The sequence below is a fragment of the Azolla caroliniana genome, unplaced genomic scaffold (genome assembly GCF_043228905.1).
Source record: "Azolla caroliniana isolate FFs.n. ecotype wild unplaced genomic scaffold, voAzoCaro1.0.p SCAF_2, whole genome shotgun sequence".
NCBI classification, from domain to species: Eukaryota; Viridiplantae; Streptophyta; class Polypodiopsida; order Salviniales; family Salviniaceae; genus Azolla; species Azolla caroliniana.
This window is the reverse complement of record NW_028230437.1, coordinates 21,101,916-21,162,863: the sequence shown is the minus strand read 5'-3', so window position 1 is coordinate 21,162,863 and position 60,948 is coordinate 21,101,916. Positions and strand designations below refer to the sequence as shown.

The 60,948-nt window shown below is 40.4% G+C and overlaps 3 protein-coding genes across 3 annotated transcripts; all 3 read left to right on the top strand.

Annotated features, from left to right (window-relative positions):
* The first annotated feature begins 19,552 nt into the window (after window positions 1-19,552).
* On the top strand, window positions 19,553-20,247 carry LOC147867566 (uncharacterized). Its single transcript, XM_087315713.1, has 2 exons — window positions 19,553-20,192; window positions 20,243-20,247. Exons 1-2 carry the CDS (start codon window positions 19,553-19,555, stop codon window positions 20,245-20,247), a joined length of 645 nt encoding a protein of 214 aa, XP_087171839.1.
* A 14,960-nt stretch (window positions 20,248-35,207) lies between these two features.
* Window positions 35,208-43,794, top strand: LOC147867565 (glutamate receptor 3.1-like). The gene is made up of 5 exons (XM_087339649.1): window positions 35,208-35,534; window positions 36,576-36,859; window positions 42,789-42,820; window positions 42,970-43,376; window positions 43,471-43,794. The coding sequence occupies exons 1-5, from the start codon at window positions 35,208-35,210 to the stop codon at window positions 43,792-43,794; spliced, it is 1,374 nt and encodes a 457-aa protein (XP_087195775.1).
* Window positions 43,795-52,319: 8,525 nt separating this feature from the next.
* Window positions 52,320-60,768, top strand: LOC147867564 (glutamate receptor 3.1-like). The gene is made up of 5 exons (XM_087339613.1): window positions 52,320-52,662; window positions 53,709-53,992; window positions 59,536-59,567; window positions 59,717-60,123; window positions 60,218-60,768. Exons 1-5 carry the CDS (start codon window positions 52,336-52,338, stop codon window positions 60,539-60,541), a joined length of 1,374 nt encoding a protein of 457 aa, XP_087195739.1. The 5' UTR covers window positions 52,320-52,335; the 3' UTR covers window positions 60,542-60,768.
* The last annotated feature ends 180 nt before the right edge of the window (window positions 60,769-60,948 follow it).

Sequence of the window (60,948 nt, the reverse complement as noted above, 5' to 3'; positions counted from 1 at the left end):
CTAGGCATTATGTTGAACCAAATTGGTTCAACGCCAGTCTTTAGCCTCATAGCCCTTTTGTACTTACTCTTCTTATAGTATATAATCTGTTATCATCATCTCTCTCTCTATCTCTCATATTCTCTATCTCTCTCTCCTCTTCTCTCTTCCTCTCTCGGGAGTCTTACGCAGTCCCGTCCTCTTAGTACTAATCGTATTTCCCTTCTCTAGTACTAATTCTCTCTCTGTTTAGTACTATTCCTAACTGTTTGAACCAATTTTCCTTCTATCTCTCTCCCTTCATACTAATCTCTTATTCCTCTTTTCTTTTCATCCCATGGCCATTGGTAGCGCTCAGGAATATCAATCTGTTTTCTCAGTGTTTCAATGCTTGAAAGAGAAGTTCCTTGCTTTGGAACAAGAAAATCAACGGTTGCTGGGGGATCTTCAACAAATCTCCTTAGAAAAGCAGCAAACGCAACAACAACATGGGGAACTTGCATTACGCGTGCAACAACTCGAAGCAACCATCGCAGCGATGCAACAACAAGGCCCCAGAACACAAGGGATTCATAAGGAACCCAAGATTGGCCTTCCCACGAAGTTCGATGGAACACGATCGCAGTTTATAGCGTTCCTTAATCAAGTACGATTAGTTATTCAAATGCATCCTTCCCGATATCCTACCGATGCATCACGAGTGGGTTTAGTAGGGACGTTGTTAAGTGGCTCAGCGTTGGCATGGTTCGCTCCACTGTTGGAAAAGGAGTCTCCATTATTGAACAACTTTGAAGAGTTTATAGGTGAGTTTAAAGCATGCTTTGGAGATATTGACAACATAAGGACCGCAATCAACAAAATCCGGTGATTACACCAAGGAGACCGTCCAGCCTCCGCATATGCTGCAAATTTCTGCCTACTCACCGTTGACATCCCTTGGGATGATTAAGCGTTGATGGAGCAATTTCATTATGGTTTACGCAACGATGTCAAGGATTTACTCTTGACCTTCCCTGAAGAGCCAAAGTCCTTAACAGAAGCAATCAGTCGCGCTGTGAGATGTGACAACCGCCTCTTTCAGCGACGTTCGGAACGACAACTACAGATGCTGAGGGCAAGAGCAAAGCCCACCTACACCTCAATGGTAGCAAAACCTTTACCGAGGGAGTCCTATAATGCGTCTCCAGTGAATACGCCGACTCTGATGGAGATTGACACTACACGTTGTCGAGGGCCATTATCCGAAAAAGAAAAGCAACGACACCGAACAAATCGACTATGTCTCTACTACGGTGGACCAGGACATATTGCAATAAATTGTCCCCATATGCCAAAGAAGACAGGTAAACCAAATAGTTGCTAGTTCTAATTGTATTAAGCCTGAGCCTATTACAATAGGGATATCTGATAGTACTAATAGTACTAATAGCCTAGATCTAGCGAACAAATTTGATGTCCTTAGTCAGTTAGAAGAAGAGTTAAACGACTAAGTCCAGCCAAAATAGGAGTTGTTTGGTTGGACAGCCCTAGATCTGTGCAACCCATTAGTGGTTCCATTCCCTCTAAGCAAGTTAGCAATGTGTTCGTAGCCCAAGTAACAACTAGTACTAAAAGTACCCCTCCAATACACGTCTTAGCACTTCTAGACTCCGGAGCTAATTCTTGCTTTATGGATAGGAATTTTGCCCAAGCTCATCAGATATCTCTTAGAAAACTCCCGTGTCCAGCCTCTGTAGTCGTCATTGATGGTCGTCCCATTGCTTCCGGAAATATCATAGAAGAGTCAAAACCCGTTAATATTGTCCTAGATAACTTAGAATGTGTAGTATCATTTAACATAATTAGTATCCCAGAACATCCCATCGTTTTGGGATTACCATGGTTCGAGTTACATAACCTAGACATAGATTGGAGAACAAGAGAAATCCGGTGTCGACAAACCCAAGGATCTACTCAGAAGATTGCCACCATTTCACTACATCAGTTGCGGGAAGAAGGACGCAAGGAAGAAATGTTTCTCTTCGCAATATCACTAAAACCCTCCGACAGCATTAAAGAGGAGTCCACCGTTCAACTTCCAAAGAAGTATCATCATTATGCCGATGTATTCGATAAAGTACGAGCCAATACGCTTCCTCACCATCGACCATATGATTGCCCCATCGATTTACAACCGGGGAAAGAGCCACCCACCATAGGGACCGATCTACAATTTGTCACCAACCGAGCTAGAAGTCCTTCGAGCCTATATAGAGGAGAATTTGGAGAATGGATTCATTTGACATTCAAAATTTCCAACCGACGCACCCATTTTCTTCGTCAAGAAAAAGGATGGCTCACTTCGTCTGGTGGTAGATTACTGTGGGTTGAATAAAGTTACAGTCCGCAATAGGTATGCACTTCCCCTTAACTCAAGTCTTTTAGAATGGATCAATGGTGCCAGGTTCTTCACAAAAATCGACTTATGGGGGGCCTATAGCCTCGTACGGATCCGAGCAGGAGATGAATGGAAAACCGCGTTCCGCACTAGATATGGGCACTTCGAGTATACGGTCATGGCGTTAGGCCTCACTAATGCGCCAACAGTCTTCCAGCACATGGCAAATGATATATTCCGAGATCTCTTGGATGACCTACTAGTTTACTCAAAGACCGAAGAAGAGCACGATTCTCATGTACTGTTAGTACTAAAACGACTTCGAGAACATGGTCTTTACGCAAAGCTAGAAAAATGTAGTTTCGGGTGCAACCAGGTGGAATTTCTCGGCTACGCCATTTCATCAGAAGGCATCTCCATGGACCAAGCTAAGGTCAAGACGGTGGTAGAATGGCAGACTCCGCGCTCGGTGTGGGATGTGCAATGCTTTTTAGGCTTTGCCAATTTTTACCGGAAGTTTATACAAGATTACTCAAAGCTTGTTCTGCCTCTCACACACTTACCAGGAAGGGACAATCGTTCGTTTGGTCTGAAGAAGCAGATATGGCTTTCGAGAGTCTTAAAAAAGCATTTACATTGGCTCCAATTCTAGCTCATGTCGATCCAGAAAAACCATTCATTATCGAAGCTGACGCATCGGATTTCGCATTGGGGAGCATTCTGTCACAACGGGGTAATGATGAGAAGCTACATCCTGTGGATTTTCACTCACGCAACTTTGACGCTGCCAAAATCAACTACGAAATTCATGATAAGGAGCTATTGGCAATAATGGACTCGTTTATGCAATGGAGGCATTTTTTAGAGGGATCCTCTCATCAAGTCACCGTATTCAGTGACCATAAAAACCTTGCCTACTTTCAGGATGCTCGTGTGTTAAATCGACGTCAAGCTCGGTGGGCCCACCTCCTCACGCGTTTCAACTTCAAAATTACATATCGTCTAGGGAAGCACCAAGGGAAGGCAAATGCATTATCACGACATTCGTATCTAACACCGCGTCTTGGCGAGCCAGCTTTTGATAACCAAAAGCAAGTAATCTTGGGACCGGCACGATTGCAAGCAACACAGGTTTTTGGCATGCCCATGGATTCCCACGTTATTAATGTCATACATGCAGACCTGAAGACAGATGCTTTCACCCAAGCTATAATAGCACAAATTGATCCCTCTCGAGCTCCGTGTTCACAATCGCAACCACCAGGTACGGACTATCGGCAATTCAAATACCATGATGGATTACTCTTCTTTAAAGAACTTTTGTATGGTCCTAATGGTTCTTGCCGCCTTCGAGTAGTACAAAACTGTCATGACACATATACAACTGGGCATTTTGGTAGTACTAAAACATTACATTTAGTACAACGATCATTCTGGTGGCCCCATATGCGACAATTTGTCGAAGATTTTGTTCGGACTTGTGATACATGCTACAGAGTGAAAATGCCAAGGCATCATCCATATGGTTTATTAGAACCATTACCAATTCCAAGCAAGCTGTGGCAATCCATTGCTCTAGACTTCATCACAGATCTTCCAGTCTCTAAAGGGTTCAATGCAATTCTAACAGTGGTAGATGGATATACGAAGATGGCTCATTTTTTGCCATGTACTAAGGAAATCTCCAGGGAAGACACCGCCGAAATTGTCATGCGTGAACTATGTCGGCATCATGGACTTCCCGATAGTATCGTCAGCGACCGTGGACCCCAGTTCGTGTCAAAATTCTAGAAGCACCTTTTTAAAATGCTCAAGGTCACTTATAACCTCTCCTCTGGCTACCACCCACAAACCGACGGCCAAGCCGAATGAACAAATCAAACGCTGGAGCAGTATCTGCGGTGCTTTCTCAGCTATCGTCAAGATAACTGGGTAGATATTCTCCACTAAAGTTACGCCATTTTATGCTTATACGGGATGTCACCCTCGGTGGAGTGTACTTGAAACCCTAGAAGTGTCCACAAATCCTTGCGCGGAGGATCGGCTGGAGCAGTTACGCAAGATACAAGTGGATTTATCTACTCATCTCCAGCAAGCTCAACAAACACACAAGGTCTACGCGGATCGTCATCGACTTCCATCTAGTTTTAACATTGGAGATCAGGTGTGGCTGTTACGACGACCCATCAAGACTACTCGCCCATGTGAGAAGTTGGATTATCGGCGATTAGGTCCTTTCCGTATTATCGGAAAGATTAATGATGTCGCTTTTCGCCTCGATCTACCTCCTCAACTTTGGATACATCCAGTGTTTCATAGTTCTCTCCTCGAACGCTATCACGAGAGCACCATCCCAGGACGTATTATACAACCTCCACCCCCGATCGAGCTTGAAGATGGAGCAGAGTACGAGGTTGCCGCCATCCTTGATTCCAAGATTGTTCGCAGCAAGCTCTACTATCTAGTCGATTAGCTAGGCTATAGTCCCAACGAACGTACTTGGGAACCAATCGAGAATGTGACCAATGCTTGTGCGCTTCTTGAAGACTTCCATCGTCAATATCCACACAAACCGGGTCCTCCATCCAAAACGACTTGTGACACTCGTCGTTTTAAAGGGAGGATAATGTCATGATATGGCAAGACTCGAGCCCATGACCTTAAGTTATATGGGTCGAGCTCTTGACCATTATATCATTTATTGTACTACGTAGAATATTATTTTCATTTACATTTTATTATAAAAAATTAATGTATATTCCAGATTTTTCTGGAACATTCTAGAAGCTTCAGGATTACTCCTGAGAACACTATAAAAGAGGGCACTAGGCATTATGTTGAACCAAATTGGTCCAATGCCAGTCTTTAGCCTCATAACCCTTTTGTACTTACTCTTCTTATAATATATAATCTGTTATCATCATCTCTCTCTCTCTCCTCTTCTCTCTTCCTCTCTAGTTTTTCAAAAAGATCATACACATGATCATAAAGATCAAACGTTTAGTAGGTTCTCAAAGAAATTAGCGAGATGTGATGCTTTCATGCTTCCTACGCTGTCAAAGTTGATCCTTGAACCTTATACCGCAAAGCAAGAAGTACAACATTTGGATGAAGTTTATGATTTTAAACACTTTTGCGTGGATGGTGATGGGGCTCTATGTAGGGTTCTTGTACCGCTTAATAATATCAATTTTAACCACATCTTCCTCATAAAAAGAAGTTCTATGAGCCACAAACAAATATTGTTGTATGCCAAACAATACTCATCTAGTTCACAATGAGAGCCACAAGAGGGATGTAGGCTCCTATTGCGTTTTCCTTATGCGGTAATCCATGGTGCAGAACAAATGTCGTATGATAACTATAAAAGATTGACTCTTGGTAGTTTGATTGAAGAGAAAAAGATATATTGGATGCGATGCCTGGAAGAGAAATAAAAAAATATTGAGTGCACCAGGAAGTACGCTGGTGATCATGATGTTGAATGGTGGTGGTGAATGTTGAATGGCGAGATGGAAAGGCAGTTTGCATGAGCTACAAGTTGGTATGTTGGTTGCAATATTAGCTAGGGGTGATGAGTTGGGGCCTCCCTTTTGGATTGCTAGAATTCTTGAAATGATTAAGGATGAACAAGGCAATCAAGTTATGTCCATTGTGGTTCATTGGTATCATACCTCTTCCCCAGATGCATTTACTGGGAAGTACTCTTTAGAGATGGTTAAGGATATCGAACGCACACACAGAAACCGGAGAAGAAAGAATGTACCAAGCACGTCTACTCTCACATTGGATAATGTAGACATACTAGTGTATGACTTCTCCTTGACCAAAACACGCCATCTAAGACAAACCACAACCAAGATAATAAACGTGAAGATACCAAATGTAGCTCCCACAATGACACAAAGAAGAACGAGGAGCATGTCTCATAATCACGGTGACGTTGGATTGCAATTGGATGAAGACAATGCGTTGGTTGCTAGTGATGATGAGGATGAGACCTCACAAAGCTCTTCTAGTTCATTGGATGGGTCTAAAGGGGATGACATAGCTTTGGGAAGTGATTGTTCAGATACATGAACTATAAAAAATGTATTTTACAACAAATTGTCGATTCACGAATATGTATAAATATAGGTGGTAGTCCTTTTGTAAATTTTGTACATTCTTTTGTAAGTTTTGCGTGTCGATTATTTAGGCATTTGAGGAAAGTCCTAAACTTTCGGACATGCTAAAAATCAATATATTTTGATTCAATTTTGAAAAACCTTTACGCATGCGGCATCCCTTTTTCTGAAATGACCTATTTTGTGCCTTTTTATGACGGAAAATTCTTAGAATGTGACATTACCTATTTCAAATGACCCGGGGTTCTGGTCATTTTAGTTTGTCTATCAACAAATACCCAACTGGCATCATGGCCTTTTTGGGTGCGAGGAAGGCTAACAATAAAATCCAAGGATATATAGTTTTGCATTTATTGTTGGGAATGTCCAAGGGACATAAAAGTCCCACATCTTTAAGTCACTCAACTTTGTTGAATTGACATTGGTGCCATGCGAACAAGTGTCAGATGTATTCTAGGCTGCTCCTAAGAGCGCATCATGGCATTAGAAAATAACTTTCATTTTTGTTGGGAATAAGGTCGTCAAGATGTAGATACAACTCCAACAAAATGTGTCAATAAACTAACACGATGAGGGATCAAAGTAGATTGAACAAGATTAGACATAGACAAACTTCAAGATCAAGCTGAACAAGTAAAGGGAGAGAGAGAGAGAGGCACACAAACAATACTCTATATAATTCAATAGTTAGTTACAAACCAATGGCAACATCATCTTACAAACTGGTTATATACAAACTAGACTAGGGCAATTACCCTTTATGTTATTTACATAAATAACCTATCCTAATTTTTCCAATGGGGTAATGTGAATATGGCCATTATATCCCTATATTCAATAAAAATCAACAAAGGTTCGGTTTAGTTCAATTAAGCTCAAGACTATCCAAACCAAACCATTTAAAAATTTCGAGACCTCAACCAAACTGAACCGAACCACAAAACCGTTCAACTAAAACCATTAGGTCAAAGTCCAAACCGTTAAACCATTAAACCGTTGTCATGATGTTTTCGACACATAGTGTGAAACCACCCTCAAAAGAGAATAAAATAGTAGTCCAAATAAACTAATGTTGTTAAATCAACTATAGTAATAAATGAAAGGATAAAAAGTTAGACGTTGTTTTCAAAAGTAGAGAAAAGTAGAGAAAAAGATGGGAAAAGAAAAGCTAGGCGTCGATATGAGGAGCAAGGTCGAGTAAAAAGCTATTAATTTCCTCGTCCAATTTCCAAATCAGAAAAGGAAATATGCATAAGAAAGCTAACATAAAGAGCTTTCTAAGAATATCTTGCATGTCAGATTTGATGTTACGAAACAGAAATAGTGATAAAAAGAAACTCAATTCATATAGACAAACTTTGAGGGAAAACAAAAGAAGGGAAGCAAGAAATCCTAAACCTATAATAAGAGCTCCATTTAAGAAGAAGGGGGAAGGGAGAAGGGATGTGGAAGCTCTACTAAATTGGAGAGCGGAAGGAGAAGGGTCAACAACATCAAGAGGTGTCATCAACAAAGGAACTCCTTCTATATTCCAGTCTCTTCTTTTCTCCACCTGTCTTCCCCCATTCCTTTATAAACAATCCTTTATATTCACATCCAAACCGTTGTAATATGATTCTTATACTAAAAGAATCTATTATTTTGACATAAACTAATTTTTTCTTTCATCTACATGTGTTATGTGTAAATCTTCCTTGTGTTATGCGTATGAGCCCTAATTCCTTCCAATCCATAACCCTGGCGGTTCCGCCTCACGATCCGCACGTAGTGGTGGATTTTCACGACATCGTTTCAACGTAGGTCACAATTCAAATTTTACAATTTAAAATTTAAAAATGATTTCATTATTTCTAATTTTAATTTTTCAAAATTTTAAATATTTTTCCTAAAATGTGAGAATTAGGCTTAAAATTAAATGGTTGTTTAAAACAAGTAATATTTTTGAAATAATTTTTTTTTACAAACCGTTAAACCATTTTAACCGCAATTTCAAACCATTAAAATCGAACTGAACTGAACCAAGCCGTTTAAACCATTAAGGCATGGTTTCACTTAAGTTTTGTCTTCAGTTGCCGAATCAGCTTGGGCCAAAGAATTAAAGTCGAGTCGGCTGGGCTAAAAGATATAAGTCGAAATTGGTTGGCTTGAAAAACTATAGCCAAATTCGCTGAGCGAAAATCATCTGTGTCTGAATTGATGGATGATGTATGAAAGAATGCGCGGAAGAATATGTGTGAGAACCTGTTGATATATGCACAACAAATGCCACATATATAGGAATAAGAAGATGATTATAGACATACTTCAAGCACGAATGGAAGTTCTTATTTCTCTCTCTAACTCTTTCACTCCAAGACTCAAGACACTCACTTATACAAAGTTAGGTTAGAGCTTATGTAGTCACGCCCTAACTATCGGACATGTTCACACTTATAGATTCAAAGCGGAAGGAGTCGACCTTTTATGCCAACAAACTCCCCCATAAAAGGACTACTCTTTTGTATGTATACAAATGATTTGGGGTTAAATCTCCCACTGTCCAATGAAGCCTGTCGGTTGAGACATGTAAATATCTTCTTCCAAATCTCTGTGTACAAATGTAGTCTTTACGTCCATCTGCTCTTGCTCTACATCCTTTGCCACCATGACCCCGAGTAGGAACCGAAGGGTGGTCATCTTGACTATTGGAGAGAATATCTCATCATAGTCAACCCCGTTGTTGCGAAAATACGACGAGGATACGTGAACTTGAGGCAGGACCTTGGGGCCTCCGATAAAGGATATCACATTCGTGCGTTTATATTTTTAACAATGAACGGAAATATGAAATTTAATAATTTTCATTAACAAAGTAAAAGAAATTACAATATGTCCCAAGATTGGGATTCCGAAGTTTTAGGTTTACTGAGATTAATAGAAAAGAAAAATTAGGGGTTTTGAGAGATATGACTTCCGTAGGGAAAATTAGGGTTTTTGAGTGTTATGGCTTCCGTAGGGAAAATTAGAATTAGGTTATACGAGAGATATCGCTTCCGTAGGGAAAATTAGGGTTTTTGAGTGTTATGGCTTTGATAAGATAAGGAAGCTGAGAAAGAAAAGAAAAAAAAATGGAGAGAGGATAAAGTGGAGGAAAAGAATGGAATATACATGGAGTTCTTCGTTGATCATAGCCTCCCATGATCCTTTGCATGCGTCCGCTTTTAGTTGCATGGCCTCCATTTTTAGTTGCTTGGCCTTTTTTTTTAGTTGCATGGCCTCTTTTTATTTAGTTGCTTCGCCTTTACTTTACTTTACTTTAATTCGCCACATGATCCTATCATTCGTCCATCTCGACCGTCGCCCATCCGATCCGTCCGGTCCGCATCCGGTTTCCGTTCCGTCGTCGTCCGGTTGATGATTGCCGACTCCGTCCGATTGCCAGTTTCCGATTGCCGGCTCTATCCGGTTTTCGGTTTTCGGTTTCCAGTTCCCGACTTTGTTGCCGGTTCTATCTAGTTTCCGGTTCCCAGCTTTGTTGTCGGTTCTATCCAGTTGCCGGCTCCATATAGTTTTCGATTCTCGGCTTTGTTGCCGGTTCTATCCGATTGTCGGCTCTATTCAGTCGCCGTTTCTTTAGCCACATTTGTCCATGTAGACAAATTGGTCCAAGTCCAACTATTCCTTTTGTGCTCTCAACACATAGATGGAAACTAATGGTTCTCAATCTGCTTATATAGATAGATCTATGTGGGATATTTCACAATTCTATTTTCCTTATCTTCTCAAACTCTATATTCACATAACTTAATACTTACTTATCCGTTTCATGTGTAGTAAAATGCGTTATGAAGCTTTTCAAGACATCTATCTTTCCATATCAAGCCATTAAGCTAATCTTAAATACTTATTTTACTAGTTTTCATATTGTGTGTGGAAAACCACACGACACCGTGTTCTTGTTTGAATCCCTTTGCGAGGAGCGGAACTTTGTATTTGGGCTTCTCTGAATCAAATACATATTTTTATCTAAAAAACCATTTGCAGGGTAGCGGTTTCCTTCCGGCTAGTAGTTCTACCAACTCCCATGTTTGGTTCTGATGAATCACATCCATTTTGGATTTCATGGCTTGTAGCCATGTGTCGGTGTCTCACGCAACTATGGCTTCCTCGTAGGAGCTCGGTTCTCCTTCGCCTGTGTAGTAGACATAGTCGAGGCCTGGTTGATAGAACTCTGTAGGCCTTCAGACTTGTCTGGATCTCCTAGGTGCTGATTTTGTCAGTTCGATTTCTTCAATCAGCTTGGTCATTCGATGTCGAGTCGTCCTCCGTTATTTCATGTTGAGTGGACAAGCTCAACCGGATCCAAATCGGTTGAACAAGCTAGAGCCGGAACGAAGAACCAGATCGATGTCTAGATGGTATCCAGAACCAGGAGTTGAATCGGATTGGAACTAGTAGGACGTTAGAGGCCTACGAATCTAGGCTAGTACATAGGCATACTTTTAGGAGTATGTGTGAGTCGCTCGTATGAGCATTGAAGTACTTTTAAGCACATCTATGAGTCCTTTTAAGAATGTGTGTAAAAGCGCTCATTGAGCACACTATACATACAGAGCATTATTATTATGAATTGAGTTTATGTTGCTTTGTTCTCTCATTCTCTCTCCCACTCTATATCTCTATGATTGAAGCTTCCATTACACCTTGTGTCTGTTATCTGTTGCTATTCAAATAAACCGGTTTGTCAAAGCTTCCTCATATAAACTTTTACATGGTATCAAAGCGTGAGGGTTCAGAACCTCTGTTGCAAAGAAAAGTTATTTTTTCTAAAGAAAAAACCTAACGATTGGTAAAAGAACAGACCGAAAAGAGAAGGTATGGACATGAAGCATGGCAAGCTTCCTTCCAACAGAAAAGCTCGACCGGAGCAACTATGCATCCTGGTCGTATAAAATGCATCAGTACCTCCTGGACAACGGATACTGGAGCTACATGGAAGGAGCAAATGTAGAAACACCGAATTCGGCACACAAGAACTTCCCGGTATGGGAGCAAGGAGCGAGCCGAGTGTTGTATTGCCTCGCATCCTATGTGCACGACCAGATGCTAGGCTACATCAAAGATGCAAAGTCATAGAAGGAGTCCTGGGAAAATCTCCAGAAGATTTTCATCACAAGTACCACGGCGCGGAAGTTGCAGCTCCGGCAAGAGCTCAACAGTATTTGACAATAGGACATGTCGGTCACCGACTACACCACCAAGACTAAGGAGATCTACGACGCGCTCAGTTCTAACAACGTGACATTGGATGAGGATGAGATCTGGCTAGGTGGTCTAGCACAACGGTAGGGGTAAATCCACATGGCAATTCAAAGGAAACCATGCGAGTGTGTCAAGGACCACTCATTCGGACAACTAGATGTTTTACATAGAGGTGGATTGGGCCTATGGGCATGGAGAATGAGGTGGTCGGCATGCAATGCAGGCGGCCGACAAGAGCGGAACCCAAGGCACAAAGATAGTGTCGATAGCAGTTCCAAACCCGCCACAAGCGGCGGGAGTTAAAGCGTCGCAGAAACCGGCAAGGGAAAACTGGCACGGAATGCTACTACTGTGGCAAGAAACGCCACCGGGAAAGCGAGTGCTAGAAAAAGCACTCCGATTGAGATAAATCTGGATACGGCAAGATCGGACAAGGGAACTGACAAAGCTCGCACTACGCAGAAGCATCAGAAGGATCAGGAACCGGTAAGACCGAAAAAGGGCCAGCCTTTGTGATGAAGCACAAGGCGAACTCAATGAAGAAGACCCCTTCTGGATCGGGAGAAGTGTGGTACGTTGACTTAAGAGCATCAAACCACATGACGAGCCGTGAACAGTGGTTCATATTTTCGGAAAAGCTGGAGCAACCGGGAGTTTAGGAACCGAAAACGACACTCCTCACCCCATTGTGCATGTCGGAGAAGTCCCTTTAAGGCATGTCGGAAAAAAGGGAAAGCAAATGAAAGTATTAAATGTTTCGACAATCACAAAGAACCTGGTGTTGGTCGGGCAGATCGTTGACCAGGGGATACAAGTGCGGTTTATGCACCTTGGGTGCTTCATCTAGGAAGAAGGCTGAATAATTTTGCAAGAGTGCAGGTACAGGAGTTGCTTTGTCATCGCCATGTTCGAAAAAGCACGTAAGGTCGAAACGGATATCCACATGTGGCACAAGTGGATCAGCCACGTCATCTATCAGAGGCTTCAAGACCTACAATCGAAACATGTTGTTTTCGGATTGCCAAAATTTAGTGGCTGGAAGGCCCAAATTTGTAAAGTCTATCAGCTCGGGAAGCAACACGAACTTCCATTCCCCACTGAAAGAAACCGAAGCCGTAACAAGCTCGATCTAATACATTCAGATGTATCAGGACTAACACAGAACGTTAGTCTTGGCGGAAGCAGATATTTTGTCTCCTTCATCAACGACTACAGCTGACACACATGGGTCTACCTAATTGAAAGGAAAAACAAAGTTTTCGATTATTTCCGGAACTTGCAAAATCTTGTACAACGGAAAACAGAGAGGACAATCAAGTGCTTGCGGTCGAATGGCGGAAAAGAATATTTTTTCGGCCAATTCAACAATTATCTGCAGCAGAAAGGAATTCGGAGGGAATTCAGCTGTCGATACACACCAGAACAAAATGGTGTGGCCGAAAGGAAGAACTGGTCAATTGTGGAGGCAACACGGGCAATGTTGGAAGAGAAGAGCATGCCCAAGTTCTACTGGGCCGAAGCGGCTGTCTACATCCAAAACCGGATCGGGGATAAGGTGTCAGCACACGAGCTGTATTTCAGGTGGAAGCTGAATTTAAGGCATCTTAAGATATTTGGTAGCATTGCATTAATGCATGTGTCGGATGAGAAGCGGAGAAAGCTGGACCCGAACTCGGAGAAGTGCATCCTTGTCGGCTACTCACATGAGCAAAAGGGTTATAAGAGCTATAACCCCAAAACAAAACAAGTTTGAGTGAGCCGAGATGTCGAATTTGATGAGTTGGCATCATGATACTCTTAACCAACTCTGATATACGACTCCGACCCGATTCCGGAGGACGAGGCCAATGAGCCCGAAACGATCCGAATGAAGATGGATTTGGTATTCTAGATGAGTGTCCGATCTCATTCCAGCTAAGTTGGCCGGATGAGCGACTGAGTCAAAATGACCAGTCCGATGATGAGCCAGTGAGTAGTCGAGAGTCTATCGTGCTCTCCTCACACAAGGAACCGAGGAGACGGTTCACACCGGAATACGCCACCGGTAGAGACGAGTCGGATCGGAGCAAATCCGACTTTGGAAAGAATGAAGACGAACCTTCGAGAACGAAGTCCGAGCCGGCCCAATTTAAGTTAATGTACCTTATTTAAGAATAGGTCAGCGTGATGTAAATATAAACATATTAATAGGATTAGCAAATCAAGGCGTATCTCTATCTGAAGGGACAGAGAATAAAAGGTGATGTAACTAGGATGTAACAGCCCACGCTCAGCGGCCTATAAAAATGGGCATTTCGGAGGACGGGGTGTTTTTTGCGTCCGCTTGCGTGGGAAGCCCATGTGCTTTCGGCAGGGCCCCATTGTGTATCCCTAGGTGTGTGTGTGTGAGTGTGTTTGATTGATCGCCAGCACGCCGGTTCTAATCTCAACAGGGTTGTAATCACTTACTTGTAGTAATTGGTTCTTCTTGAGTTGCATTTCCCCGGTTTTTGCCATTCCATCGTTTCTCTTCTCTTCTCCCTCTTCTTTCGCTCACTCCTCAGTTCAGGGCCGCTACAGTTCTGCCTTAGTTTCCTACGCGCACACATAACAACATGACAACGTCAAATCTCAAGTTTCAAGAGAGTTGTCGCCAACAACGTGCAAAGGCGGGTCATCGAGCTTCAAGAAGGGAAGACAACATGGTACGAGTTCGAGAAAGAAATATTAGCAGAGTTCACGACGGAAGATTTGTCGAGAATGACTCGACATTTCTTTATGAAGTGGATAAAGAAGAAAAATAAGAAGATGAGCGCCTTGAGGGTTGTTATCCGTTCCTTTGGAAAACACCTTTGATGAGCTCACAAGCTATCGGTGTCAAGGGACCGTGTTACGTGGAAGCTTCTTCTACACGGGGGAAAAAAAGCAGAACACGGATCGTACACAGGCCACAACCCGTTAAGTATGAACGTAGCCCGATTTACGAGTACGGGGAGAATACACAGATAGAAGTTTAGAAAAGACGAAACTTATATTTCATGATAAAGCTTAGAACGATTACAATAATCGGCCTCATCCGGAAATAGTACGTACAAAGCTTGCTCCTATGATATTACCCTCCCTCAGAATGATCTAGGTATCCCCCCCTGCCGAGGTACGCAGACCTCGGTTTATATACTTTTTGTTCATACAGAGCCGAGCTGTCGGCTGACTGTGAGGCTTGAAGCTCGGCGTTTTCTTAAACTCTACCTTCCTCACCTACTAACCTTACCTACCGTCGTATTATATTTAACTAATTTATCCTTTTGTCCCATGGACAACACCTGGCACGCCCGTGGGATAGGACTTTGTCCGTCGGACCCACGATTCACAAGGATTTGGCAAAACAACACAAATTACAAAAATTGCCCGTTCCTACGAGGGCTTATAGGTTGGTTTTATAACTCTTCCAATATGCCGAGGATATCCTCGGGGGCGTGGGGTTGGTCTGGCTGCTCGGCAGGTGGGGTTGGTGATGGAGGTTGTGTTGCCGAATTGGGGATGACGGTGTCGTCGTTTGTGCCCTCCTCTGTTGGCACCGATTAAGGCAGGGTCGGGGTTATAGTCTGTGGCTCGGGTGGGATGTCGAGGTCTGTAGGGGCAGGTTTCTCCGGTCTAACTACCGTGGTGGTTGACTCGGGTCCTTGCTCGGTGGTTGTGGGAGCTCTGTTAATCACTGTATCGAGTCATTCCTCCTTGTACGCTTTGTCTTCTAAGCGAAACACCATTAGATCGTCGTTGAATTCCTCTAAGAGTTGCTCCATGGCCGCGGTGTGGGAAGCTGCTAAGGCATGATATTCCTCCGTTAAGTCCTCGCGGAGGGTCTGGATGCTGGTGTCATCCATCTTGTAAAAACCTCGGCCCTCCTTCCGTCGGTTCTCGGCATCCGCGCGTAGTATGTGTAGGTCCGCGGCTTGGGTTGACCACCCCTGCCAGACATGGTCAAGCATTTCTTTGATCTTCATGGTGAATTGTTGGCGATACTTGTTGATTAGGATCTTGATTTTAGTATCATCCATGTTGATGCTACCGTGGTGAACTTCCATTGCCTTCCATGCTGGCTTTTACTTAGCTTTTGCAGATGAGGAGTGCTAAAGTAGCTAAAGTAGCTTGATTATCCTTTGCTTTCTCGGTGATGAGCGTGATTGTCTGCTCATAGCGTGTGGTGATCTGAGCTACAATTTCGTCCATGTCCTGTCGCCAAGCATCCCGATGTTGTTCTTTAGCGGCGAGGTGCTCGGTTTGCAACTGGTCATAGGCATCGGAAATTTTTTCCCTTTGCTCTTCCGAAATCCTCCATTTTTGCATATGTTCGTTGGCCATGTCTTGTAAGGCTCTTTGATGACGTCGTAATTCTTGGTTGTTCTCCAAGAGCTCTTGTTCCCGTTGGCTATTCCACTCGGCTTCTTTGAGGAAACATTCTTTGGCCTCAATGATAGAGACCTGAAGGGTCATCACCTCTCATTCTCATACTTCAAGCGCGCCCGACCTTTCAGCAAGCAGTCGCTTGAGGTTCGCTTCGCGGCTTGTGGCTTGTTCCCTTAGCTGGCCAAGAATGTTATTGTGGTTCTGTTCTGCCAACTCGGCCAGAGCGATCTGGGCCTGAAGCTCCTCCTGGTAGTCCTGGAGAGGAGGCCCTGTCTAGGTTGCCGCTTGCTGGATTTGGGGCGAGGGCTCCCTGTCTATCTGTGTAGATCGTTCCATGACAACGGAGGGTGGTGGCGTTTGCGTGGAGGCTTGGCTGGTTTGGGGGTGCAGGCTCATATCTGCTCGTGACAATGGTTCACTTGTCTGTACCGAGTCCTTCATTGTGCTGGCCTCGACCGTGGCTACCCTGGGGTGGGCGGTACCTTCAGCACTCGGGCTCAAGTTCGGAAGAGTGGCTGGTGAGACAACGTCACTCTGCGCAAGGAGGCTTAAGGGCGGTTGTTGCTGCTTGAATGTCGCAAGTTTCTCCTCGGCAGCTTGCCATAGCTCAGTAGCCCGTTTGGCTTGCTGATGGACCGTTTTGATATGTCAGGCCATGTCCTTGGCTGCCTGAGTAGTGTGGTGTAGATTGCGATATGCCTCAACTAAGGCCATGTTCAGATCTGGTAGTTCCATGAGGAGCGAAGCATTCTATGCTTGCTTCTTCCGTCCTATCTTTTGTAAGGCTTGATCCTCGTGAGGTTTGATTTCACCCATTAGAGCGCCAAAATCTTCTCCCTTTGTTTCCTTGGTGGAGAACACCTTTGGAGGGTTGTTATCCGTTCCTTTGGAAAACACCTTCGATGAGCCCACAAGCTATCGATGTCAAGGGATCGTGTTACGTGGAAGCTTCTTCTACACGGGGGAAAAAATGGAGAACACGGATCGTACACGGGCTACAACCCGTTAAGTATGAACGTAGCCCGATTTACGAGTACGGGGAGAATACACAAATAGAAGTTTAGAAAAGACGAAACTTATATTTCATGATAAAGCTTACAGCGATTACAATACTCCACCTCAACTGGAAACAATATGTACAGAGCTTGCTCCTATGATATTACCCTCGCTCAGAATGATCTAGGTAGCCCCCCTTGCCGAGGTACGCAGACCTCGGTTTATATACTTTTTGTTCATACAAAGCCGAGCCGTCCACTGACTGTGAGGCTCGAAGCTCGGCGTTTTCCTAAACTCTACCTTCCTCACCTACTAACCTTACCTACCGTCGTATTATATTTAACTAATTTATCTTTTTGTCCCATGGATAACAAGGTTATACGACGAGTTTGACCAGATGTTTAATCATCTCCCCGCCACGAACGAAGTGTTGCTTGAGGAGGACAAGACTTTTTACTTCTTGAAAGCTGTGGATATGAAGGATAGACGAGAATTCTAGACTCTCCTCGAAGATGATACCCAAGAGAAGGGGCTTGTGGCAGACTGGATTGCAGTGAAGTGAGCATGCAACAGGCTCGACAAGCGTCGTCAATGGGTTCATGACACTGACTTGGCAGGATTGAGGGGGGGGGGGGGGGGGGGGAACTGAGATAACCAAAGGTGACTGAGTCGCCCAAACAAAGCAACCCAGATGAAAAGAAGATTGATGATGACATCATTGAAGAATTGGAGAGAAGAAGTTCGAGACAGTCACACTAGCGAACATGAATCGTCGAGGCCCGAAAGGAAAAGAACCCTTTAGATGTGTGTGGTGCGACAACATGGACCACATGAGAAGGGTCTGTTCGACCCTTCGAGAGGCCTTTCGACAAAATATCCTATACATGGATGGCAACATGATCTGCTCGAATGAAACCAGAAGACCCTTGAGGGTGAATTTCGGAAGAGGGGGAATGAAGAAAGTTATGTAAGATGCCGACGCGACTCATGTGGATGCGATGCACTATGCTGCATTGACCGGAATAAGAGTTGGGAAAGTTTTGGTCTTCTGTTCTAGAGTGTAAGAAAAAGGGCAAAGTTACTTCAGACGATGTAGAGCTTGTGGACCAAAGTGTGCAAAGATAACTGGATGGTCGGATCCATTAGATGACAACACCATACTTGCAGAAGTGATGTGTCACAAGCACGAGGTGCTCGTGGATGAAAAGAGAAAAAGAATAGAAGAGCAAGAAAACCCATCAAAAAGACATGAAACAAGGAGCACAGAAAAGAAAGAAGATGCAGAGGCAAGTCGAGCTTTACGAACGAAGGATGGAGACTCAAGCCGGAAAGGGGAGTCGAGCAAACGAGTCGAAGAAATGGTTCGGCTCATGAGGGTTGACGTCGAAGACCTCGCTCGGAAGACAAGAACTATGCCTACCTATAACCTATGGTCGGACATAGCACAAATGACCAATTTGAAGAAAATTCTCAAGGACCGTGTTCTTGATAGCCATGTGACCTTGTCCTTGAGGGAATTGTTTGGCATTAGGAAGAAGGAATTCATGGTACGATCGTGGACCTTGAAGGAGAAAAAGGCGAAAGTCAGATGGGGAAGAAGAGAAGCCATAAGAAGCAAAAGAAAAATCCATAACGATGGCAGGGGATGAAGTCAATAATGATATGGTGGACAACCATTATACTCGGCCTCATTGGGCACGAGCGACGACGGAGATGTTAGTAAAGTTGGGAGAGAGAAAAGATACAGTCGTAGCTTTAATAGACCATGGGTACAAGATCAACCGTATATCGACTGAGGTCTACAAAAAGGGAAGATGGCCCATAAATACGAATCATGGGTGGAAGATCCATGCGGCAACGAAATCTACCGAAGACCTCTATGGTGCATGTCCTAATATCCCCATGATGATTGGCAACGTCGAGATAGATCAACATTTTTTTGTTCAAGATTCAACATCCCATCCTATCATTCTTGGGAAATTCTACATAATATCATCCCGTATGGAAACCAAAGTGTTCGATAATGGTGCGGCATTTTCTCGAATAAGGAGTCTTGATGGGAAGAAGGCCGTACAGTTCTTGACTATACGTGCCAATCATGAAAGGAATCGGGATAGTCTCGGAGAAGATGCTTCAGGTTGCAAGCGGAGTGTGAATAGTCCAAAGAAGTGTATGCCCCAAGAAGAAAGAAAAGTTCGAATTTGCAAAAGGAGGGTTGTACGTAGCCCCTAATGGAGTGTGCAAAATCAACACGTTTCACAAAGAAGAGAAGTCTCCGATGCAAAGCTTCAAGGAAGCTTTACGAGAAGAACAAATATTGGAAAGTGATGAAAGCATCGAATGGGTTATGGAGGAAGCCTCATTTAACAACACCATTGGAGGAATGGAGAATTTCGTGAACTTGGGCCCTCGTAGCTAGCGATCAATTCAGATAAACTCCATCGAGATGTATGTCGCCATTGACGAGTATAATCAAAGTATCATGGCAGAGAATGTCGAAGCTAATACGAAATACAAAACAGTGGACAAGAAAGTAAAGCATGTTGCTATTCCACTATTTGAGGATAGTTGTCAAAGGATGAATGAAGTTGCACAAGATCCAAGCCTATGGGATCCGAGAGGAATCAGACATGCCTTCAGTAAAGAGACAAGAGAAAAGTTTCGTGCCGAGAAAGATGATTTTTTGTTGCTAGAAGAGGAAGTCGCATTTTGGGAAATGCTCAAAAGACATGGGAAAGCATTTGCATTCCATCCAAATGAAATAGGATGCACCAATCCAAGGATGATAAAACCGATTATGGTATTCACAATACCACATGTGTCGTGGAACTTGAAGCCAATACCAGTCCCAAGAGCGAACATTCCAAAATTAATCAAGCTCTTGAAAGAGAAGGTTGAGATGGGAATTCTGGAGCCATCAAATGCCCCTTACTCGAATAACTGGTTCACGGTACCAAAGAAGAATGGAACCTTAAGGTTTATACAAGATCTTCAACCAGTGAATAAAGTTACGATCCGCAATGCTAGGATTGGTCTAAGTATCAATGAGTTTGCAGAAGCATTTAACACCAGGACATTTGAAACAGGTAATATGTCCCATTTTGAGAACTGTCCATCAAAAAATGACACAAATTAGGGTGATTCACAATAAGGGGTGCTGCATGCGTAAAGGAATTTTAAAAATGACCCAAAAATATATTGATTTTTAACATGTACAGAAATTTAGGTGTTCAAAAAAATGCCTAAATAATGGACATGCCAAACTTACAAATGAATGTCCAAAATGACTAACCCCAATATTTACAGAAATTCTGAATCCAAATCTTGATGTGCAATACAATATTTATCGTTAACGTATCAGGACAATCATTTTTCAAGTTTATGTCATCATCTTCATACCCATTAGATGAACTAGTATGAGTTTATGAGGTCTCATCCTCATCATCAATGGCAACTAATGCATTGTGTTGATCCAATTGCAATCCAACCTCATCGAGTTTATGAGCCATGCTTCTTCTTTGTCTTTGTGTTGTGTCTGAAGCCACATTCCAGATCCTCTTTTAGTATCTTCATTGCGGTCTGTCACAGATAACTTGTTTTGGTCAAAGATAAGTCATACACTAATATATAAACATTATCCAATGTAAGAGTAGATGTGCTTGATGCATCTTTCCTCCTCACTTTTTGGTTATGATATTTCATTATGTACTTTCCATTTACAAGATTAGATTATGTGAGAGAAGCTTTCTACCAAAATCATTAGAATCTAAAAAATGTCTTAAAGATGTTTTCCATTTTTCTTAGATTCTCATAGTAAGCCTTTGATGTCGTACAGAAATCTGATTCATTCCATCTAGATTTGATGCAACATGTCGAATTTTAATCTATACATCTAGAATTGGATATAATGCATCAGATTCCTGTAAGTCTTGGAATTTTTAAAAAATTTCCATTAAAAAAATACTCTTGCATTTTAATGCATTGCATTGAATTCTAGCTACATCGACTAAAATATGATACATTGCATGGATTTCCCGAAAATACATAAATAAATACAAATTGAAAAAATAAAACATTTTCCCATAAATAAATAAATAAACATTTTTTATTTTACTCGTAAATAAATAAATAAAAATTGACAAATTAGATTTCAATGGAAATCCAATTCCGTGCATCGGATTCAATTGAAAATCCAATTTCTCTTATTTTTTTGAAAATTTTCTTATTTTTTGAATTGTTTTTGAATTTGTTTTTATTTTTCCCATAAAAAAATAAATAAAAATTGAAAAAATGGATTTTCAACGGAAATCCGATGCACTGCATCGGATTTTGGTTGAAAGTCCACTTTTACGTATTTTTTTCCAAATTTCCTTTATTTTATTTTATTTTTTTGAATTTTTTCTATAAAAAATAAATAAATATTGAAAAAACAGATTTTCAATGGAAATCCGATGCACTACATCGGATTTCCGTAGAAAATCCACTTTTTGTTTGTTTATTTTGTTTGTCTATTTTCTCATAAATAACTATATAGAAATTGAAAAAATGAATTTTCAAAGGAAATCCGATGCATTGCATCGGATTTCTATTGAAAGTCCACTTTTTGCTATTTGTTACCAAATTTTCATATTTTAAAATATTTTTTTGTATTTTTTAAATTTTTTCTCATTTTTTCCCATAAATAAATAAAAAAAAATTGCAAAAAATGGGTTTTCAACAGAAATCCGATGCACTACATCGGATTTCTATTGAAAATCCATTTTGTCTTATTTGTTTCCAATTTTTCAGATATTTTGAATTTGTTTTTGTATTTGTTTTGAATTGTTTTTGTTTTTATCATAAATAAATATATAGGAATTGAAAAAAATGGATTTTCAACGGAAATCTGATGCACTGCATCGGATTTCCATTGAAAGTCCACTTTTTCTTGTTTGTTTAAAAATTTTCTTATTTGTTTATATTTTTCTCTAAAAAAGTGTTAAAAATAAACAAATTGTGATTTTCTCCATTTAAAATGATGTGTTTTCAACGGGAATCCGATGCACTGCATCGGATTCCCGTTGAAAACAGATCATTTTCAACAGGATTTTCAATGGAAATTGGAAGACGAGTAAAGGGAGGAGGGGTCCGACATGCCAAGGCATTGTCCCACAGGCGTGCCATGTGTTGTTTGCCGTAAGAGGACACACGTAAATAACTCATGATAAAGAAGCGTATTAATTATAATAGAAGCGTTGAAGTAACGCGTTTAATGGTTCTGGCGGGAAGCGTAACCGACTAGGCCCTGTGTATATAAAGGGCATATGAACATTATAAAGAGCTAGCACAATACTAAGCACAATCGTTTAATATAGTTTTGGTCTTCTCTAAGTTCTGTCTCTTATCTCTTGTCTCTTCTCTGTTGTCTCTGTGTGACTGTATCAACGTAAGTGTGTAAGGTGAATACAAGTTGCGTGGTTACGCACACTAGGAGCTCGGTTGTAGCCGTCTCAAGTGTTACGCCGTTAGTAAACACATTGTCGTGAAAATATGATGAGGATACATGAATTTGACGCAAGACCTCAGGGCCTCCAAACAGAGGATATTAGATTCGTGCGTTTATACTTTTAACAATTAATGGGAATGAGAAAATTTAGTAATTTTTCATTAGCAAAGGGAAAGAAAATTCCAATATGTCCCAAGATTGGGATTCAGAAGTTTTAGGTTTACTGAGATTAATAGAAAAAAAGAAAAATTAGGGTTTTTGAGAGATATGGCTTCTGTAAAGAAAATTACGGTTTATGGCCCTGATAAAAAAATTAGGGTTTTTGAGTGTTATGGCTTTGATAAGATAAGGGAGCAACCCCCATGGAGAAAAGAAGAGAGTAAAATATATATGGGGTTCTTTGTTGATCTTTGCCTTTGATGTTCCTTTGCATGCCCACTTTTAGTTGCATGACCGTTACTTTTAGTTGCATGGCCTTTACTTTTAGTTGCATCAATCATCCATAAAGTTCAGCCCGTGCATGATTCGTACTTGCGTCCCGACCGACTCGAGCCGTGCAATTGTCCTGACCGAGCCGTGCGTGCATCCCGCAATTGAGCCACACCAAGCCGTGTGTAATGAACCGTCGAGCCCACGTCCTTTTGAGCTATGCACGCATCCCGCGCTTCAGCCGCCAAGCCGTACGTCACAAATTGCCGAGCCACGCGTCCTTCTGAACTGTGCATGTGCCTGTGTGTGTAATGAACCGTCGAGCCCACGTCCTTTTGAACTGTGCACCCATCCCGCGATTCAGACTCCAAGCCGTACGTCACAAATTGCCGAGCCACGCATCCTTCCGAACGGTGCATGCGCCCGTGCGTCGTTCTACCCATTCATCAACACAATCTAGCCCAAATCACCTTGAACATTCTATGCTCCACACATTGATATAACAAATAGGTTCTGACCCTCCTTATATACTATTGGATCCGATGTTGTCCTATCTGTGTGGGATATCTTGAAGACGTCCATCTTTTTGTACTAAGACATTTAAATTAATCTAAAACAATTATTTACTATTTTTTGACATCGTGTGTGAAGAACTACATGACATTCACCCCCACCAAACCTGCACATCCACCAATATGTGCCAATTGTGGTGAGGTTCCTCGTTTGATTACTCTTTTTCAACCTCGATGGTCGAGGCTACATCGTTTAGAGCTTTGATTTCAAGATTTGGGGCCTCTCTTCTCTTAAAGATCTTGATTCTGTTTCTTGCAATTGGCAAAGCAAGTGGTGTACCATCCAGTTCTACTAAACGATATGTTGCATTATTTTCCACTTTCTTCAGCACATGGTCCAAACCATCGTTGTGAAAATTTTCGAGCCGTAATATGTTGGTTGTCTAGGCTACTGTCGTAGACCAGCACCCAATCTCCTTCAACGATTTTCCTCGAACAAAGTCAATGTCGTTTGTCGAAGTCTTTCTTGTTTTTCAGCCTTGCATTCTTTTGCCACGCTTTAGCCACTTCTATATCTTCCAACTTCCGCTCCAACTAGTGAATCTTCAATGCTAGAAGATCTTCTCTACTTATCTCATCTTGCCATGGCAATGCAAACCATGAAACTGTAATACTCTGTTCCACTGGCATTATCGGCTTCTGACCGAATATAAGATCTTCCAGCATGTATCCCATCACCGTGCGATGAGTAGTCCTGTCAGCCCATAGTGCAAATGGCAATAGACATGGCCATTCTCCTATTTTCCCATGGCAAGCTCTCACTAGAGCCTTCACAATCAGTCCATGTCCACATTCCACTTTCCCATTCGCTTCCAGATTATACGCCGTGGTAAGAGATAATTTGATTCCCATCCTAGACAAGAATTCTCTAGCTTCGTTGGCATCCAACTCGCCTCTATCAACCACTATCTTGCTGACGCATCCACATCTGCAAATAACATCTCCAAGAAGGAATCTGCATACTGATGATGTCTTCTTAATTCTCAATGCTAGCCCTTCAACTTGATTGGTAAGATCCTCTCTCGCGAGCACAAGATACTTCATATGCCATCGCCCCATTCGCATCATTACGATGTCCACCATCCACTTGTCATGCATAGCCAACGGGTAAGTCAGATGAAGTTCATCTCGATGGCGAACATTTGAAAACATCTATCATTCCTTACATGTTTCCACATAAGTTGCTACATCTTTGTAGATGCACGACCACCAATATTTCTCCTTAAGCTTCGCGAATGTAGCCCATATTCCTCGATGGCCTACAAAAACATTGTCATGAAATTCAGACATTAGTTTTTGTCGGTCTTCCAGCTTGCAAACAACTCTCATTGGGGTCCCATTCTTCTGTTTTGCATGCCTCCAAAGAGCTCCATCCTTAAGGAAATACTTGTACCCCTTCTTCCGAATTTGGTGGAAGTCTTCTGTCAACCATGATTCATCTTTTTGGAGAGAACTCAAGTATTTCCCGATCACCACGAATTCTCCTTCGTAGTCCTCTTCTATGAAAGTAGTCAGCACCCGAGCATAGGAACTTGTAAAGAAATCCAAGCCAACATCCTCTTCATTAGAATGTCGATCTTCTTCTCCGTCGTATCTTTCTCGTGCTAGTATGTCTGCAATGACGTTACGCTTCCCAGCTACATGAAGGATCTCTAGGTTGAGTGATTTGATATATGCAATCCAACGTAGTATGGCAATATCTAGTGTACTACAACTACATATCATACCCAAGATTGGTAGGCAATCTGTCTCGATTATAACTTCTCCTCCAATAAGGTAGTCACGATCAGACTTGATTGCCGATACAATTCCCCATAGCTCCCTCTTCACTTGGGCATACCTTCTTTGCCTATCACTTAACACTTTTGCGCAAAACTGAATTGCATATCGGTTGCAATCTTCGTCTTCTTGGTTGACAACCCATCCAATTCCAGTCGGACTAGTATCCACGGTCACGAAAATGGGCTTGCCGTTTGAATAGTCTGCCTTCCATAATGCAGGTGCCTCCATCAATAATTTCTTCAGCCTTCAGACGGAGAAAGTATGCTTGCTCATCCATTCGAACCTCTACTTCTTCTTTAGTAGACCATACAATGGCTCAACAATGTGGGCGTAGTGTGGAATCCAAATATGATAAAACACACATGCTCCAAGGAACCTTTGAACCTCCGTTTGGGTTACTCATTCTTCTTTTATGTCTTGGATCGCATTCACCTTGGATGGTGAAGCCTTCTGACTGTATGCTCCACACAAGTGATCAACCACCAAGATCTCTAGTTTCCCGAATGAGATTTTTTCTTCCGAAAATGTCAAATTCGCATCTTTGAGCATTTGAAGCACCTTCTCGCAATCTTTCATATGATCCATGACGAACTTTCTGCATCCATCCTTATCTTTCGATTCATCCTTCTCCTCATCCAAACATCGTTTTCTCGGATTGTCATCCAAGAATGGCATCGTGATGCTTGGGATGCAATCCTTCAAGACCTTGTTCATGGCATTCACCATATGAGCCACCAAGTTCATTGCACCTTGAGGTAAGGTACACATCCGCACAAGCCCGATCGGAGTCCTCATGGTTGTAATGTCACGACTGTTGATCGCCAACTGGAATTGATCATATCCAGAGTAGAGATCAGCAATGGAGTAGATGGACCGGCACGCAAACGCCTTGGCAAATTCATCCACACTCAGACCGATTCCATCATTCCAAATTCTTTCAAGCATTCTGCAGAACATTCGCTCCTCTTCAAGGGGGAGGAAATCCTCCCTTCCAACTTGTACCTTTCCTTTCGTCTCTTCAATGAAGACGTGACCTATTGTCTTTGGATTCCTTAAGCTTGGATCTCTTGCAACTTCCTTCATCTTTTGCCAGCTATCTTCCGGTAGCGGAATTGCAATTGGCTTCATCTTCCTATCCACCATTTTATATTTTGTGGTGACTTCAGCTTCCTCCATCAAGATGCCTCGATGATATTCATCAATGATAGTATACATGTTGACAGAGTTAACAGAAATCACATGTTGATTGTGAGGATAGCTCAAGTCCATGACTTCCTCTATTTCGCCGATGGTGTTGTTAAATGAGGCTTCCTCCAGAATATGAGATAGGAATTCTTCTTCTTCGATTATGCTTTCTTCGTCTAGCACCTTCTTGGAGTCTTGTATCCAATGCTTGTCCTTCTGGTTGAGTAGTGTTAGTTTACATGTGCCCTAGGTGTGACGCATGTTGCTTCTCCTTGCAATCCACGGTCTTTGCTTCCTTGTGGAGATTTTTGATTGCTCAGACTATTTGTGGGCCATGCGTCAATAGTTCGCTTTAAAAATCTGAGGATTCACCTCCAAGGCTATCTCAGTTCCATTCGTGATTAGCTCGCACCACCAGGAGTTGAACAGATCTTTCACTATCAAGACTCTTGACTCACGCAAAGGCTACTCCATTATCGAACACCTTGGTCTCCATCCGGGACGATGTTATATACGGTTGTCCTAGGATGACAGGATGCAAAGCCGAGTCTTGCACAAAGAAGTGTTGATCAATCTCCACATCCCTGATCGTGACCTTAACATTGGGGCAAGCTACGTACAAGTCCATGTGGCCTTCGTTGCCACTGAAATCCTCCATCCGTGGTTTGTATTAATCGGCCATCTTCCTTTCTTGTAGAACTCGGTCGACATGAGGTTGATCTCCAAGCCATGGTCAATCAAGGCCACCACGGTCTCTTTCTTCTTCTCGATCTTCACCGGCATCTCCGTTGTCGCTCTTGGCCAATGAGGTTGAGAGTAATGGCTATCTCCCACCACTTCGTCTTCCTCCTCCTCTTTCGATCTTGTCATGGTTATGGCACTTGTTTTCATCTCCCCTTCATCATATTGTTGCCGCTTCCACTTAATAAGGTCCACGATAGTATCATGGAACTCCTTCTTCGCGATCCCAAGTAGTTCTCTCAAAGTAAGGTCGACATGACTAACTAAAGCCTTCTTCTCAAGGACCTTCTGCAAGTTAGTTGTTTGTTCTATGTCCAACCTTAACTTGTAAGTCTGTGCCACTTATTCTTCTTCTTTCTTCGCTGATTCATCAACTTCCATCTGAGCAGGTTGGCTCAATCCATTGGGCTTCATGCTTGTTTCTCCAACCTCTCTTCGTGGCGTCCATTGGGCTTGCCCTTCTTCTCCGTCGTATCTTTCTCGTGCTAGTATGTCTGCAATGACGTTACGCTTCCCAGCTACATGAAGGATCTCTAGGTTGAGTGATTTGATATATGCAATCCAACGTAGTATGGCAATATCTAGTGTACTACAACTACATATCATACCCAAGATTGGTAGGCAATCTGTCTCGATTATGACTTCTCCTCCAATAAGGTAGTCACGATCAGACTTGATTGCCGATACAATTCCCAATAGCTCCCTCTTCACTTGGGCATACCTTCTTTGCCTATCACTTAACACTTTTGCGCAAAATTGAATTGCATATCGGTTGCAATCTTCGTCTTCTTGGTTGACAACCCATCCAATTCCGGTCGGACTAGTATCCACGGTCACGAAAATGGGCTTGCCGTTTGAATAGTCTGCCTTCCATAATGCAGGTGCCTCCATCAATAATTTCTTCAGCCTTCAGATGGAGAAAGTATGCTCGCTCATCCATTCGAACCTCTACTTCTTCTTTAGTAGACCATACAATGGCTCAACAATGTGGGCGTAGTGTGGAATCCAAATATGATAAAACACACATGCTCCAAGGAACCTTTGAACCTCCGTTTGGGTTACTCATTCTTCTTTCATGTCTTGGATCGCATTCACCTTGGATGGTGAAGCCTTCTGACTGTATGCTCCACACAAGTGACCAACCACCAAGATCTCTAGTTTCCCGAATGAGATTTTTTCTTCCGAAAATGTCAAATTCGCATCTTTGAGCATTTGGAGCACCTTCTCGCAATCTTTCATATGATCCATGACGAACTTTCTGCATCCATCCTTATCTTTCGATTCATCCTTCTCCTCATCCAAACATCGTTTTCTCGGATTGTCATCCAAGAATGGCATCGTGATGCTTGGGATGCAATCCTTCAAGACCTTGTTCATGGCATTCACCATATGAGCCACCAAGTTCATTGCACCTTGAGGTAAGGTACACATCCGCACAAGCCCGATCGGAGTCCTCATGGTTGTAATGTCACGACCGTTGATTGCCAACTGGAATTGATCGTATCCAGAGTGGATAGCTCAAGTCCATGACTTCCTCTATTTCACCGATGGTGTTGTTAAATGAGGCTTCCTCCAGAATATGAGATAGGAATTCTTCTTCTTCGATTATGCTTTCTTCGTCTAGCACCTTCTTGGAGTCTTGTATCCAATGCTTGTCCTTCTGGTTGAGTAGTGTTAGTTTACATGTGCCCTAGGTGTGACGCATGTTGCTTCTCCTTGCAATCCACGGTCTTTGCTTCCTTGTGGAGATTTTTGATTGCTCAGACTATTTGTGGGCCACGTGTCAATAGTTCGCTTTAAAAATCCGAGGATTCACCTCCAAGGCTATCTCAGTTCCTTTCGTGATTAGCTGGCACCATCAGGAGTTGAACAGATCTTTCACTATCAAGACTCTTGACTCACGCAAAGGCTACTCCATTATCGAACACCTTGGTCTCCATCCGGGACGATGTTATATACGGTTGTCCTAGGATGACAGGATGCAAAGCCGAGTCTTGCACGAAGAAGTGTTGATCAATCTCCACATCCCTGATCGTGACCTTAACATTGGGGCAAGCTACGTACAAGTCCATGTGGCCTTCGTTGCCACTGAAATCCTCCATCTGTGGTTTGTATTAATCGTCCATCTTACTTTCTTGTAGAACTCGGTCGACATGTGGTTGATCTCCAAGCCATGGTCAATCAAGGCCACCACGGTCTCTTTCTTCTCCTCGATCTTCACCGGCATCTCCGTTGTCGCTCTTGGCCAATGAGGTTGAGAGTAATGGCTATCTCCCACCACTTCTTCTTCCTCCTCCTCTTTCGATCTTGTCATGGTTATGGCACTTGTTTTCATCTCCCCTTCATCATATTGTTACCGCTTCCACTTAATAAGGTCCACGATAGTATCATGGAACTCCTTCTTCGCGATCCCAAGTAGTTCTCTCAAAGTAAGGTCGACATGACTATCTAAAGCCTCTTCCGAAGATCACTCGAAGTGGCTTCCGGGTCTCACTCGAGTGGATCATGTTGCCCTTGGGCCCGCGTCGACCTAAGTTGGCTAGTGATACAGCTTCAAACTTCTTGGAGAGTTCTTCGATTATAGATTCCTCCATCGCTTTCTTGTCGAAATTGTTGATCAGCTTGCTCGGCTCGATCATTGTAGGCATCGTCCTCCACGATTGTGGATTCTCCACATCAGTCTCCTCTAACCATTGTTGATGCTTATCAAGACGGCTACAAGTCTTCTTCACCGCCGCCCAATCCGCTACCAAGCCATTTGGTTGCATTTCAACCTCCAAAAGGCTGCCCAATTCTCGCCGTTCTTTCATATCCACCACCTTCAAGAACAGCAGGACTTTATCTCTTTCGAGAACTCGTTGATCCGCACTCAGAAGTCAGTTGTACTTTTGGTCAAATTCCGCATATACTCCTGCCGCACACAGATTATTCCCTTTCTTCTCGATCCAAATCATTAGTGTATGTCGAGTCATCCTTGACGCATCTTCAAGCATGTATTCAGCAAGAACCAAATTTTCGAACTCTGCCCAAGTTGTGTGCTCGTTTTAGATCTCCATTATGCGCTCACAGATCCCTGGTTCCACCACACGTTTAAAGCTAGAAATTTGTTTGAGATCATTGACATCCCTCTGCTACATCTCGTTTAGATAGGTAGCAAGCAGATCTGTGATATTCTTGCCACCAAACCATCCAACTATCTCCACCGTTCAATCAACATCTTTGTCGATTAAAGCCTCCCGATCTCTCACCTTCAGCATGTATTCCACGACGAACACCATGCCTTTCGTTAATTCCTCTCCTTGAGTTCCGCTTGTCGAAGCCATCATCGCACTTGATATCCTCCTACCGCCTTGTTTCACGTCGGGTTCACCAACGATGTTGCGAAAATACGACGAGTGTCGTGAACTTGAGGTAGGACCCCGGGTCCTCCGACCAAAGGATATGAGATTCATCTGTTTATACTTTTAACAATTAATGGAAATGAGAAATATTGTAATTTTCTTTTCCTTGGCTAATGAAAAATTACAATATTTTCTCATTTCCATTAATTGTTAAAAGTATAAACGCATGAATCTCATATCCTTTGGTCGGAAGCCCTGGGGTCCTACCTCAAGTTCACGTATCCTCGTCGTATTTTCACCACAATGCTCTAACTCACTACGTTCCACACGCTATGCAATTTCCTGCCCTGTACCACGATCACCTTGATACGTACCCCGAAGGACTAAGGGTAGGCCATGTTCCTAACCGGCAACACTTGGTTGCTTAACATGAGAACAAGTGACTGAAGAGTATTCGATTACATCTTCATACAAGGAGTTATCGGAAAATTTTATTGCTTTTAAGGATTGGGTTAGTATTACATATTTGAAATTTTCCATTCTAGTTTATTACATATGTGAACAATGTATGAGTTACTTCTTTTGTTGTTTCACATAGAAACCATGTCATAGCAAGAAGCCTGGAGAAGTCAAAGACAAACATGATTTTCCAACTTCCTTTCTTGCCCATCTTGAAAGAGCACAGAAACAAAACAATCGGTGCTTAATGAAGGCATTCGATGTGGACGATTACGGAACTTTCAAGAAGTTTAGCCACAAAAATGATATCACCCAAGAATTGTATTATAATGTGTACTATGGTGATGTGCCGAAGATGATCCAGAAGTTGCCAAACAAGCAGTACACGTTACTCATTGTGGATATTCCATACGATTTATATATGGTCGGATCTTCTTATGATGATTAACCATTTAGGTTCAAACAATTGGAGAAAATGGTGAAGGATTTCGCAAAAGTTGACCAAAACGAGCTTGTGGAGAATAGTGGTCTTTCATAGCATGGACCAAAGATATTCTATGGCTCAAGCGTTGAGATCTCGTTGTCATGGTGTAGAGAACCTTGTTTGGTAAGCCTTACTTTTGGGTGTGACCATAATGAGTCTCCAAGTGTATCCACTATATGATACATGTGTATGGATGTCCTCATTCATGTGTGTGTATTGGGAAAACTCTAGATGATATTTCACATGGACTTTATGTCCATAGTGTCCATATGTTTGATTTTCTTCTTTCTTACTAACATTAGAGTAAGGTATTATATCGGGCCGCATTCACTAAGTATTAGAGTGCATAATGCATAATCACTAACTATAGCTATCAAATGTTGTATACACCATGTTCGTAACCTGTAATTTAATTACATTTTATGTCTAGAGGTCATGATTTTCTCAATATTTCAACCAACTTTGCAAATTACATAATATAGCATTTAAATTGAATAAGCAATTGTCATATTCTTAATTTTAAATAAATTTTGTATTCAGAGATCATCAACTTTATAAATATTCAAAGAATACATGTTTTTTACTTTAAAACTTGTTAACTATTAATAATTTAGCAAATTCTATATGGGTTGACGAACATGTGATACTAATGTAACAAGTTTCTATATATTGCATAAATTTGCAAAATTATAAAAAGAATCTAAAAATGGAATGCACTATCCTTCCACTTCTGAACGCGAACGTGTTAATTATAGGATCATGTTATGACATTGAGAGCATGTCAAAACCTTTATGAACTCTTTCAATGGGTCTCTCTATTTGAGGGACGTATGACTCCACAAGGTCATCTAACTCTTTTAAACAAAACCCTAAGTCCTAGAGAAATTCCATCAAGGCTCTTGTCAAGATTACAATCAATTTTTAGAGTCACGCGTGATCGTGTGGAAGTTGATGATGTATTTGTAAACCCACCAGTTGTAGGTTTCAGCCCATGCTAGAAGTCAAGCTGGTTACGACGTTTGGTACATCTCTAGTATGTCCTAACAAAATAAAGCAAGATAATCAAGAAACTATGGACTAAAATATGGCTAATGTTTCTTGACATACAAACCTTTCAAGACCCTCCATCTTGTCAAGTCAGTCTAGTTGGATCTTTCAATCAAACCTTATTGCATTATTTGCAACATGATAACAATGTAGGAAGTGCCCTTGACGGTGCCTATACGTGTTCTTGGTTTTGGTGATGGTTTTGGTGATGGTGGTTGTACATGAGTTGTCCTCCTAGTTTGTGTTTGCAATGGCATTAGAGAAGCACTTACGGAGGTCATCATACTCGAGCGTTTGTAAGAGAGCCAAGTGTGATATTATATCCTCATCTGTATACCCCGATACCATCGTGCAACTATATGGAGAATATAAGTGTTGGGATGGTTGATGGTAATTTCTCCAACATAAGTTCCATAATACCTAAAACACGTACATAAACAATTCTAGTATGTATGTGTGTGCATGAATGATTGATTGTAGGAATGAATGTGTGCATCAATTTATGTATGCTATATGTGTGTGACTGAATGTGTATGTATGAATGAGAATCTTGTGTATAAATGTTAGTTTGAATATATTTATGCTAGTTTATAATTGAATTGTTAAACGTAAGGTATCTATGTGTACGAGTGTATAAATGTACGTGCATGAATGTGTTCATTAATAAATTATTATATGGATGTTTGTATATGATTGTGGTAATGAGTACATATATATGAAATTATAAATAGCCTGAATAATGTGCATGTGTCCATTACCATACACACTTACATTACAATTTAACAATGAAGTCCCAAGTACCTTTGAGATATTGGATATATTTTTCTCGTGAATTAGAATGCTTGATGATAATATAAAAGGAAAGAAGGTGGTCAATACAATGGTCCATGCATTGGGACATGAAGATTATAACAAGGGTGTAAGTGTGGTGTAGAACAACTTCGCATCATTTGATCGTGAAGTGCCCAATGATAAGGCTAAAGATAAGAACATGTGTGAAAACGAGATCCCTTGGAATAGTTTGGACAATGCCGTGACATAAATCTCCAAGGCTTCAAGCCTAGCCTACACTACATTGGAAAATATGAGAGGACCATTGGCATTGTGCAACAATATGCACCTTAGAAGCTTTGAGTTGGAGCACTACTATACCCGGTAATGGAAATAAGAAGGTTGAAGGTTGTCTAGATGATGGCATGAATGTCCTCTCCAAAACTTCATCCCCAAGCTTCACTATACTTTGTAACTTTATGAAGCAATGAAGTTATATGGGAACAAAGAATATGTAAAGGCCAAATTTGAGAAGTCATTTGCCATATAGAAACATTTAATACATGCATAAAATCATAAACATACATACAATTGTACTTTGTACATATATAAACATACAATCATTAATTTATACAAATGCATACATTCATTCATTTACACATGCATATAACAATCACACACGCACATTTTTTACAATCATTTGCATACAATCATAGAAATATAAATGCATTAATTTATATACATATAAACATTGGCATAAGCTCTTCATCATTGCGACTTGTCATTTTATTTCCATTTGACATTCCTCACCATCTAGTTCTATATGTAGCTCAAATTTTAATGGTAACTACTAACGGAGGAGTAATAGGAACACTTCAAGAAAAGGAAATGAAGAACTATAAATAAAAGGGGTTGTACTCCCCTAAACTATATTACGGATAATGTTGCTTTCCATTACTTTATGAATGATAGATTAAGTAGAGTAGGCCTTTGACATTTATCTCATTATACTGCAAATTACATTTTGCTTGATTTATACTTCATTTTCCATATATTTTAAGTAGAGTAATGCAAATATGGTCAAAACGATAGATGATGAAAAAAAAAACCATAAAAAATGTGGAAAAAAAACCTAATCCAAATTATGTTATTTAGATTTCGTAGATTAGACAAATAAAATTGCATATTGTATGTTATGTTGTTATTGAAGTTATGGAAAAAGGATGGATCATGGGAGACGATACAATACCCCCCCAAAAAGAACAAAAAAATACGAAGAATATGCTGGGTAGGAATCTCCTCAAGGTCAACACAGATACAGAGGGTAGTGCGCACAGATGATGTTCAAAAGAATTCCTCTCTACATAATTTCCTGAAAAAGAGGTTTGAATATAATGAGTCTGTGCAGATTAAATTTTTCAATGAGTTGAATGGCGATTGAGCAGGGCATGATCTGTGGGTCTCCCCTTTAGATGACCTTACGAACGAGGAGAGCTCAATCAGAATCTCCTGGTTCTAGCAGCGACACATCAATCCATCCTTACAGCGAAGGATTGACCAAAATGCATGATTCTCTCCAGATGATCCTCTCTGAGCAATAGACCATGACTTGCTCATTCTGTACATATACATATACATATACATATACATATACTACATATACATGATATATATTATGTATATGTGTATGTATACATACATTATTACATATATAAACCCCTCTCTCTCTCTCTCTCCCTCGTCCCTTCCACCCCCTCAGTTCACACTTGGCCACCCGTTGGGGCCGTCATTCTCATCCCCCGACCATGTATGCTCCAATGGGCCTCATCACGGCTCTCCTAGTGCTTGCCATCTTCTTCTCCCCTGAATTTCCGACTGCGCACGCGACCAATTCCTCCAACTTGAAGATCCTTGTTCCTCTCAAACTTGGATTCGAGGAGTTTGTGAGTTGGCAATCGTCTGAGATACCGGTCACGCCCAACTCCGTCGTCAATTTCTCCGGCTTCGCCATCAATGTGTTTCAAGAATGCGTTGAGAAGCTTAATTATCGTATTAATTACACATTAATTGGCTATGGAGATGGCCTTGTAGACCCAACCTATAATGACCTTGTGCAGAAGCTTGTCTCTAAGGTATTACATTAGCTATACCTAATTTTTTTTTGTTTTTGTTGTAGTAATGACACTTAATTTTCGTAAAAATCAATCGCTTAAGGTTAATCATTTATGATAAATGGACCTCGATAATGTGTTTATATCTATGTTAGCAAGAATTTCTACGTGCACATTAATGATAGAAAAGACATAAGGGATTGTGGCAATCCTCAAGTAGGATGTCATGGCTAGACAGGGAGAAACTAATATCTAAGTCCATAAAATACCTCGAGATTATATGTAACAAATTACTAAGATTGTCCTAATATCATACCCCTTACCATGGAATCTCGTTCAAAGATTGACATAGGCACTAACAAATTGTTGATAATTCCATCTATAATTGAGGGTTTGATCCAGTGGACAAGAGTTTGAACTCCAATACATATGAGTGTTTTAAAAGTAATTTTTAGCATCGCTAAAATTATTTTGACATTCCATGATATACTATTCAAGCATCGGTTGGCCAAGGTAATGTTTTCTAGTTATTCTTGTAAGATCTATTTGATTAATTGTGCAAGATCTATATTTCTTAGCGCCAAATAAGTCAAATATGAGAGGCTTATTCGGTGAATAATTGGTTTTGTTGTATTGTATGGAAAAGCTACTCTCAAGAGAGTACGATGTGCTCACTTCGAAGAGATAAAGTAACTTTGTTAGTAATCCTTGTGTAGAATGGTCCAAGGAATAGTTTGAGCAAATTTAATACCAAAGATTGAAATTTTTACTCAAAGAAATACATGTGCAATCAAGTACAAGTGTATGGAGTAAGAGCCAAAAATGTATGCAGTAGAATCGCTTCGTATGGAGAGGGAGTTGTCCGATTTTGACATACGGAAGCCTATTTGATGAAGATATTGCGTTATCTTTGAATGCCAAGCACACGGTGCTTTGAATTTCCACTGCTTGATAATGATATTTACATAGCATACAACAAGTTGGATTAATAAGGTTTTAATTAATTCTGTGCTCCAGTAATACGTTCGTATTGGTTTTCACTATATGCATGCATGGTCATAGGACGTAGATGGAGTAGTTGCTGATTTGACGATCACTAGTGACCGGTTACAGTTAGTAGACTTTACCCAGCCATATATAGGATCAAGTCTTCAAATGATCGCGCCACTTCAATCTAGGAGTAATATTTCATTCTGGACATTCATTTCCCCTTTCTCTTGGCAACTTTGGATAACCATTGGAGCATTATTTATTGTCACAATGTCTTTGATCTTCTTCGTGGAATGGTGTGGCCGAGCTGATGAACACGATGGAGGTTGGGGAAAGGCCTTCTCAAAATCGTTTTGGTAAGAACTCATGATCACCTCATATCATATTGTTTGTATCAAACTAGATTTTTCAACACCTCATATTAGTGTGTAATTTAAACGCACACAACATATGAATGCGAATATTTAATTGTATATATTGATAATAAATATGTTAAATTCGAGTCATAATATGGCATTGATGGCAATTGACAAGGTGCGGAACAACTTTCAATAGCAGGTACTATGATATTGACAAGGGATACAAGACTCTCTTAGGTGGAGGGTTTGTCGAGGTAGTGTTTATAGCAAAAAGAAGACAACCCAAACTTGAAGATAGATGTCTAGGGTTTACGGTTTAGGAACATGGAATTGGACGAGGTCCGGGCTGGGAGTACATGTGTAATATCGCGCTTTATATCAAAATGAAGTTAACCCAAACCCAAAGATAGATGTCTAGGTTTCTCAAGTAACCCTCACCTAATAGGGTTTAGGGTTTCATAGTAACTGCTACCCAATTGCTCTAGATTGTTTTCCAGGAGCTATTTAGACAACAATCTTACGATTGATTGCTAGCCATAGTTGGTTGGGAGATTAGTTACAAGCATAAACTGAAAGACATGAAGGGGATAGATATCATGAGGAATGTAGGAAGACAATGTGTTGTTGAAGAAGAGAAAAATCTAGAGACGTGAACCATGGGTAGAGTTCATCATAACAATAAATATATTAGGAAAATAAATATATCAAGCAGCTAAAATTACAAGTTAGTTACCTTCGACGGAGAGTTACTTGGGTGTTGAAGGACTATAGACTATGCCCTCACTAGTGTGCATTATATAATTGAGTACCTAACTAACATACTACGCCTTGCCTCATCTCATCTTTGAAGATCCTTGTCCCGTTAGGAGCATCTACCGTTCAACAAAGCTTTTGCTTGAGTAAATGACAATAGAATAGTATGCTTGCCCAAATCTTCAACTACAAACGTGTTGGTCTTCGATTACTGAGATTCGTGAGGAAATCCGATTATGAAATGCACAATAATGCGGGAACAAAAAAATAGGAAATGCACAGAGTACACAGTTTTACGTGGAAGTCCTAAACAGGGAAAACCACGGGAATAGAGATCCACTATACAATGGAGAATACAAAGGAGACAATATAAAACACTCTCTCTGCACAGAGTCTTGGCGTCACTCTCACTCTCACTCTTCACTCTGTTCCTACTACTCTTACTTCTATTATTATACTAATAATAATAGAAAATAATCAACCGATTGATTGAATAGTCAATTCAACTAGTCGACTCTAGTGTCGACTGTCCAGTTCGCCCGACTAATCGGCCTTGTCGTTGACAGTCCGGTCGGCTCGACTAGTCGGTCTAGTTTTCGACTTGGATCCTCTGTTGTCGACTCTCCTTGACATCGACTGTTGTCTCCCGGCCCGACCAGTCAGCTACTCCTTGTCTTCGACTATCGGCTCCTCCCATAGGAGGGACATATCCCTAACAAACTCCCCCTTCACTCCTATGGGTGGAGTTAGTTAGCCCTGTCCTTTGTCGACTTACTTTGAGTTTGTCCATCGATAGGTTCTTCGTGAGCATGTCGGATCCATTTTAGTCAGTATGGATCTTCACAAGAGTAAACTCTCCATCTTCCACTCTCTCCTGTAACCAGTGATACCTTCTCTATATGTGCTTGGTTCAGGAGTGGTACATAGCGTTCTTGGCTAGATGTATGGGGTTGTGGCTATCACAGTGAAGCAAGGACTCCCTTTGCTTCATTCCTAACTCACTGAGAAAATTTCTCATCCAGATCAGCTCTTTTCCGGCCTCTACCGCTGCCATATACTCTGCCTCTATGGTCAACAAGGCCACATATTTTTTGAAGTTGTGACTGCCATGACATTACTCCCCATGCATAAGTCATCATGTACCCTGAAGTGGATGAACTTGAGTTTGTGTCCCCCAATGTTTCCAAGTCGGTAAACCCTTCAACCATACCTTAGGCATACCCCAAAGGTGCCTTTCAAGTACTTGAGTATTTATTTAACAGTTGCCCAATGTTCTCTTCCAAGATTACTCCTATATCGGCTTATTGTCCCCATAGCAAATGCTATGTATGGTCTCGTACAAACCATAGCATACATTAAACTGCCGACGGCTAAGGCATATCGTACTTTCCTCATCTCAACCTTTTCTTTCTCACCCCTTAGGCATTGCTTAACATTCAACTTAGTTGGCCGGTAACATAGAGCCGACTAGCTTTGCTTCCGAGATGTTGAATCTTTCTAGGATCTTTGTCACATACTTCTCTTGTGACAACCACAACACTTTCTTAGTTCTGTCCCAAACTATGTGCATCCCTAAAATCTGTTTAGCGGGTCCAAGATCTTTTATTGCAAACAACTTGCCTAGAGCTTTCTTTTAGCTCAAGATCCTCTTCATGTCTTGTCCGACTCTCAAGATGTCATCCACATATAATAAGAGAATTAAGAAGTAACCTTCATCATACCTCTTTACATACACATAGTGATCAACTTGTGTTTTCTGGAACCTATATTCCAACATGAAGGACTCGAACTTCTTATAACATTGGCATGGAGCTTGTTTTGAACCATACAAGATTTTCTTTAGTTGACATAGTAGGTTCTCTTTCTCTTTCTTCGCAAAGACTTTGGGCTAATGTGGGACATCACCTTTCAATGGTATTGAGGGAGACCTATTGATCAAATAAACAGTTGTGTACATCGCCTCAGTCCAGTACATTTTCGCCAGCATAGCATGCAACATCATGCTCCTTACTCTTTCCATTATCATCTGATTCATCCTCTTTGTAAGCTTGTTTATTGCTGGGTTCTTTGGCACTGTGTATTCGATTCGAATACTTTGGTCCTTGCAGTATTCTTTGAAATGCCCTCTATATTCGCCACTGTTGTCGGTTCGGACCACCTTCAACTTCTGACTTGACTCTCTTTTTGCCCTTGCTTGGTACTCCTTGAAGAACGACAATACTTGATCCTTCAATTTTAGTACTAAAGTCCACAATTTTCGACTGTAGTCATCGATGAACGTGACGAAGTACTGTCCGCCTCGATGTGATGGAGCCTCTACATAGCACACGTTGGTGTGCACTAGTTCCAAGAGCACTTCTCTTCTTGGTGGTCTTGAGTAGAATGCTGCTCTATTCTACTTTCCGACTAAGCAGCCGACACACTTCTCCAAGTGTACTCCTTTCACTTCCGGGAGAAGTTCCTGGTCAGCTAGTAGATGCATTCCCTTCTAACTCATATGGTCTAGCCTCTTATGCCATAACTCTCCACTCGAGTTGGCTACCAAGTTCACTTTCGACTTGTACAGTCGGGCATGCATCATATACAATGTGCCCTCTTTTTGTGCTCGGGCCACTATGAGGTTTCCTCGATAGAACTTCCACTTGCCGTTTCAAAAGCTACCATTGTAGCCTTCATCGTCTAGCCTTCCAGTCGATATCAAATCAATCTGATATCGGGGACATCTAGAACTTCCCTCAGATTAAATCGATAATCTATCGACATCATTAGGCTTACACTTCCTATGTCCACTATCTTGCACTCCCCATTATCTCCCATCTTTAGATAGCCATGATTCCTAGCTATGTAAGTCGAGAAACACACTCTCGTAGGAGTTATGTGGAAAGATCCACCTGAGTCGATTACCCACGTACACTCTTCACTTGCAAGATTTGTGCTTGCCTGTTCACAAATGAAGAAGATCTCCTTAACACTTGTATCTACGGCCAATGTGCCCTTTTCATCAGGAATCTTCCTGGGTTCGACATTATTACGGACACCTTTGTCCTTCCTCATGTGTTCACAGTCCTTTTGGAAGTGTCTAGGCTATCCACAATAGAAGCATGTTAGCTTGCTTTTGGACTTGGATCTGGCTTAGGACTTGTCCCTTCTTTGTGGACTTCTTTGCCGATTTCTTCCTCTACATGTATGTTGAGTCAGATTTGAAACCCTTGTCCTTCCTTCTTGTCTCCTTGTTAAAGAGGCTTATCTTTACCGTTTGTAGCGACAAGTTCTCTTCTTGAAATGAGGTGTTGAGAGTAACCACCAGGTTCTCCCACCTGTCCGGTAGTCTACACAATGACAGAATGGCCTGCATTGTATCCTCAAGGGGAAACTTAGTTGCTGCAATTTGGTTTACATACCACATGAATGTGCTTACATGCTCGACTGTGCTTTCCCTTTCCCTATACTTCAACCTCACAATCTTTCTCATCAAAGATGTTTCATTGATGACATTCTTCCTCTCATATAGACCTGACAAGGTCTGGCACATCTCATAGGCATTTGTGACATTCACCACATGTTGAAGGAAACTCACATCGACACACTATCTGATGGTGGCCACCGCCTTTCTGTTCAGAACTTTCCATTCAAACTCTAATAGTCCCGGGGGTATTTATGCTCTGTCGATGGGCTCGTATAGGTCTTTGATTATGATAAGGACTTCCATCTTTATCCTCCAATCTGCAAAGTTCTAAAAGTGTAGAACTATCATGCCTAGGAAGCCACTCACGCATGCTTCCATGCTTGCACCTCCAGCTCTGATACCAGTTTGTTGGTCTTCGATCATGGAGATTTATGAGGAAATCTGATTGTGAAATGCACAATAATGCGGAAATAGAAAAACAACAAATGCACAGAATACACAATTTAATGTGGAAACCCTAAACGGGGCAAACCACGGGAACAAAGATCCACTATACAATGGAGAATACAAAGGAGATAGTATACAACACTCTCTCTACATAGAGTGTATCCGCCATGTAGGGTTCTTGGCATCTAAGCTCACACAACTATGGCGCCACTCTCACTCTTCACTCTGTAACACACAGTTACTAAGCTCACACAACTATGGTGCTACTCTCACTATCACGCACGCACTCTTAACTCTGTAACACACATCTATAGGAACTCTACGCTATTCTATTCTTTCTATTCTACAATGCATCACACTATGTTTTTCTCTAAGTGTATTTATACTTATACACATTATGGGTTATTTACAAATATAGTTCCTTAGTACTACTCTCACTATCACACTCACTCTTCACTCTGTAACACACATCTATAGGAACTCTAAGCTATTCTATTCTTTGTTTTCTACAATGCATCGCACGATGTTTTGCCCTAAGTGTATTTATACTTATACACCTATGGGTTATTTACAAATATAGTTCCTTAGTACTACTCTCACTTCTATTATTATACTAACAATAATCGCAGTTAATCAACTGACTGATCGAGTAGTCGACTCTAGTGTCGATTGTCTAGTTGGCCCGACTAATCGGCCTTGTCGTCGACCCTCCGGTCGGTCTGACTAGTCGGTCTTGTCTTCGACTTGGATCGTCTGTTGTTGACTCTCTATGACATCGATTGTTGCCTCTCGGCCCGACCAGTTGGCAAGTCCTTGTCTTCAATTGTCCGCTCTCTGTGACATCGATTGTCGGCTCTCGGCCTGACCAGTTGGTTCCTCCCATAGGAGGGACATATTCCTAACAACCCCCCTAGAACTCATTATATAATTGTGTACCTAAATAACATATTGTCTCACTTGTCCTTCCCAAAATGTTGGTAATTGGAAAGTCTTAATGAAAGGAAGCAGAAACTATATGATTTGTGGAATGGTAAATAATGTGACAGATGTGATTATATTGTTCTATGAACATTCCCAATGGTTTGGTATGACCTATTACCTCATCAAATCTATGTTAGTAAGGGTAGTGGCATTACCTACGCATTACAACTCTCTCTTTCTCTTTGCTAGTTAAATGTTCATTCCATGGTTTGGTTTTTAACCAAACATTATCCTCATTATTCAAAACCCATCTCTATAGTCTTGTTTTTATTATCTAAATTCTAATAGAATACATCGTTTCTAATTTGTATTCCATCAATTATTTATTGATCTTGCCAGGTTGACAGCCATGGCCATCTTCTTCTCTCATAGTAAGTACACATTCAGATTATACATGATGAGTGGATAAATATTGTTGAATATAAGAAAACCTAAGTTCAAAATTTTTTAGATATCATATATTAATATTGTCCTTGAAAATGTTCGACACATTTTACTAAACAAAGGGAATGCTTCGCAGGGGATGACGCCAAAACCCACTCAGGTCGAGCATTCACACTAGTTTGGCTAGTTTTTGTACTCATATTTACATCGAGCTATATAGCAAGCTTGTCATCTATATTAATAGCGCAACAACAACAACAACGTCCAACCATTCGAAGTTTCGCAGACTTGCAAAAAAGTCATCTAAAAATAGGATGTCAAGAAGGTTCATTCGAAGTAAATTACTTGAAGAATAACCTCTTCATTTCATCAGAACGACTCATGAACTTGATTACGCAAGAAGATTATGACAATGCATTGACGTCAGGTAATGTGTCGGCAATTATTGATGAGTCACCTTACTTGGCAACCTTCCTTACCAACCTAGGATGCAAATACACGATCGTTGACTCGAACATTGGCTACTTTGGCGGATTTGCATTTGTAAGTATTCTTGATCGCATTTAAACTTGCCACTTCCATATGGATATTCTTCAATCGATGTGGTCTATTAAGGGATTTCCCCCCTCGCCTGCAGGCATTTCAAAAGAACTCATCCTTAACTAATGATATGTCACTTTCTATTCTATCTTTACAACAAAACGGAGATCTTCAAAGGATCAAGGATAAGTGGCTCGGTTCTGGAGTCTGCATTACAAATTCTCCTGACACAGTAAAAATGTCTCTCCATAGTTACGGGGGTCTATTCATTGTCATAGTCGCGTCGTATGTTGGAATAATATTGTTAAGATGTTTATCGTTCCAAGTGAATCAATGCAGAAGGAATAGAAAACCAGATCCTCACCATCCCATTGACATGGAAATGAGAATGAATGCAAATCCTTATGCCATTTATGCTTGAATCAAATATACTCACAAAATCACTAATTGTTGAAGGGGACAAGGTTGCAAAAACAATTGTAGGGGGTGAATATTATAAGGTATTGTACAAAGTGGAATAATTAACAACAGAGAGTAATAACATCATTTGTAATCTAAGTTGGGGAAGATCAAAGTTTAAAGCAAATTTGCTAGTGTACAAAGTGGAATAAGCAATAACAGAGTTATAACAACATTTGTAATCTAAGCTTGGTGAGATCAAAATTGTCCTCGTCACATATGTTTGTAATAAATATAACACTAAAGGTCATAATGGAAATTTTGATTTTAAGTAGATTATTGCCAAAATTATTAAGTTCTTTTAAATGACTTACAAGAAAGACTGGGTGATTACACTAGCATAGACCCATAGACAATGTCTTTGAATCTTGAGGCACACATAGAAGTACATTATGTCCAAGGCTGAATACACAGGGTTGCCTATTCTAGTTGGCATAAAAACGTATTGTATCTTGAGGTTTTTATACATTATGTCCAGAAATATGCAATATTATCTTGGATATCCCTTGGAAAGTTTTGTATCAAGAGGGGCATGTGGCTCAAATACATACATAAATATAAAAGGACTAGATCCCGTTGATATATGCTTGGAGCTATTATAAGCAAACACAAAAGTTGGGAGATAACATTCCCATTTTGTTCGCTTTGCAAGAATGTATGCTCCAAGCATGTCATTAAAATTTTTATTCATGCATTTCTTCTATGCATCTGATTGAAGATGATATGTGGATCTCATGCTCAAGGTTCTTTCTAACTTCTTAAGGATTTTCGTCCAAAAGTCACTACTACACTTTCAATCGTGATCATTCACAATATCTATTGGTAACCCTTAAAAATGAAACAACTCATCAACAAATTGGTAAGCCAATTTACAAGCAATTATCGTGATTTTAGTTGCAATAAACCTAGCAACACCAGGTCATTTGAAACAGCTAATATGTCGCATTCTCTTTTTCATATGTTGGTGAGATGTTAAAAAATGCCTTATTTTAGTAGAATTTCAAAAAGGCTCGATGCATGTGTACATGGTTTCGTGAAACATAACGAAAAATAGAACTAAATAATATCATGACAACAAAATCATCAAGCATATATTCTGTCTACCATGCTTTTTACCAAATCTAGTGTATGGTATGGAAGTCAATGCAAGTAAAATTGTATCACTAGTCATTGTGCATAATCTAAAAGTCATACCCCACTAAATAAGTTTCTTCTTCTAATTTTGTGTGTATATTTATATATAATAAATCTTAAAGCAATTTGTGAATGTTACAATTAAGAGATGTTACTATGTTGAGAGAAATATTCCATTGACACGTGACACATGACATTGTTAATGTAAAAATAAACTAGGTTGCAATAACTTCCAAATCATACGAACAAATGACAGAGTATAAATTTATCAAGTGAATACCCCAAATGATAATGTAGACTTTAGAGTCCAACATATACACATAAAAATTATACTTAAACTCTAAGTTCAATAAGTGTTACTCGCAAATTAGAAATAAGCTCAAATTATATATTACACCAAACTTAAATTAACAATTAATATTGTTCAAACTTTAGAATAAGCCATATGCATTCAATCCAATAGTAACTCCGGTAAGGGAGGCTCTTCAAGATTAGCTATTTGATCAGGATTGTCCTCATTGGCTTCATCAATAAGCTCAATAGAATCTTTAGTATGTTAGGGCTTTGACACACCTTCTAAGTTCACAAGATCCCTTGCTTTTTCATCTATAGGTTCCATTGGTTCTCTAGAAGTCATCTGGAACATATCTATTTCATTGATCTGCTTTGCCCCAACTTCTTGGTCTTGATAAGGACAATCCTAGATACCTTGGATCCTCATTTTGATGATGTTAACCTGCTCAGGGTCCTTCTCTAATGGAACAGAGTTCTTGAACATCTTTAATGTGCATATTGTGGTAGTACCTAATAGTAGTATGAAACTACACATGTTCAAACAAACTAAAGAATAGACTATACGTTAATCTAAATTGATGTGACAAGTTTTATATTATATACATGTGCCAGAAAACAAATCTAAAATTCAAATAGGTCGATGAGGCGGTTGATTAATCTTTGTGGTTTTTGGTAGGGGTTCACCAACAGGCTCTTATCGCTAGATACATGGCATAACTTCTTTGTTACCGCTGGGCACAAGATGTACATATTTCTTTCATTCACATGTGCCCAAGCCTTCTTCTTCGTAATTGCATCGTAGTACCCCACAAAAAGATGTTCAACCACACTAACCATTCGATCACCCGGACTATGTTCAAAAAGAGATGAATGCCTTCTATCGGTGACCCAATATGTTTAATATGTCGAAGGTTGCCGAAGGATATTGAAGATGAATGCCTTGTACAAATGCACTGGTTCGTGACGACGTGCGAAAGTTGCCAGATGCACTCCATGATCTGGCATCGAGACGAGCTACACCCGACCTACCCGCCAACCGTCCATTTCAAGTGGATGGTAGATTTGGTGACGATGTCGATGGGGGTAGGACAGATGCGGTACTTGGTACTGGCCCGAGAAGACTTGAAGAACCAAGTGGAGGTCCGCGCACTGCAGAATAAGACGACTTTGGCGGTATGCCGATTCCTGATTAAGGAGGTGGTGTGCTGGTACGGGTGCGTAGGAAAGATTGTGGCAGATTGGGGGGAGCTGGACGCGCAGGAAGTCGAAGAGTTGTTCAACCGGTTCGGGGTCAAGCTCTCCCTCACTACGGCATACAACCCAGAGGCGAACGGGAAGGTGGAACGAGGGCAAGGCCCAATCGTGAAGGCGTTGGTGCGAGCGTGTGAAGGACAGGTTGGGAATTGGCCGCGGCTTCTACCTTATGCATTGTGGGCAGACTGGCGCACAGTTTGGTGACTGGGTTCATGCCGGCGGAGTTGATGTACGGGCATAAACCGATTATGTTGGTGGAGCGGGCAATCACTTCGTGGGCCGCGGTGGATTGGAGGAACGAAATGAGCCGGGAAGAGCTATTGGCGGCGTTGATTCGACAGCTTGAACGGAGACCAGAGGACGTAGAGCGAGCAAGGGAGAAGTTGCGCACAACACGGGGAAGGAACAAGGCCCGGTTCGATCGGACACACCGGCTCCGGCCGAAGGAGATTGAAGAAGGCGATTGGCTGCTGGTATATGACAACAACCTCAACAATCAGCACAAAACAGTGCGAAAATTTGCGAAGAGGTGGTTCGGGCCCTACGTCGTGACGAGCGCTAACGACAATGGCATGTACCATCTCGTGGAGCTTGAGAGGATGCGGATAGATGTGCCAGTAGCAGGGAAGAGGATCAAAGTATTTAAGAAGCGACACGAGGACGAACTGGACCTGGCAAGCCTAGACGATGGTGACGACAACACCAACGCGGACAACGACTTGGAGAATGAAGGGTGATTACGGGCTGGTCTTCCCCGGCAATTGTTGTATTTGGACTATACGTTAATCTAAATTGATATGAAAAGTTTTATATTATATACATGTGCTAGAAAACAAATCTAAAATTGAAAATAGCTCCATGAGGCGGTTGATTAATCTTTGTGGCTTTTGGTAGGGGTTCACCAACAGGCTCTTATCGCTAGATACATGGCGTAGCTTCTTTGTCAACGATGGGTGCATGATGTAGTTGACAACATTTTTTACATTGACATGTGCCCAAGCCTTCTCTTCGTAATTGCATCGTAGTAGCCCACAAAAAGATGTTCAACCACACTAACCATTCAATCACATGGACTATGTTCAAAAAGAGATGAATGCCTTCTATCGGCGACCCAATATTTGTAATATGCCAAAGGTCGCAGAAGGATATTGGAGATGAATGCCTTGTACAAATGCATTTAGTAGGTAATACGTCAAACAATAAAGCCTCAAGTCTTCCTAACTTATCCTAATATCCATAATGACCCTAATCTTACAGTGACATTCATGCAAAAAGTTTTATAGACTTGACAAGGTATTCTCCCACTCCCACTCCTACCGCCTTGTTTCACGTCGGGTTCACCAAAGATGTTGCAAAAATACGACGAGTGTCGTGAACTTGAGGTAGGACCCCGGGTCCTCCGACCAAAGGATATGAGATTCATGCGTTTATACTTTTAACAATTAACGGAAATGAGAAATATTGTAATTTTCTTTTCCTTTGCTAATGAAAAATTACAATATTTTCTCATTTCCGTTAATTGTTAAAAGTATAAACGCACTGATATCCTTTGGTCGGAAGCCCTGGGGTCCTACCTCAAGTTCACGTATCCTCGTCGTATTTTCACCACAATGCTCTAACTCAGTACGTTCCACACGCTATGCAATTTCCTACCCTGTACCACGATCACCTTGATACGTACCCCGAAGGACTGAGGGTAGGCCATGTTCCTAACCGGCAACACTTGGTTGCTTAACATGAGAACAAGTGACTGAAGAGTATTCGATTACATCTTCATACAAGGAGTTATCGGAAAATTTTATTGCTTTTAAGGATTGGGTTAGTATTACATATTTGAAATTTGCCATTCTAGTTTATTACATATGTGAACAATGTATGAGTTACTTCTTTTGTTGTTTCACATAGAAACCATGTCATAGCAAGAAGCCTGGAGAAGTCAAAGACAAACATGATTTTCCAGCTTCCTTTCTTGCCCATCTTGAAAGAGCACAGAAACAAAACAATCGGTGCTTAATGAAGGCATTCGATGTGGACGATTACGGAACTTTCAAGAAGTTTAGCCACAAAAATGATATCACCCAAGAATTGTATTATAATGTGTACTATGGTGATGTGCCGAAGATGATCCAGAAGTTGCCAAACAAGCATTACACGTTACTCATTGTGGATATTCCATACGATTAATATATGGTCGGATCTTCTTATGATGATTAACCATTTAGGTTCAAACAATTGGAGAAAATGGTGAAGGATTTCGCAAAAGTTGACCAAAACGAGCTTGTGGAGAATAGTGGTCTTTCATAGCATGGACCAAAGATATTCTATGGCTCAAGCGTTGAGATCTCGTTGTCATGGTGTAGAGAACCTTGTTTGGTAAGCCATACTTTTGGGTGTGACCATAATGAGTCTCCAAGTGTATCCACTATATGATACATGTGTATGGATGTCCTCATTCATGTGTGTGTATTGGGAAAACTCTAGATGATATTTCACATGGACTTTATGTCCATAGTGTCCATATGTTTGATTTTCTTCTTTCTTACTAACATTAGAGTAAGGTATTATATCGGGCCGCATTCACTAAGTATTAGAGTGCATAATGCATAATCACTAACTATAGCTATCAAATGTTGTATACACCATGTGCGTAACCTGTAATTTAATTACATTTTATGTCTGGAGCTCATGATTTTCTCAATATTTCAACCAACTTTGCATATTACATAATATAGCATTTCAATTGAATAAACAATTGTCATATTCTTAATTTTAATTAAATTTTGTATTCAGAGATCATCAACTTTATAAATATTCAAAGAATACATGTTTTTTACTTTAAAACTTGTTAACTATTAATAATTTAGCAAATTCTATATGGGTTGACGAACATGTGATACTAATGTAACAAGTTTCTATATATTGCATAAATTTGCAAAATTATAAAAAGAATCTAAAAATGGAATGCACTATCCTTCCACTTCTGAACGCGAACGTGTTTATTATAGGATCATGTTATGACATTGAGAGCATGTGAAAACCTTTATGAACTCTTTCAATGGGTCTCTCTATTTGAGGGAGGTATGACTCCACAAGGTCATCTAACTCTTTTAAACAAAACCCTAACTCCTAGAGAAATCCCATCAAGGCTCTTGTCAAGATTACAATCAATTCTTAGAGTCACGCGTGATCGTGTGGAAGTTGATGATGTATTTGTAAACCCACCAGTTGTAGGTTTCAGCCCATGCTAGAAGTCAAACTGGTTACGACCTTTGGTACACCTCTAGTATGTCCTAACAAAATAAAGCAAGATAATCAAGAAACTATGGACTAAAATATGGCTAATGTTTCTTGACATACAAACCTTTCAAGACCCTCCATCTTGTCAAGTCAGTCTAGTTGGATCTTTCAATCAAACCTTATTGCATTATTTGCAACATGATAACAATGTAGGAAGTGCCCTTGACGGTGCCTATACGTGTTCTTGGTTTTGGTGATGGTTCTGGTGCTGGTGGTTGTACTTGAGTTGTCCTCCTAGTTTGTGTTTGCAATGGCATCAGAGAAGCACTTACGGAGGTCATCATACTCGAGCATTTGTAAGAGAGCCAAGTGTGATGTTATATCCTCATCTGTATACCCCGATACCATCGTGCAACTATATGGAGAATATAAGTGTTGGGATGGTTGATGGTAATTTCTCCAACATAAGCTCCATAATACCTAAAACACGTACATAAACAATTTTAGTATGTATGTGTATGACTGAATGTGCATGTATGAATGAGAATCTTGTGTATAAATGTTAGTTTGAATATATGTATGCTAGTTTATAATTGAATTGTTAAACGTAAGGTATCTATGTGTACGAGTGTATAAATGTACGTGCATGAATGTGTTAATGAATAAATTATTATATGGATGTTTGTATATGATTGTGGTAATGTGTACATATATATGAAATCATAAATAACCTGTATAATGTGCATGTGTCCATTACCATACACACGCACATTACAATTTAACAATGAAGTCCCAAGTACCTTTGAGATATTGGATATATTTTTCTCGTGAATTAGAATGCTTGATGATAATATAAAAGGAAAGAAGGTGGTCAATACAATGGTCCATGCATTGGGACATGAAGATTATAACAAGGGTGTAAGTGTGGTGTAGAACACTTCGCATCATTTGATCGTGAAGTGCCCAATGATAAGGCTAAAGATAAGAACATGTGTGAAAACGAGATCCCTTGGAATAGTTTGGACAATGCCATGACATAAATCTCCAAGGCTTCAAGCCTAGCCTACACTACATTGGAAAATATGAGAGGACCATTGGCATTGTGCAACAATATGCACCTTAGAAGCTTTGAGTTGGAGCACTACTATACCCGGTAATGGAAATAAGAAGGTTGAAGGTTGTCTAGATGATGGCATGAATGTCCTCTCCAAAACTTCATCCCCAAGCTTCACTATACTTTGTAACTTTATGAAGCAATGAAGTTATATGGGAACAAAGAATATGTAAAGGCCAAATTTGAGAAGTCATTTGCCATATAGAAACATTTAATACATGCATAAAATCATAAACATACTTACAATTGTACTTTGTACATATATAAACATACAATCATTAATTTATACAAATGCATACATTCATTCATTTACACATGCATATAACAATCACACACGCACATTTTTTACAATCATTTGCATACAATCATAGAAATATAAATGCATTAATTTATATACATATAAACATTGGCATAAGCTCTTCATCATTGCGACTTGTCATTTTATTTCCATTTGACATTCCTCACCATCTAGTTCTATATGTAGCTCAAATTTTAATGGTAACTACTAACGGAGGAGTAATAGGAACACTTCAAGAAAAGGAAATGAAGAACTATAAATAAAAGGGGTTGTACTCCCCTAAACTATATTACGGATAATGTTGCTTTCCATTACTTTATGAATGATAGATTAAGTAGAGTAGGCCTTTGACATTTATCTCATTATATTGCAAATTACATTTTGCTTGATTTATACTTCATTTTCCATATATATTAAGTAGAGTAATGCAAATATGGTCAAAACGATAGATGATGAAAAAAAAAACCATAAAAAATGTGGAAAAAAAACCTAATCCAAATTATGTTATTTAGATTTCGTAGATTAGACAAATAAAATTGCATATTGTATGTTATGTTGTTATTGAAGTTATGGAAAAAGGATGGATCATGGGAGACGATACAATACCCCCCCAAAAAGAACAAAAAAATACGAAGAATATGCTGGGTAGGAATCTCCTCAAGGTCAACACATATACAGAGGGTAGTGCGCACAGATGATGTTCAAAAGAATTCCTCTCTACATAATTTCCTGAAAAAGAGGTTTGAATATAATGAGTCTGTGCAGATTAAATTTTTCAATGAGTTGAATGGCGATTGAGCAGTGCACGATCTGTGGGTCTCCCCTTTAGATGACCTTACGAACGAGGAGAGCTCAATCAGAATCTCCTGGTTCTAGCAGCGACACATCAATCCATCCTTACAGCGAAGGATTGACCAAAATGCATGATTCTCTCCAGATGATCCTCTCTGAGCAATAGACCATGACTTGCTCATTCTGTACATATACATATACATATACATATACATATACATATACTACATATACATGATATATATTATGTATATGTGTATGTATACATACATTATTACATATATAAACCCCTCTCTCTCTCTCTCTCTCTCCCTCGTCCCTTCCACCCCCTCAGTTCACACTTGGCCACCCGTTGGGGCCTTCATTCTCATCCCCCGACCATGTATGCTCCGATGCGCCTCATCACGGCTCTCCTAGTGCTTGCCATCTTCTTCTCCCCTGAATTTCCGACTGCGCACGCGACCAATTCCTCCAACTTGAAGATCCTTGTTCCTCTCAAACTTGGATTCGAAGAGTTTGTGAGTTGGCAATCGTCTGAGATACCGGTCACGCCCAACTCCGTCGTCAATTTCTCCGGCTTCGCCATCAATGTGTTTCAAGAATGCGTTGAGAAGCTTAATTATCGTATTAATTACACATTAATTGGCTATGGAGATGGCCTTGTAGACCCAACCTATAATGACCTTGTGCAAAAGCTTGTCTCTAAGGTATTACATTAGCTATACCTAATTTTTTTTTGTTTTTGTTGTAGTAATGACACTTAATTTTCGTAAAAATCAATCGCTTAAGGTTAATCATTTATGATAAATGGACCTCGATAATGTGTTTATATTTATGTTAGCAAGAATTTCTACGTGCACATTAATGATAGAAAAGACATAAGGGATTGTGGCAATCCTCAAGTAGGATGTCATGGCTAGACAGGGAGAAACTAATATCTAAGTCCATAAAATACCTCGAGATTATATGTAACAAATTACTAAGATTGTCCTAATATCATACCCCTTACCATGGAATCTCGTTCAAAGATTGACATAGGCACTAACAAATTGTTGATAATTCCATCTATAATTGAGGGTTTGATCCAGTGGACAAGAGTTTGAACTCCAATACATATGAGTGTTTTAAAAGTAATTTTTAGCATCGCTAAAATTATTTTGACATTCCATGATATACTATTCAAGCATCGGTTGGCCAAGGTAATGTTTTCTAGTTATTCTTGTAAGATCTATTTGATTAATTGTGCAAGATCTATATTTCTTAGCGCCAAATAAGTCAAATATGAGAGGCTTATTCGGTGAATAATTGGTTTTGTTGTATTGTATGGAAAAGCTACTCTCAAGAGAGTACGATGTGCTCACTTCGAAGAGATAAAGTAACTTTGTTAGTAATCCTTGTGTAGAATGGTCCAAGGAATAGTTTGAGCAAATTTAATACCAAAGATTGAAATTTTTACTCAAAGAAATACATGTGCAATCAAGTACAAGTGTATGGAGTAAGAGCCAAAAATGTATGCACTATAATAAGTGTGATGAATATCGTAGCACCATGACATACCTTGGCAACTTTGATGTAAACGGTGTGAGTAAATCTCCAAGGTATGTAGCTCATGAATAATTCGACTCATTATTTCCACTGCTTGATAATGATATTTACGTAGCATACAACAAGTTGGATTAATAAGGTTTTAATTAATTATGTGCTCCAGGAATACGTTTGTATTGGTTTTCACTGTATGCATGCATGGTCATAGGACGTAGATGGAGTAGTTGCTGATTTGACGATCACTAGTGACCGGTTAAAGTTAGTAGACTTTACCCAGCCATATATAGAATCGAGTCTTCAAATGATTGCGCCACTTCAACCTAGGAGTAATATTTCATTCTGGACATTCATTTCCCCTTTCTCTTGGCAACTTTGGATAACCATTGGAGCATTATTTATTGTCACAATGTCTTTGATCTTCTTCGTGGAATGGTGTGGCCAAGCTCATGAACATAATGGAGATTGGAGAAAGGCCTTCTCAAAATCGTTTTGGTAAGAACTCATGATCACCTCATATCATATTGTTTGTATCAAACCACATTTTTCAACACCTCATATTAGTGTGTAATATAAACGCACACCACATATGAATGCGAATATTTAATTGTATATATTGATAATAAATATGTTAAATTGGAGTCATAATATGGCATTGATGGCAATTGACAATGTGTGGAACAACTTTCAATAACAGGTACTATGACATTGACAAGGGATGCAATACTCTCTTAGGTGGAGGGTTTGTCGAGGTAGTGTTTATAGCAAAAAGAAGTCAAGACAAACCCAAAGACAGATGTCTTGGGTTTACGGTTTAGGGTTTAGGAACATGGAATTAAAGGAGGTACGGGCTGGGAGTACATGTGTAATATCGCGCTCTATATCCAAAGGAAGTTAACCCAAACCCGAAGATAGATGTCTAGGTTTCTCAAGTAACCCTCACCTAATAGGGTTTAGGGTTTCATAGTAACTGCTACCCAATTGCTCTAGATTGTTTTCTAGGAGCTATTTAGACACCAATCTTACGATTGATTGCTAGCCATAGTTGGTTGGGAGATTAGTTACAAGCATAAACTGAAATACATGAAAGGGATAGATATCATGAGGAATGCCGGAAGACAATGTGTCGTTGAAGAAGAGAAAAATCTAGAGACGTGAACCATGTGTAGAGTTCATCATAACAATAAATATATTAGGAAAATAAATATATCAAGCAGCTAAAATTACAAGTTAGTTACCTTCGATGGAGAGTCACCTGGGTGTTGAAGGACTATAGACTATGCCCTCACTAGTGCGCATTATATAATTGAGTACCTAACTAACATACTACGCCTTGCCTCATCTCATCTTTGAAGATCCTTGTCCCATTAGGAGCATCTACCGTTCAACAAAGCTTTTGCTTGAGTACATGACAATAGAAGAGTATTCTTGCCCAAATCTTCAACTACAAACGTGTTGGTCTTCGATTACTGAGATTCGTGAGGAAATCCGATGATGAAATGCACAATAATGCGGGAACAAAAAAATAGGCAATGCACAGAGTACACAGTTTTACGTGGAAACCCTAAACAGGGAAAACCACGGGAATAGAGATCCTTGTCCTTTGTCGACTTACTTTGAGTTTGTCCATCGATAGGTTCTTTGTGAGCATGTCGTATCCATTTTGGTCAGTATGGATCTTCGCAAGAGTAAACTCTCCATCTTCCACTCTCTCCCATAACCAGTGATACCTTCTCTATATGTGCTTGGTTCAGGAGTGGTACATAGCATTCTTGGCTAGATGTATGGGGTTGTGGCTATCACAGTGAAGCAAGGATTCCCTTTGCTTCATTCCTAACTCACTGAGAAAATTTCTCATCCAGATCAGCTCTTTGCCAGCGTCTACCGCTGCCATATACTCTGCCTCTATGGTCAACAAGGCCACATATTTTTGAAGTTGTGATTGCCACGACATTACTCCCCATGCATAAGTCATGATGTACCTTGAAGTAGATGAAATTGAGTTTGTGTCCCCCAATGTTTCCGAGTCGGTAAACCCTTCAACCATACCTTAGGCATACCCCAAAGGTGGCTTTCAAGTACCTGAGTATCTATTTAATAGTTGCCCAATGTTCTCTTCCTAGATTACTCCTATATCGGCTTACTGTCCCCATAGCAAATGCTATGTATGGTCTCGTACAAACCATAACATACATTAAACTGCCGACGGCTTTAAAGGCATATCGTACTTTCCTCATCTCAACCTTTTCTTTTTCACCCCTTAGGCATTGCTTAACATTTAGCTTAGTTGGTCGGTGACATAGAGCCGACTAGCTTTGCTTCCGACATGTTGAATCTTTCTAGGATCTTTGTCACATACTTCTCTTGTGACAACCACAACACTTTCTTAGTTCTGTCCCAAACTATGTGCATCCCTAAAATCTGTTTAGCGGGTCCAAGTTCTTTTATTGCAAACGACTTGCCTAGAGCTTTCTTTAAGCTCACGATCCTCTTCGTGTCTTGTCTGACTATCAAGATGTCATCCACATATAATAAGAGAATTAGGAAGTAACCCTCATCATACCTCTTTACGTACACATACTAATCAACTTGTGTTTTCTGGAACCTATATTCCAACATGAAGGACTCGAACTTCTTATACCATTGCCATGGAGCTTGTTTCGAACCATACAAGATTTTCTTTAGTTGACATAGTAGGTTCTCTTTCTCTTTCTCCGCAAAGACTTTGGGCTAATGTGGGACATCACCTTTCAATGGTATTGAGGGAGACCTATTGATCAAATAAATAGTTGTGTACATCGTCTCATTCCAATACATTTTCGCCAGTATAGCATGCAACATCATGCTCCTTACTCTTTCCATTATCGTCTGATTCATCCTCTCTACAAGCATGTTCAATGCTGGGGTCTTTCGCACTATGTATTCGATTCGAATACCTTGGGCCTCGCAGTATTCTTCGAAATGCCCTCTATATTCGCCACCGTTGTCGGTTGGGACCACCTTCAACTTTTGACTTGACTCTCTTTCTGTCGTTGCTTGGAACTCCTTGAAGAACGACAATACTTGATCCTTCGATATTAGTACTAAAGCCCACAATTTTTTATAGTAGTCATCGATGAACGTGACGAAGTACTGTCCGCCTCGATGTGATGGAGCCTCCACATAGCACACATCGGTGTGCACTAGTTCCAAGAGCATTTCTCTTCTTTTCGGTGGTCTTGAGTGGAATGTTGTTCTGTTCTGCTTTCCGACTAAGCACCCGACACACTTCTCCAAGTGTACGCCTTTCACTTCTGGTAGAAGTTCCTGTTCAGCTAGTAGATGCATTCCTTTCTAACTCATATGGTCTAGCCTCTTATGCCCTAACTCTCCACTCGAGTTGGCTGCCACGTTCATTTTTTACTTGCACAGTCGGACATGCATCATATACAATGTGCCCTGTTTCTGTGCTCGGGCCACTATGAGGTTTCCTCGATAGAACTTCCACTTGCCATTTCAAAAGCTACCATTGTAGCCTTCATCATCTAGCCTTCCAGTCGATATCAAATCAATATGATATCGAGGACATCTCGAACTTCCCTCATATTAAATCGATAATCTGTCGACGTCATCAGGCTTACACTTCCTATGTCCGCTATCTTGCACTCCTCATTATCTCCCATCTTTACATAGCCATGATCCCCGGCTATGCAAGTTAAGAAACACTCTCTCGATGGACTTATGTGGAAAGATCTGCCCCAATCGATTACCCAAGTACACTCTTCACTTGCAAGATTTGTGCTTGCCTATTCACAAATGAACAAAATCTCCTTAACACTTGTATCTACGACCAATGTGCACTTTTCATCAGGAATCTTCCTGGGTTCGACATTATTATGGACACCTTTGTCCTTCATCATGTGTTGTCAGTCCCTCTCGAAGTGTCTAGGCTTTCCACAATAGAAGCATGCTAGCTTGACTCTAGACTTGGATTTGGCTTAGGACTTCTCCGTTCTTTGTGGACTTCTTTGCCGATTTCTTCCCCTACATGTATGTTGAGTCAGATTTGACTCCGACTGGGATAGGACACCCTTGTCCTTCCTTCTTGTCTCCTCGCTAAAGATGCTTGTCTGTACCATTTGTAGAGACAAGTTCTCTTCTTCAAACGTGGTGTTGAGAGTCACCACCAGGTTCTCCCACTTGTCCGGTAGTCTACACAGTGGCAGGATGGCCTGAATTGCATCCTTAAGGAAAAGTTTAGTTGCCACAATCTGGATTACATACCCCATGAATGTGCTTACATGCTCGACTATGCTTTCCCCGTCCCTATACTTCAACCTCACAATCTTTCTCATCAAAGATGTTTCATTGATGGCATTCTTCCACTCATATAGACCTGACAAGTTCTGGCACATCTCGTACGCATTTGTGTCGTTTGGCACATGCTGAAGGACACTCACATCAACACACTATCTAATGGTGGCCACCGCCTTTCTGTTCAGAACTTTCCATTCAGACTGTAATAGTCCCGTGGGTATTTATGCTCTATCGATGGGCTCGTATAGGTCTTTGACTAAGAGAAGGCCTTCCATCTTTATCTTCCAATCTGCAAAGTTCTAAAAGTGTAGAACTATCATGCCTAGGAAGCCACTCACGCATGCTTCCATGCTTGCACCTCAAGCTCTGATACCAGTTTGTTGGTCTTCGATCATGGAGATTTGTGAGGAAATCCGATTATGAAATGCACAATAATGCGGAAATAGTAAAACAACAAATGCACTGAATACACAATTTAATGTGGAAACCGTAAACGGGGCAAACCACGGGAACAAAGATCCACTATACAATGGAGAATACAAAGGAGATAGTATACAACACTCTCTCTGCACAGTGTGTATCCGCCATGTAGGGTTCTTGGCGTCCAAGCTCACACAACTATGGCGCCACTCTCACTCTTCACTCTGTAACACACAGTTACTAAGCTCACACAACTATGGCGCTACTCTCACTATCACGCACTCACTCTTCACTCTGTAACACGCATCTATAGGAACTCTACGCTATTCTATTCTTTCTATTCTACAATGCATCACACTATGTTTTTGCCTAAGTGTATTTATACTTACACACATTATGGGTTATTTACAAATATAGTTCCTTAGTACTACTCTCACTATCACACACTCACTCTTCACTCTGTAACACACATCTATAGGAACTCTACGCTATTCTATTCTTTCTATTCTACAATGCATCACACGATGTTTTGCCCTAAGTGTATTTATACTTATACACCTTATGGGTTATTTACATATATAGTTCCTTAGTACTACTCTCACTTCTATTATTATACTAACAATAATCGCAGTTAATCAACTGACTGATCGAGTAGTCGACTCCAGTGTCGATTGTCTAGTCGGCCCGACTAATCGGCCTTGTCGTCGACCCTCTGGTCGGTCCGACTAGTCGGTCTTGTCTTCGACTGGGATCGTCTGTTGTTGACTCTCTATGACATTGACTGTTGCGTCTCGGCCCGACTAGTCGGCTAGTCCTTGTCTACAATTGTCCGCTCTCTGTGACATCGATTGTCGGCTCTCGGCCCGACCAATTGGTTCCTCCCATAGGAGGGACATATTCCTAACGAACCCCCTAGAACTCATTATATAATTGGGTAACTAAATAACATATTGTCTCACTTGTCCTTCCCAAAATGTTGGTAATTAGAAAGCCTTAATTAAAGGAAGAAGAAACTATATGAATTGTGGAATGGTAAATAATGTGATAGATGTGATTATATTGTTCTATGTACATTCCCAATGGTTTGGTATGACCTATTACCTCATCAAATCTATGTTAGTAAGGGTAGTGGCATTACCTACGCATTACAACTCTCTCTTTCTCTTTGCTAGTTAAATGTTCATTCCATGGTTTGGTTTTTAACCAAACATTATCCACATTATTCAAAACCCATCTCTATAGTCTTGTTTTTATTCTCTAAATTCTAATAGAATACATCGTTTCTAATTTGTATTCCATCAATTATTTATTGATCTTGCCAGGTTGACAGCCATGGCCATCTTCTTCTCTCATAGTAAGTACACATTCAGATTATACATGATGAGTGGATAAATACTGTTGAATATAAGAAAACCTAAGTTCAAAATTTTTTAGATATCATATATTAATATTGTCCTTGAAAATGTTCAACACATTTTACTAAACAAAGGGAATGCTTCGCAGGGGATGACGCCAAAACCCACTCAGGTCGAGCATTCACACTAGTTTGGCTAGTTTTTGTACTCATATTTTCATCGAGCTATATAGCAAGCTTGTCATCTATATTAATAGCGCAACAACAACAACAACGTCCAACCATTCGAAGTTTCGCAGACTTGCAAAAAAGTCATCTAAAAATAGGATGTCAAGAAGGTTCATTCGAAGTAAATTACTTGAAGAATAACCTCAACATTTCATCAGAACGACTCATGAACTTGATTACTCAAGAAGATTATGACAATGCATTGACGTCAGGTAATGTGTCGGCAATTATTGATGAGTCACCTTACTTGGCAACCTTCCTTACCAACCTAGGATGCAAATACACAATCGTTGACTCGAACATTGGCTACTTTGGCGGATTTGCATTTGTAAGTATTCTTGATCGCATTTAAACTTGCCACTTCCATATGGATATTCTTCAATCGATGTGGTCTATTAAGGGATTTCCCCCCTCGCCTGCAGGCATTTCAAAAGAACTCACCCTTAACTAATGATATGTCACTTTCTATTCTATCTTTACAACAAAACGGAGATCTTCAAAGGATCAAGGATAAGTGGCTTGGTTCCGGAGTCTGCATTACAAGTTCTCCTGACACAGTAAAAATGTCTCTCCATAGTTACGGGGGTCTATTCATTGTCATAGCCGTGTCGTATGTTGGAATAATATTGTTAAGATGTTTATGGTTCCCAGTGAATCAATGCATAAGTAATAGAGAATCAAATCCTCGCCATCCCATTGACATGGAAATGAGAATGAATGGAAATCCTTATGCCATTTATGCTTGAATCAAATATACTCACAAAATCACTAATTGTTGAAGGGGACAAGGTTGTAAAAACAAATGTAGGGGGTGAATATTATAAGGTATTGTACAAAGTGGAATAATTAACAACATAGAGTAATAACATCATTTGTAATCTAAGTTGGGGAAGATCAAAGTTTAAATCAAATTTGCTGGTGTACAAAGTGGAATAAGCAATAACAGAGTTAGAACAACATTTGTAATCTAAGCTTGGTGAGATCAAAATTGTCCTCCTCACATATGGTTGTAATAAATATAACACTTAAGGTCATAATGGAAATTTTCATTTTAAGTATATTATTGCCAAAATCATTAAGTTCTTTTAAATGACTTACAAGAAAGAGAATGTGATTAGACTAGCATAGACCCATAGACAATGTTTTAGAATCT

Bases quoted from the DNA above. Each gene is read 5' to 3' on its own strand.
- LOC147867565 (XM_087339649.1), top strand. From the start codon at position 35,208: ATGTATGCTCCAATGGGCCTCATCACGGCTCTCCTAGTGCTTGCCATC. The intron at 35,535-36,575 runs GTATTACATTAG...GCATGGTCATAG, and splicing joins TGCAGAAGCTTGTCTCTAAG to GACGTAGATGGAGTAGTTGC. The intron at 36,860-42,788 runs GTAAGAACTCAT...TGATCTTGCCAG, and splicing joins GCCTTCTCAAAATCGTTTTG to GTTGACAGCCATGGCCATCT.
- LOC147867566 (XM_087315713.1), top strand. From the start codon at position 19,553: ATGTATGTCGCCATTGACGAGTATAATCAAAGTATCATGGCAGAGAAT.
- LOC147867564 (XM_087339613.1), top strand. From the start codon at position 52,336: ATGTATGCTCCGATGCGCCTCATCACGGCTCTCCTAGTGCTTGCCATC. The intron at 53,993-59,535 runs GTAAGAACTCAT...TGATCTTGCCAG, and splicing joins GCCTTCTCAAAATCGTTTTG to GTTGACAGCCATGGCCATCT. The intron at 59,568-59,716 runs GTAAGTACACAT...AATGCTTCGCAG, and splicing joins GGCCATCTTCTTCTCTCATA to GGGATGACGCCAAAACCCAC.